Below are 70,992 nucleotides of genomic sequence, written 5' to 3'. Positions count from 1 at the left end.
CCTAACGTTCATCATCATAAATCTCCATCTATCTAGCCCGATCAACCACCTCCTCATATTTAGGTAGTCGTAAAGGAGCTACACAATCAATTAGCCTGTCTCGTAATCCCTTTTCAAACCTGCAAGCCTTCTTCTCCTCATTTGGAATCAAGTGTTTATCAAAGTGAGATAATTTGGTAAACTTCATCTCATACTTTGTAACTGTCATGTTGCCTTGCTTCAAGGTTTCAAACTCCAAAGCCTTGGCCTCTTGAACACTAGGAGGGAGAAATCGCTCTAAGAAGAGAGAGTGAAACTCAGGCCAGAGGATAGAACCTTTGGGTCACCCATTCTTCTTAGAGAGATATGACTCACGAGCAACACCCTTAAGCTGATTTCCTGCCAACAATACCATTCTAACACTACTTCAACCCATAGTGTCATAACACCTCTCCATGTCATCTAGAAAATCTAAGGGATCAGCTAATGCATCCTCTCCAGTGAACTTCTTTGGTTTAAGCTTGAGAAAGTTTGTAGAGTCAAGAAATCGAGCCCTATCCTGAGCTGGTGCTGAAATAAGGCCAACCATAGGTTGTTGTTATTGAGTTATAAGGTACTTAGTTATAATATTAACAACACGATTCACTGCATGCAATCCCGCTGTCAGATCTGCCATAGTAACTTGATCAGCTCTAGGTGCTTGAGCTGCAGTAGCTAATTGGAATGGTTGTGCCCCTGTCTTAGCCATAGGCGTCTGTTCAGATATCTGATTAATAGTTTGAGATGGTACCTCCCCTGTTGGATCAAGGTTTGCACCATTAAGACCTTTTGCCCTAGTTTTCCTCTTACATTTAACAGACCCAGGCACCTATTCATTCTAATAAACAAGCATTAAATATGAAAATGTGAGCCAAATTAAGACAGGTGAAAAAGTACAAAGGACGCAGATATCTAAAGCAATGATAAACTGAAAAGATGTTAAGGATCCTATGCTCCGCAAGTTTATAAGACCTCAACCGGGCTCTGATACCAACTTTGTCACGACCCAAAATTTTGTGTCACGACCGGCGCATAATTTAAGTATCCTTAAATCATGTAAGCCTTATCAGAGTATCTTGAATAAATATATTGTCACTTACTAACGAAAAAAAATAGATAAAATTCAAATAAACAAAACACTGAATAAACAACATAACTATCTCATAATTAAAATGTGGAGTCTCCATAGATTTCAAATAAAAATTTAAACTGTTCAATAAACTAAACTAATTATTAGCCCGAGGAAACATGAATTCGGGCATACAATGAGAACAAATCAAAGATTTTCCCTCTCCAGAAAATGGACTGAATATTTGGATTAGCTGCAGAATTGTACTGATCTGAAATAGATAATAGACAGAGAAAATGTGATTTGAGCTAATGCTCAGTGAATGATAATTACAGCATACAATGGAACATAAACAATAATAGGAACAGGCAGACGCTTGATTAATTTCACAATAAATTTTCTATTTAATAAAATCATGCTCATGCTATCAAAATTATTAATAAAATAATTTCATAAAATATATATATAAAAGAAATTCATTTGATAAAATTTTATGGTACAGTACACCAGAGTGATGATACCCCACATCACCAAAGGCCAGATGGTAAGCGCGCTACCAGATATTAGATTCATTCCTCCTCCTTCACAGATATTAATGCATATGATACTAATGCAAACCATAAATTGCAATGATGCATGACTTAACAATGCAACCTAATACCGTGATAGTCCACATAGTGGAGCCAGATAACAGATACAGATACTGGATACAGATACCAATTCAAAAAAAGAAAATCAATTTGTAGAAATCAATTAAAATCAACCAAAAAAAAATTTAGATAACAAATAATAACTGATAGTGCAATTCCAACAGTTTATTTCAATAATTTCAGAGAGTCAATAAGATCAAATTAATCTCAAATAAATTCAGTGTAACACATTGACAAATTTATAGTCAGATATCAATCAATATAAAGACATTAAAGGCCTGTTCCCAGAATCCTAATGGTTCTAATGCAGAGATAATTGACAAAATCAATTATTTAATCAAAATCGGAATAAAATTTAATAATAAAATAAAACTCTAGAACCTCACATGTAAAATAATTGTTAAAATATTGATTTAAAATTTCATTTAATAACAATTTTAATGCTAAAGAATTTCAAAGGGACTAAAACGGTGTCATGTATTATAATTACCGCTCACCTGAAACTTCTAAGACAATAGTTATATTCAATGAAAGAGAGACAATTTCAGCTGACAGATTGAATATTCGAATCTCCTTAAAAATAGAATCCAATGTGATGAATAGAGAAGTAAGAATTTATAGATTCTCTGCGCACATCAGATTATAAATCGTATATATATATATATAAAAGATGATAAAAATATATGTTGAGTATATTTGATAAAAAAATAAGGTGATAAACAGGCTTTGAGAGCAAAGTTTAGCAGAAAGAGATGATTATGGTATATATATTTTAAGAGTTCTATTAGGTATAGAATGGGATAATAGTTATTATTGAACTGGATTGTTCAGATTACAGATATGTATTTAATTTTAAAAATAATATATATATATATATAAATAAATAAGCAGGCCATCCAATAAAATATTTCTTTTTTATAAATATATTAAATTATTATTAACTAATTAATATAAATAAATAAATAAACAAAATATTGAGTTTCCACAATATCCCCTCTAAGATGGCATGTTACGTTTCCAAACTCCAAGTACCATTCCAATCGAAAAACTCAACCTGCATGGAGTCTTGGACAATCAGCATAATGCCTACCATGTTTACAGTATACAGAACATAGATGCATAGATTTTCCAGGATGCTTCCTTTACATGCAACAAGATTAAAAAAACCATTTGCTTTTTATATTTTATTTCTACTGTTACTCATTCAACTACAAGTGGAACAGCGAAACATCATTATGTCCATTGTATGCTACAATATTTTCTATCTTAATTGCAAGCCAAATAACATATGGCGTGTAGAGGGTTAAGGATACATACCAAGTCCATGATTTACACAGGTTTTCAAGCAAAATCATGAGGTAATCACATCTCTTATATCATGAACTGTATTATACTGTTGACCGGTATATTTATAGAAGGAATTTTCACAAAATCTTAATAAAAATAAGCAAATTTATTAGGTTATGATTTTAAAAAAGAGTAATTCAATAATTATCTGCAGAAAAATTCATTTTGCTTTTACAAGAAAGACTTCTGATGCTCCAAACATCCTTCTGGCTTTAATGTTAGTAAGGAAATAGAAAGTAAGTTCATAATAATAGATAAATTACTATATAAATCCTATTTGATTAGCTTGAAAAATGGAAAGATTTACAGCAGATTCAGGGGTAGTTCGATACAGAAACGAGAAATTCTTATGTAGCTCAACGCAAGATAACCAGTCCTCGTGACTTTTCAATTGCAATTTAATTTTCTCTTATGAATGGTGCTATACCAAATTCTTTGCATCCGTTCAACCGGAAAGGTCTTTTTTTCCAGTTGTTTAATACGCATTTTCTAATCGAATAATATGTAAAACTAGCAATTCTTTCGTTTTTCTAATGCAACTGGCAAGGTCTCTGGTTCTATATGCACACAGCTCAAAAAGCTGATGCATCTGCGACCAAGTTCAAGATCAATCCACCTGTTCACAGATTCTCCTTGTTTGGTGTTCTGAAGTACAACAGTGCTGCTGCCAGGAAAATCTGAACCATTTCTTGGACTATACAGGAAGAGATGCAACAGTTTGCACTGATGAATTAAAGGAAAACAGCAGCTCAGATGAACCATGAAAAAACGGACCATGCCATTAACAATCACCGAATTACATTTACAAGGGTAAATGACCAAAATTCAATCACCAATAGGCACTATACAGAATTTTTTTCATGGTGATCACTGAATGAAATCAAAAGACCCTCCCAAATACTAACCCTCTTATCTTACATTACAAAAGAGCTAAGCTCTCAAACATATTCAAACCTCTCTTAAGAACTTTCACTTCTTTCTTCAATCAAACTACTTACTGAGATATTAGCAATGATCATCAGCTAAAACATATCATATATACACTACTTGTAGCAATTCTCGACTCTCCAAAAAGATACAAAATTCCCTCTTTTTAAGTCTGCTATGTTTTGTGACTCTGGAAGCGACTTAGCTTCCTTCTATGTACACTTAATTTTTATGAGTTCTAGGCCATAGCAGGGATACTGGAATTTTGGCGATCCCTATTGAGGCAATCAAATCCTTCTACTCTAACTGCAGCTGGTTTAAGCCCAAACTTCATTCTCATGCACTCTCCTTTGCGTGACGTTGGAGATGATAAACTTGAAGGTGATGGAATCAACAATGGTGGAACTAGAGCAAGTTTTTCATCTCCAAATCGGGCATCTTGGATGACTGGGTTAGCAGCCCTGGTAGGAGGAGACCCACAAAAAAAGGGGGGTGATGAGGCTAAATAGGTTGCAGATTGTTCAGCCCCATGACCATCCTGTTAACAAAAAGATCCCAATCAATAAAATCTAAAGTTGGCACATACCTCTAACTTCACAGACAACCTACAGAATCCTTTCTGAGAAAATATTTAATATAATAATAATAATAATTACGACCTATACAAGATGCCCATCAAGAATATAATTGAACTGCAGACTAATTTATACCCATGAAGCATGTTGGAGATGACAAATTTTAGTTGGGATATATTGTTCCAAAAAGAACATTCATCTCAAGAAACATGTTACTTGTGGTTTTATGCATTTATCAAGATCATCCTTATGCAACAGAGTTAAACAGAAAAAGAGTGGAATAAGAATAATACCTTCATGAGGATAATGTCCAAAAGCTCAGCCCCAGCTTTTGAATCACACATCTCTGCTTGATGACTGTTATTCAAAGAAACCACACAAACATTAGAACATTCTAAGAGTTATAAATTTCAATTAGAAAGCAAAAACATTGCTTAGAAAAATGACCTCATGTGCCATCTCAAAGGCCTGATGGGATTGTTAGCCAGAATTCCAACTCGCCGGGGTTTGGGGCAAACAACAGAACCCTTGGAATCATATATTGAAACCAAGCCTCTAGTCTCATCACAGGAGGCACTGGCGTTCTTATGAAGATTTAAGTGATTCATCTTCAAATTTGCACAATAATTCTACAAAAGAACGCCTGTCCACATCAACACAACAAAAGGTACATAAACATCAGCTAAATCACGCACAGAACCAATCTATACAGATTAAAAGAAGATATTAAGTCAATGCAACGGCCATTTATAAAGATCAATTAATTAATCATTTGAATCATACTAAATCTACAAGAAAACTGCTACTCATATCACCATAACAAAATCACCCAATATAATTATAGCATCATATATCATATATCTAGATCCACTCAAAACAATAGACCTTCACATCACCAAAATAATAATAATAATAATAATAATAATAATAATGAGGCAATAAAAAAAAAGTTTGTATTATCATAGCCAACCACGAGGCTTAATTGTGTTGAATTGATATCTCAAATTTTTGTTACAAACAATATAAACATGAAAAAGACTTTGAAATTCGTTTTGATTTCTTTATTCTCTCACATTTTCGTCCACTTTCCTAGCAACCAAAGATAAATTTGACAAATTCGACCACAGATCTAAGCCCCAAACCTTAAAATAATTTTTTTTTTTTTAAATAGCAAAAGAACAACTCTTTTCTATATCACCAGCACAAAGCCAGTCAAAACTACACCAATTCAAAAAAAATAGGCTACTAAAACATGAGAGAATTTTCAAAACCCAACCATTTTTTCTCCTCTATTTGAACAAATTAATTAAAAAAAAAAATGAATCATCTGTATATACATACACAAGGCCAGAGAGAGAGAAACAAACATGAAAAACAATGCCACAGGAATCGTTAGGAATAAGATCACAAACAGCATAACCATGAAAAAGCTCAAAATCAACCAAAATCTAAAAACAAACAGCTAAGAGTAACCAGATCTGATCTAAAATAAGAGATCATAGCTTTTACTCTTTTCGATTAGAACATTTGACTAAAATTGCTAGGGAAAAAGAGTAACTAGAACAAAATAGCAAGTACAGATCTGCATATTGTGAAAGAAAACTCAAAAAACCACAAAACTGCCGAAAATCTACAGATGAATCTAGATGAGTAAGATGGAGAGAGCAAGGTAGAGGCTACCTGGAGGAGTCCTCCGGTGGAAGAAAATCAGGACAAGGTGCCACGAGGATAGAAAAGACGAAATGAGGGGCGGCTGAGACGAATTTATAGAGGTGGGTGGATTGGGTTTTGAGCAGTTGTGGACTTTGTAATAAAGGTGAAAAACGGGTTTTTTTTTTTTTTTTTTTTTTTTTTTTTTTTTAGTTTTGCTTTGAAATCCAGTAATTTACAGGGATAATTATAAAAACTAACCGGTGATTTCATTTAATTTTACTTAAAGTTCTGTAGTTCATTTTATTATAAAATGATATTCTATTGTTAATAAAATATGACATTTCGTTCTTTTTTCGCCAAATGTCGCTGCTGTAAACAGAACAGTGTTGAAGTATAATGAATAAGCAGTAATGATGAATAAAATAAACAAAATTTAGTAAATTTATTTATTTATAAATGAGTAAAAATTAAGAGGAAAAAAAGAAAAGAAATTATAAACACACCTATATGCTAATGGGAAAATCCCTTCTTGTTTAGTAGGAACCCTAATTTTCAAATTGCAGAGAATGAACTCCCAATTAGATGTACAATGTCAATTAGGTGAGATTAATTGAGGTTGGAGAAACATTTTGAAGTGTAGATCCATGCTTTTAGTGCCGGTGAAGATAACCACGACATAAGGGAATTCAGGACGGAGGTTTTATGATTATAGTCAATTTTAAAATTTAGAAATGTGTAATTTCTTATGACAGGTAGATTGAGAGAATCATAAAAATTGTGAAGTTGTTATGGTAAAAATGATTTCTAGTCATATAGACAGAGCATTATATGCATATGGTGAGGAAATTTATGCTCTTAGAAAATTTTAAGCGACTCCAAGGTAGTGCAAGGGATATCTGCAGAGCATGTGCAAATGGTTTGTAATGTCCAGTGTTTTGTTATTAGGTTTAGTTATTGCAATTGTACTGAGTAAATGGGAATTAGGAAGTAAAAATGAGAATGGGCATTTGTATTTGCCTTGAACAAGCTTTGTGTAAATGAGAAATTGCAAGGTGACTGGTAGCAAATGTTAGGTATATGAAAAAATGGATTTCACTATAATTTTGTAGATTATGTAACATATGCAATGACTTTTTGTTTAATGAAGTATAATTGTTACATGTTTGTTTATTGGATTGAATTGAATGTAGTTGCAGCATGTTTGTTGAATGAGTTCTTGATTGAAGTTCAGCATTAAATGATTTTAATTAAGTGAAATGATATGACAGGGATGAATCAATAAGGCTACAAGACTGGTAATGTGCTTTGGACAACTTACAGTTTATACAAGGAGAAAAATAAGAAGAAATGGAGCTGAAATTTTAGAGAATTCTGGAGATGCTGATTTGGATGACAGAATGATAACCATTGTTTATGAAGAGAATTCTTGAAGCACCAACATGGATAACAAATTGTTGCTCCTTTCATGTGTTGCATAAAGCTATAAGCAACCATCCATGAGAGAAAGAAGGCATGCTTTTCTTAAGTGATATCGTATTCAACTTAGTACTGGGCTTGAGTAATTTCTTTTGGGAATTCTATAGTGTAATTTGTCTTTGTAATAGCTATTATTGGCTGAACTAAGTTGTATTACTATTTTTACATATTCAAAATAATACCATATTACTTTATTCTCTATTTTTTGCAACTTAGGGTTTTTTTTCTTTTAAAAAAAGTGAAAATATTAAAATTCTGAAAAATTAAATAATAATATTTTAATTTAAGTCAGCATCATTTGGTCCACATCATCAGCAATTGCCGAATGAGAGATGACAAGTCATCTTCTACTTAGTACTATTTGATCACAAAGTGAATCATAAACTATAAAGTAAAATGAGGTGAAATCAAAATAATTTTTTTTTTAATAATTTCCCATAATTTATATATGTGATTTCACATCTAGAAATGAGAATAGGACATATCGGGGTAAGAAGTTAGGGACAAGACTTTCCCATTGGGTAACAGGTGAGATAAATTTTCCTACAGGAGTTATTTTTTTATTTTTTTAAATTTATTAATATATAATGTAAATTTATTTATTAAAAAATAAATTACGAGTTAGATATATAAGTTTTAAGTGTAATTTTGATAATATATTTATATTTTTTTAAATATAATATTTAAATACATAAATGCATATAAATAATTTTTAATTAAAATAATAATATGTTATTATGAGGGATGGATTATGGAGACTCGAGGCTAGAAAAATTATATTCATCCTTACCCCACACAATATCAAGATTGGCATGAAGTTGAAGAAAATTGATTAAATTCGGAACTGGTTGGATTGTATTTAGGAAAAAATTGCCGTCTCCATTCATATGTGTGTTGAATGTGGAATAATAAATTAATATAAAATATGATTATAATTTAAAATATAATTATTATTTTAAAATAAAATTTAATTTAATTTTATAAGAATTATTATTACTTATATATAGAGTTAATTAAGTTATAAATTTTATAAACTATTTTATATGAAATTACCATAATATTATATAATATTTGAAAATTTATACTTCACATAATTTAATATAAATTTAGAAGTATTATACATTTTCGAGGATTTGACCCAAAATCATTTAGAGTGGAGAACGATAATTCATATAGTCAATCCGAATAAATTTTTAGGATAAAAGTTTAGTTTAGTTGAGTTGAGTTGAATATAATTTAATATAATTTCATTCATTTAAAACTCATTAGTCTTTTTATTTTTCATGTTTATAATTTTTTGAAAAATGTAATAAAAAAAGTCAAATATACAGTTATTTTAAAACAATAATAATTTTTAAAAATAAATTAAGAATTTTTAATAATAAAAAATAAACTTGATAAAAAATTTTAAATTTAAGTTTCATTTTAACTGAAACTTAAGATAAAAAAGCCATCACTATGCATCTTCAAAAAATTAAATATGATGACATTGTTTAGCTTACAATTTTTAAAAATCAATTGACATTTGTTATAATGCTTGTGAATATACTTATCTTTCTATAACTATTTAATGTTTATTTTACTCTCCTTATTATTAAATTAAAGGTCATTAATTAATTTAAAGTTAATTACTAATAAAATGATAATGTAAATTTTAATTAATTTAATATTTTAATTCCCCAATTTTTACACCAACGTGGTCTTGTTTTATTTATAACTATTTCCATATATTCCTAACTTTTTAACATGAATCTCATGTTTTTATTCCTTCATTTGCCAAATAAATTAGACCCAAATTAATAAGATAATGTTAATAATTATTATCGTTAGTATTAATCAGTAATTAGACTTGTTTATTTTAATTAAGTGTTTGTACAAGGAAAATAAAATTTACAATAAGATTTTCAACTTTCTGGCTTACATCTAATTCAAAGAAGTCATACCCAATTCATTTACAATATCGAACCTAAACGTATTAAAATTAAAAACAATTTTTTTTTAAATTAAATATAATTTATTGCGTTGTAGAGTGAATTTTCTTCTAAAAAATATCATATACAACTTTAATGGAAAATTTTCTAACTTAGATTTGACTTTGTGTACGATGTAGGCCGGTAATGGGTGAAGGCGTTATTACCCACACAATTTATTTAGATTAAATTATAAATAAAATAATAATGAATTATATTTTAAATTTTTTATCATGATTTATTAGGGGTGTGTGCTGCCTTTATCTTATAAATGTATATTCTCTATATATATTATTTCATTTTAAATTTTAAAATAAATTAATTAATAAATAATTTAAATTATATTAATTTCAGCATTTTATTATAATATATAGATGTTTAAAGTATCATTATTAAGTTGAGTGGCTTGCATACTATCTTTACTTTGGTGGGTCTCATTTTTATGTGTATAGTAACGAATTAGGTATTTATTTATATTATATCAACCAAATTATATTAGGATGGTTTTGGATAAAATAATTAAGTCTGAAATATATTTAAATTTAAAAATTAATATTTGTGTTGAATTTTGATGAATTTTAGAATTCAAATTTTATATATTAAAAATATTTATTACTCAATTTTGTTAATGTAAATAAATAATAAAATATAAGAATATAACTTTATAATAATATTTATATTTTTATATATTACATTTTTAAAAAATAAAATTTAAATATTTTATAAAATTATTAAAAAAATTTAAAATATACAATCATTAATAAAAGATATTTTATTTTGACTATTACTTATTAAAAGGTTTAAGTATTATTCAATTAATAATAATAAAATCTGAAGTGTATTTCGATAGTTTAGAAAAGTTATTAATAATGATTTTTTAATAATAATTTATTTAATATCATTTTTATTCATTCTCGTTTAAAATTGATCACTGATCAATTTTGAGTCAAAATTGACAACTCTAATTTATTGAAGACATGTTCTAATTTTTTATTTTAATTTTAATTTTAGTTAATTCAATAAATTTAATTAAGTCCAATAATTTAGATTTTTTTTTTCAATATTTTTAAATAAAAAAGATTTTAATTATAAATTAAATCGATTAATTTCAGTATAATTTGAATCCATCAAATTTTGATCCTGACCTAGCCGCTAGCCGGCCTATCCACACCTCATCAATCGTGGTAGCATAAATCGTGGTAGTATGATTGAACGTTGAATAGTATCTCTTCAGTCAAAATTTAGATACGTGTCTCATCCTAATTGGAGAATCTTTATAAACTTAACACGTGCTCAACGTTTTGGATTTGACTTAATATTAATTTTTTAGATTTTAAAGTAGTTTTTAATATAAATTTTTGAGTTTAATTTAAATGATATTTATTCTAATTTATAAATTAATTAAATTAATTTATAAATTTTAAAAATAAATTAATATATTTATTTATAATAAATTTTAAATTTATAAGTTGAATTTATAAATTAAAAAAATATATTAAAGAGACTTAATTTTTTATTTTAATATTTATAAATTATATATTTATAAATTAATTTAGTAAATATTTTATAATATTAATTTTATTTAATTTTTAAAATTTGATCATAAATCTTATTTAATTTATTTTTTTTATCATTTTAACAATAAATATATTTATAAAATATTTTTTATCAAACACATTAATTATTTATTAATTTCTTATAAAAATTTTAACTAAATATATATCTACTTAAAATTTTAAATATTTATATTGACCTTCATAAATTAAGTTAAATACCTTATTAATGTTAATCAATAAATATTTATATTTTTAAAATTAAAATAGTTGTTCTAGATATTTCATTTTGTTAATTATTCAATTATTATATTAATTTTTTAGATTAAAAAATATATTTCATGAGATGACATAAAGATACAATGTACAAGTTACAAAAGAAAAAGTTTGTCGTGTAATTTGGATATATTCAAACTATTTTTAATTTGTTTATAAGTACTAAATTATAATTTAAATTTAAGATTTCATGAAAAAATGTAAATAAATAATTTTTTTTTTAAAAAAGGATTTGTCATTTGAGAATTGAATTTAGCTACTTTCTAAAGACATTCATTTATCATTTGAATGCACTAATTAAGCAATTCTCAATTGGTTAATTTTTTTCCTTGTTTAGTTGCCATCCTTAGTGTTAATTTGTAATTTGGATATATTCAAATTATTTTTTCCCCATATTAGAAAATGTGATTCACTTTACCATAATAAGTCTGAAGTCTTAATTCTCACACCATCGATGAAAAGAGGACAAAAACATTGTAAATTGGTATTCTTGTTGCTTATTCCAAAAGAACTCTTCATTTCAGTATTCAATTCATTTCCTTTAATTTTTCACTAAATGATAATTTTTTTTTGAAAAAAAAGTTATGTGCAATATTTCAAGAATATTAAATAAAATTTTTTTAATTATTAAGAATACATCTTAATAATAAGAAATAAATAATAAAGGCAAAAAAAAAAAGTGGCTATTTAGCATAGAAAAATTGAAAATATCGCGAGTTGTGGCGTGCGCCGTGTGTTTTTGTTTTCTAGTGGACCAAAGACGTGTGCATGGTGGACCAGTCAGTCGCATATGAAAAACAACAGCGCAGTGAAAATTAAATCCCATTCTGAACAGTTTCAGCGTCTCACGTCCTTTCCACGCTAACTTGGAACTTTCTTCTTGGAAGGCAAGGTGACGTGTATGTGTATCCAAACCCAAAGTAATATTAAAAAAAACCAGATAATCCAATATTATAAATAAATAAATAAATGAATAAATAAATCTCCCACTCAGATCAATTGATGTAATTTTTGGGTCCAAGGTCAGATTGGGCATCCATTGTATGGCTTTGAAACAAGGGAAAGTCTACGCTCGCCACCGCATCTTACTAGATGGTCGGATGGCTGTACCACTCTTTTTATTTTTATTTTTTTATTATTCTGCTTCTAGAAAACTACAAAACGACTGCCACAGCTCTGATTATTTTTATTTTTATTTTTATTTTTTATTTTTGTTTTGGGGTTGTTGGGTTGGGTTAGGTGTTGTTTGTTTCCCGGGAACCAGAGGGAAACGGAGGGAAGTAATGGGACGTCCAGTGAGGTTTCCAGGCATCAGCAATGAGTTGCAGAAGATTCTCGTTGCGAACATGGATGAGGCGCCTGCCAGAAGGCGAGCTCGTGAAGCGTTTAAGGATATCCAACTTGGAATTGACCATATTTTGTTTAAGGTTAACTTTTTTTTTTTTTTTTTTTTATTTGTCCCAATTTCGCTTTCATGGATTCACATTTTTGTCTCTGCGTCGTCTGGTGTATCATCTATAGAATAGGATCTTTAGTTTTCGGTTTTTTAACTGTTGGAAATAGTATTGATTCAGTTAAACTAGATTGAGATGATTGTTTTCTGTTTATTATTATTTGGATTTTCATAGTTAATTCTTACTTTAATGCCTATTTATTGTGTTGCAGTCACCGGCTGATGGGTTGAAAATAAAGGAGGTAAAACTCTTTACTTCAGTTTTTTTCCTTTTTTTGGTGTTCTTATTTGTTTTTTAAATTCACAGTTTCATTTCTATTGAGGCCTGCAAATTTATTGATTAGTCAAAATCTTAATTGCGTGAAGATGAAAGGGGAAAAAAAAAAAAAGAGGTGGTAGGGTAGTTGAATACTTGTGCTATTTAATTTGATTTTATGAACGGCAGTTGAAGTTGACAAGCTGAAAAACATTGCAATACAAATGTGCACCTCTGCTTACTTTGTAACAATATTCCTGCTGAAACATTTAAAGCTAGATATGGTTCTATGTGCACTTATAATTGTAGAAGAGGAGTCCACATTTAAAATTTCAACTACCCATTGCGAGAGTCATTTAATTACCTCCCTTCCTCTTCAAGTGCACTAAATTGTCATTCCCACTTCCTCAAAAACAAACCTTTCTTTACCTTTTTTCTGTTGTGCTAAAATTTGCCAATTGCCTGAGGACAAAATTCTCGAATTTTGAATTGAGCATTGCCAGGATTTAATTGCCCCCCTTATTAATTTTTCTTCATGTTGAGGTTCTACATAAGTGGAACTGAACAAAGAATTTCATAGAAAATATGATGTGTTTATGCTAACACTCCTTGTTATTTAATCTGCAATCATTTTTTGGTTCTGCAAAGTTTGCTATGGTCTACTTTCTCAATAAAGATTATCAATTGATTTTTTTTTTTGTACAGTCATATGAAGTGAACTCTAGAGGATTGGAAATTTTTACAAAAAGTTGGCTCCCAGAGACCTCTCCCCCAAGAGCAGTGCTGTGTTATTGTCATGGTTATGGAGACACTTGTACATTTTTCTTTGAAGGTATGTAGCCATCATCAGTACTGACCGATATGAATTTTTAGGAATGCTCTGATGATGAAAATTTATTGATTCTCGGCATTGTTTGTAGGAATTGCAAGAAAGTTGGCATCATCTGGATATGGAGTTTTTGCAATGGATTACCCAGGGTTTGGCCTTTCAGAAGGTCTTCATTGCTATATTCCCAGCTTTGACAGGCTAGTTGATGATGTTATTGAGCATTTCTCCAAAGTCAAAGGTTTGGTCAGCTGTTTTAAGCTCTTTGTAAAAATAAGGTTTTCTTTTCCTCCCTTGTTTCCTAAGATGTTACAAATTCTTTTCATAAGAAACCATTGATATCTCCTTGGAGTGCATGAGTGAGGTTCTACCTTCATAATTCAAATGCATGTGATATATGGGATAGCAAGTTAATGTAAGAAAATTTGGAAGGTTAATCCTGGGAGAATGCTTGTGCCTAATATTATTTGAAGGGGATAACCAATCATCACTGATTTGCATAGGCTAAAGGCTAATTGTAAACTTTAAGAAACTATAGTTGCAGAGTTTTGAACTTTTGTCATCATTTAATAATTGGCCAGATTATAACCCGTACATCATCTTGTTTATTATGACATTTGGTAATCAGAGTATCCAAAGGTTTTACCCAATCATAGCTTCTTCTTGTTGCTATAGCATATGGGTGTTTGGTTAATCAATTACTTTCATCTTGGCGGTGGTTGGGATTCTCTACTTAACTAAATTGGGATACCTGGGATTGGAACTCTAGATCCACCATTTCTGCAAGATGGGTTTTGAATGAAGAAACTGGATTGAACTGTTTGACATGATTTAAACCTAATCCTTCCTGCATATCCCTCATTGAAGGATTAAGTGAAAGTTAATTAGCAACCAGTAGAGAGGTTTGGTCTATGGGGGGAACCATCAACTTTGGTTGGGAGTACTTTTCACTTCCATACTGTCCTTTTCCTGTTTTTCTGGTTCTTAGATGTGCAAAAATTTTTGTAAAAATTTTTGTAAGGGGCAAAAAGAATAATGGCTAGATTTGGCAAAGTAGTGCTGAGTGTTATAAATAGCATGACATTAACCATGTCATTTTTACTCATCCAATTATTGCTCTAAATCTGAATATTTAGAGTGCATATTTTGGGTTCATTCTTTAGAATACTAGACTGTTTGTCATTTATTGTATCTGGAGGAGTTTCTTAGGCCATTTGAATTCAGATTTTAGACACAAACACGGATTGAAGCTGCTTCACTAAGAATTTTCTGGTGGAGGTGATTTTTCTTGTAGCCATGTTTCTTACCTGGGGCTTAGGTACTTTATTTACAGATCCATTAATTGCTCTTAATCCAAATGCTTAGCATGGTTATCATACCTGGACTGGACCGGCCGGTTAGACTGGTTTAACCAGGAACCGTAGCCTGGTCCGGTTCGGTTTGATGAATAAACCCTGATTGTAGGAAACTGGTGAGAATTGGTTTGAACCGACCGAGTTTCTCACTAAACAAAAAAAAATTTAAATTGATGAGGGCACCATGATTTGCGCCGAGTAACCATTTGAACCTGGGTGCATACTTGCACCCAGTAACCATTTGAACTACCGCAACTTTTTATCATTCTTTTACACATAACATATATAGAGAGTAAAGTGATTTGTTTGACTTTGGAAATTTCTTCTGCTTCGGACTTTCTGCTTCTTTTACTTTATTTTATTTTTCTGATTTTTAATATTTTACTTTCATTTTTTTATTTATAAAATAAAAACTTCTATTATTGATATTATTTTAGAACGATTTTAATTTAAAAAAAAACCACATAATATATATATTACATCAACTAATTATATAAAATTATTGCTTTTATTAATTTAAAATAATTAACCTGTAACATTATAAAGAAAATTGAAAAATTCTTGGTTTCATCCATTTACAATTTGAATAATTAGTGATGTCAATAATTTATTATATTGGTATGTTAATTTGAATGATTGAATTATCTTTCTACTTTATTATTAATTTTATAATATTTATTTAATAGTATACTGGTTAAACTCTGATTTGACCTTGGTTAAGTCCTGTTTTGACATCAGTTGAATCTTAAATTCTTAACCCTCTGCTTTCCGTTCAATAAGTGGGCGGGGTTTGAAAACCTTGATGCTTAGAGTTCACATTTCAGATTCATTCTTTAGAATAACAGACTGTTTGGTTATTTATTGCGTCAGAAGGAATTTCTTAGGCAATCTGAATAGAGATTACAGACTCAAACATGGATTAGGCTGCTTCAATACAGAATTTTCTGTTGGACAACCTCACAGCCTCAGTTTCTATAATTTTTTTGAAAATGTGCTTGATCTCTCATGGTGGCACTCCACTGCTAGGACAACCTGGTTATGCTAGAAATTGACCTTTTAAGTTCTTAAAAAATCCCAGGGTTTAGCCTCTCAAGAAAAAATGATTATGATGAAGGTAAGAATTGAATGAGTTGCAATTACCAGTGTTCAAGCATATGGAGTGCAGAGGGTGGAAATGGCTTTCTTGAAATTTGCTCCTGATAATGTCCTGCACTTCTCTGTGAAATTCTGTATCAATTTCTCAATATTAGAAGAAATTTTTGTGTAATCACCCCAAATGCTATTCTTTATTGATTGTGATATAGAAAACAAAATTGCATAAGAAAGATTACTGAATGGTATCGCATAAGAAAGATTACTGACTGCCCACCTTTGTTTGCTGCTGCTTCTTTTTTGTGTTCTCTTCAAGTTCCTGCACTTTTGGAACAACCTCCCCGTTGCTAGGTTGTATGACTCAGTAAGTCAATGTAAAAGTATAGGGCAAATGTATGCAGGCAGTGCCATTGTAAATAATCTGCTCTCTCTTAGAATGGCCTATTCATATTTTTCGATGACATAAGTTGTGGCTTACCCCTAATTTATGTGTCTGATTCTTTGGATGGCAGAGGACCCGGCAATTAGGACACTCCCAAGCTTCCTGTTTGGACAGTCAATGGGTGGAGCTGTTGCTTTGAAGGTGCACTTAAAACAACCCGATGCATGGAATGGTGCCATTCTTGTTGCACCTATGTGCAAAGTATTTTTCTCAACTTAATTAGGTTAATGTCTTGCTTGTCTGTAATTTTCCATGTGAAAGCTGAAACAATTATTGTAGATTGCAGATGACATGGTTCCACCTTTGTTGGTGAAGAAAATCTTGATTGGTGTAGCAAATGTTCTTCCAACGAAAAAATTAGTTCCACAAAAGGATTTGGCTGAGGCTGCTTTTAGGGAATTGAAGAAGCGAGAGCTGGTTTGTCTCTTTACTTAAATAGACTAATACTAAAATCAAATCATAATTACTGGACATGTTATTTTTTTGGGAACTTATAGGTTGATGCAAACGGGATGCTTTGGTGTAACATCATTGTCGATCTTCCTTAACTTTGATCCTTCTTGTTCTTATCTGTCATTGTCTCTGCAGTTTACATCCTTGCTACTCTGGTTGGATATTTATTGCAAATCTTTTCTTCCTCTTCTCAAATGCAGACAGCTTATAATGTTATTGCTTACAAGGACAAGCCACGGTTGAAGACAGCTTTAGAGATGCTCAGGACCACTGAAGAGATAGAAGAGCGACTTGGAGAAGTATGCCAATTCATCTGTTACTCTTTTATTACATTCGATGAAATTTTACAATCTGGACCACTACTCTATTTTTTAATCATATTACACTTTGTAAGCATGAGATTCTGTTCCATCTCCCTATACGCTCTTCCAATTATTTCCTAGTTCTGTTATCATATTTTCAGACTCCCAAAAGAATTTTTTTTTTTTTTTTTTTTTCTGATTTTGTTCAGCATATTCAGAAAATTTAATTTCAGGGGTTACAAGAGTGTTTCTACTGTTCTGAATGAAGGTTATGTGGTTAGGCAGTCATGCAACTCACTTGCATGTTGCTTATTGAAGGACTTCATAGCAATTTTTTTTTGAATTGGCAATAATAAATTACTTGGTCTTTTATGTTGCATTGACCTTCTCTAATATTTATGGTTTTAGCTATTTGCCAGATCAGATGCTGTAAAAGTTTTCTAAATATGTTGCTTCCTTAGTAAGATATTCCTAGAGATCTGAATTTATTATCAATTCACAGTATATTAGACATTATTGACCTTTTTGCTTTTTTAAATAAATCTCAACTATTTACTTGAATAGAATTCCATTGATTTAGAGAGAACTGCTAAGCAAAGATTATTAAGTGTTTTAATTTATAATGGCGGTGCTGTGATTGCAGGTCTCTCTGCCACTGTTAATTCTTCATGGAGAGTCTGATATTGTAACAGATCCATCTGTGAGCAAGGCTTTGTATGAGAAAGCCCGCAGTTCAGACAAAAAGCTTAAGCTATATAAGGATGCTTTTCATTCTCTTCTTGAAGGTGAGCCGGATGAAATAATAATTCGGGTTTTAAATGATATCATTTCTTGGCTTGATGAGCACACCAAAGAAAGTAATGCCTGCTGATCAGTTGCCTCTTTTTACTGCACAAAACATTGAAAATAAATAAACAAACAAATAAATGCAGAGTATTGAGATGGTTTGTGTGTTGGGAAATAAGGCTGCCTTCTCATGTAAATAACCAATCTATTACATTCTATTAAATTTTCTTTTTTTTTTTTTTTTCTTTCATTTAATTTCGACTTGAACTCAAATTCGAGATATAATTTTTTTGCTTTTTCATACATATGGACACCAAATTGAAATGCATTCTCCATCTATTAATAAAACCAAAATTCATGAATGGTGTTCAATGATGATAATATTATTGATAACAATTCTATTAGTAGAACTTGAATATGAAATCTCTTGATTTTTAAGATTTTAACTTATTATGAGATCAAGATCTCAATTGGTTGGTTTGGATAATAATGATTGATGAGAGAGCTTTTGACTCATTAATATATTTTGTAAGAATTTAATTGATAGTGCACATTTAATGCAGGTGAAATATTTATATTTTATTTGGGTAGAAACAAGATTATTGTCCAACTAACAATAACTTCATTGATTAATGGAAATCAATAAAAACCATTTGAAGGCAGTTTTTGTCGCCAAGCTCCAAGGAGGAAAAGTATTAAGCATAGCAAGTCTCTGTTTGGATTGTTCGAAGGGATAGAAGATCAGAATAATTTTTTTTTAAAATATTAAAAAATAATTAAAATATATTAGATTTAATTTTAAATTAATTTTTAATATTTTTAACTAATATATTTAAAAAATATTTTTTCAATAGTAATTTTAATAATAACATTAATCGTTCAAATCGAAAGACGCAAAAGATTAATGGGTAGGTATGTGTTCTCTTTAAACAGAAATTTTGAATAATCTTTTGGTGGAGTCCAATGCCCAACTTGCCAGCCAACGCGGAGAAGTTCTTCAATTATTATAGTGAATTTACCTATCAAATAAAAATTTTAATAAACAAAATCATTTTGAGATTTTTGAATTTTATATATTTTATTTATCAAGTTTCTTAAATTTTATATTATTTTAAGAAGTATATATTATATGATGGAATAATAATAATAATAATTGTATAATCAATAAATAGATAATTAAAAACTATGGCAAATAAAAAAAATTTTAATGTTTAAGATGTAATGATAAAAAATAAATAATAAATGATGAAAAAAAAAATTATGGATGAATCCAAATATGGCGGCTCGACCTCTGAGATTTTATAAATAATTAGGGTATAATAATCTCTGCAGTCTAAAATTAAAAAAAATAATAAATTTAATTTAATTCCCTTTTATCATATGATTTATTCAGAAATTTAATTAATTTTAAAAAATATTTGGAAGCAAAATAATATAACGTGCAAAATTGAAGGAGTTTGAGGATGGTGTGTTCCTGATAATTTATAGAACATAAATGTCGGCGTTATTAATATTTGCAATTTGAAAGCAACGACAGAGGGCGAGTTTTGGTTTGATTTTTATTATACATTGTTTTCAGCTACATCTCCCAACCATATTGGAAGAATTACGTCACATCACTCCACCTATCTTCCATCTGTAAATTTTTACATTATTTTTTGGATAATTTTTTTTAAAACAATTATGAATTATATTCTTAAATCAAAACTTTTAAGAATAATTAATTTAATCGAACCGATTCAATTAATTAAAATTGAATATACTAAATTAATTTAACTCCATTTAATTTTTCAATCAGAATAAAGAATTGCTCACCCTCGCATCTACTTTCTAGCATTCCAGGCTATGGGTTGGCTTCCCCATGCACATATGGATTAAACTTGAATTCATGGTGGAGCATTAATTGAAATCAACACACTTGATTTAATTATGCACAAATCTCTATCTTAACTGATCTGTATGAGAACGTGCTTTCCATAGGCTGACCCAACAAAGAGGAAGGTCATAGTTGTTATGGCGCCTATGGGACCTCGTTGAATTAAAGTTGAGGCATGTACATGGACCCCTTGCATTTAAGTCTTGTGAAGTATTCCCCTTTTATTTCCTACCTTTGCATGAGTTGTTTGGTGTGGCTGTTTCTCCTTCTCCCACGAAGATAGATTTACATTTCTCTTTTTTAATCTATTTTAGTCATTTATTTTTTTTTAAAATAATAATTTATTTATTAATATGTCTTATTTAATATATGTTAAAAAAAGTAAAATTTATTAATTTTAAAAATAATTTAATAATATGAATAATTTAATTTTTAATAAAATAATATGAGTAAAAAGTATATTAAAAAAATGAAATAAAATTAATTATATTAATATATATGAGATATAAATAAGTTTATTTTAATGAAACGGAGGGAGGGAGCGTATCATTTTATGTCAGTGTCTCAACCTAAAGCTCTTTTAACTATTAAATGTTGGGTAGAGGACAGTAGTAGAGAATGGGACAGAGAGAAAAATAAAGATGTCTAGCTAGTTGTGTACGAAAATAAATATTAAAAGCAAAAAGAAAAATATTTATTTTTTTAATTATTATAAATGATTCTATTGAAAATTAAACTTAAAATATTTCAATTTTAAAAATAATTTCAGTACCATTAAATTAAAATTTATTTATCTGAAAATATTATTTTAACCTCTATTTATTGAGAATAAATTGTTATAAGGGGTATAAGGAGATTTTAAAAGCTGTCCAATTTTTTAGATACAAATTTGGTTATTTTTATAAACAAATATAGACCTTGTACATGCCCTTAAGGTTTCATATATATATTTATACATACAAAACTCTGGTATTGGGGTATTGGATGAAGGACATATGAATAAAGTAGAAATAATAATGATGTTATTATTATTATTATTATTATTATTAACAACTCTCATTGAGCTCAATAAACTAAAAATAATGATACTATTATTTTTATTTTTTATTTTTTATTTTAGAAAAAGCAGTGCTTCTGATTAAATACTGCAGTTCATTAAATACTATTCCACTTATTATATATGGTTGTTTTTACAATTTTCATGAGCATTTGCATTCTCTGCTAACTGCTACTAACTAGTTATGGCTGTTATTTCTTGCTTTTATGATCCAACTACTCTAGTTATTACTCGGTTTATTGGGTCAATAATGTTTAGTAGATAGCGTGAGAAATTGAAAATTAAATTTCTATAATTCTTGATAGCTAACATTCCATTAACATGGTTGAAGAAGAGGTACTGATCCCTAGACAAGCAAAAGAATAGAAGAGTTGAGAGAGAGTAGTGGTGGGAAGAAATGGTGAAGCCACAGGAGCTCCCAGACATGAAGGATGAATTCCAGAAGATCTTGGACGCCAAAATGGACAATGCACAAGAGAGACGCCGTGCCCGGGAAGCCTTCAAGCAGATTCAGCTTGGAATTGATCATTGCTTAATGAAGGTTTATGAGAACTAATAACGTCTGCATGTTTCTATTTGTTTTGTCACCTTTTTAACTAACCTCTCTGTGGAAAATGCTGGATGTGACAGTAGTAAGATGACATATTATGGGGTTGTGGGTTTTGATGTTGGTTCCTTGCTAAGTTTTCTCTCTTGCTTAATTAGTTGATTATGGAAGATGGGTTTTTCAAGTTTAGGTTTCAGCCTTGGAATTCTTGATGGGTGATCATGAATGATCAATTTCTACTTTGTTATTGTTTGTGTTGCAGATGCCATGTGAAGGACTGAAGATAGAAGAGGTAAATAAAACCATGTCAACATTAGTTGAGCTTTAGATAATGTTTGACGTGTAATTAATTACTATTTCCAAGTGCTACTGCTCTTCTAGTGGCTAATTAATTATTCATCCTTCATTCCCCTTCTGAGCTTTCCATATTGCAGAAGCCAAGACCCCTTTAAGAAAATACCTTTGACTTTTTTTTTTTTTTTTCACAATTAGGCTATTATCCATTTGAAATAAGGATAATAAATTAATCTTCAAATTTTGTTTACAGTCATATGGAGTGAATTCCAGAGGATTAGAAATATTTTCGAAAAGCTGGCTGCCGGAGAATTCTAGCCCCAAAGCATTGGTTTGCTACTGTCATGGTTACGGTGAAACGTGCACTTTTGTGTTTGAAGGTGTGAAGCTCTGATTATGAGAAGAGTTTAATGGAAAATTTTGAATTGTAGTGAATGTGGAACTTGCTATGTTTAAATATATATGTTACGGAGAAGTGTATGATCAGGGTGAAATTCATCACAAAATTTTATAATTAACAGAACTAATTAAGCTTAATATGTTGTTTGGTGCAGGAGTTGCAAGAAAGTTGGCATCATCAGGCTATGGAGTCTTTGCAATGGATTATCCAGGCTTTGGCCTTTCAGAAGGTCTTCATGGGTATATTCCAAGCCTTGATAAGCTTGTCAATGATGTGGCCGAGCATTACTCCAAAATCAAAGGCAAATGATGCTTTCATTCAACCCAATTAAACTAATATATGGTGATCAATTTAAGGAAATAATCATCTTTCTTCATGCAAAAATGATTGATTTTGGTGGCAGAGAACCCCAAGTTCCAGTGTCTCCCAAGCTACCTATTTGGACAATCTTTGGGTGGAGCAATAGCCATGAAGGTGCACTTGAAACAACCAGATGCCTGGAATGGTGCCATTCTTGTAGCATCCATGTGCAAAGTAATTTGGTCTTCCTTCAACCAGATTTTGTTAGACATAATCCCCTGCAATTTTTCTCTTAACCCAGAAAGTCTCTGCTTTTAGTTTGCAGATAATATGATCCCACCATGGATAGTGGTGCAGATTCTAATTGGAATAGCTTATCTTTTTCCGAAGCTGAAAATAGTTCCACATAAGAATTTCGTCAAGATGGCATTCAGAGACTTGAAAAAGCAAGAGCTGGTAATTAATTAATCTTTCGTATGATTTACACACAAGTAATAATTGATTTGAAAGTTGGTGATAATTACCAAGTCCTCTGCTGTACCAACTGCAGGCAGCATATAATGTTATTGCTTACAAGGATACAGCCCGCCTGTGGACTGCTTTAGAATGTCTAAGAACCACCCAAGAACTAGAACAACGCTTACAAGAGGCATGTTGCTTCCCTCATCTCTCTTTTATTCTCCGGTTGATGTGCAAAAATCAACCTCCCCCTTACGTTTTCACCAGTTAGACTTGTTTGGTGTAGCATCCATTGGATAGAGAGGGTGACATGCATTCACAAGCTTACTATAGTAGTAGATGCATTATATAATCATATTTTTGCCCTAATGAATGTCAAACCAGAAACATTCAAACAATTACTGTTGATCATCAAAACTTGATGCAATACTGAGTATGATTTGCAGGTTTCTGTGCCATTACTAATCTTGCATGGAGAAGCAGATGTTGTAACAGATCCATCAGTAAGCAAGGCATTGTATGAGAAGGCAAGTAGTTCAGACAAGAAACTTAAGCTTTATAAGAATGCTTTTCACTCTCTCCTTGAAGGTGAGCCAGATGACACGATTTTTCAAGTTCTTGATGATATTATCTGCTGGCTTGAAGATCACAGCGTTAAAAAAATTAAATAAATTTTTTATTTACTGCTTTATTTATTTCTCAATAGAAAGGGCAGAAATGTTCCTAGCTGCTACCATGTTGTTTTGTACAATTAATTTGGTATCACACTTTTAAACATTGAATTGGTTTGTGCTACAAAGTTCTGTTGGATTACTATTTACTTATTCTTTAAAATCCGATACCGTTTTATCAGATATCATGGTAAATTTTAATCTTTGTATATATAATGTTTGATGCAATGAGTCACTATGATAAATAATGTTATAATTATTATGAAAAGTAAATAAATAAATACTAAAAGTAATAAATTGTTGAAAATGTGATTATAAAAAGTAAAAATAATATATAAATTCTTAAAAATAATTTATTTTTTTCCTAAGTGTTTCAAATGCTAGAAAATACAAAAAATATTTTCTATGAAACAAATAGTCTTAAAATTTAATTCCATTAATAGATTAGTTATTACAGCTAAATAGTAATAATTTATAATAATTTAATTTTTTAAAATTTATTTTATTAATAAAATTAAAATAAATAACACGTGAATAATGATAATATTTAGAAATTAAATAATAATTATTTCTTTTATATATTAAAACTAAATTTAAATAATTTCTTGATTTGTGCGTGTCATCGCCTTGCTAAACTTCTATATAGGGTAACAATTTAAATTCTCGATTTATAAAAATTCACCCCCATTCATCTAAAAGCTTGCAAAATTTAAAGAATCACATAAAAAAAAATAAAGGAAAAGGGATTATTTCTTTATTTAGTTGGCAGGAGATCTCAAAATAAATTTTCTTCCAACTGAGCTTTTATTAAGGTTTGAATAAAGTCTCAAAATAAATATTACTATGGGTATGGACATCTAAGGTAAGAGAAAATACTGGGTAGGTTAGCTTGGATATTCGATACTTAAATTACTATGGATATCAAAAGAGTATTTGTTTCACTTTTTGGATGCAATTGATAATTGATATACCCAAACAGATGAATTAGAGTATTTAGTAAACTTAAAAAAATGATTAAATAACTTTAAAAAAATGATTTAATATAAATATAATATATTAAATCAATAATTATATATTTATTTTGATAATATAATAAATTAAATTAATAATTATATATTTAATAATAAAATAAATGATATAATATAATAAATTTATAATTTTATATTTATTCAATAATAAAATAAATTATATAATATATGTTCTTATTAGTCAATTTATATATCAACAGCAACAGTTAAACATAATTTTATCAAATACTTAATATAAATCAGTTATCATGAGCTATCATTTATCAGCTATCAACTAATAAAAATAACTATTATCTAATAGTTATCAGCTGTATCTAACAGTTAAACCAGATAGACCCTCAGTAAAATATAAAATTAATTAAATAATAGCATACTTGAATGCAAAAACATGAGCTCTTTATATGGGTATGGGTATCGGGAAGACTACTATTTGAAATAGAATTTAGTATTTAAGATAGGATTTCTATTTTGAAAGAGTATATTCTACTCAGGATGATATAATGTAAAAAATGTTATCTAAAATTAATAAAATAAATAAATATTTAATTAGAATCGCAAATTATTGATTTTTTTTTTAAAGAAAATGATTGAATTTAATTTTATAACAATATATATTCACACTCTGTTTGTCTCATTATTTAAGTCATTCAGATTTAAAATTGATAGAAAATTTAAGTTAATATTATCTGAATAGGATTTAATGACCTGTTCCATTTATATTTATTACCCACTTATCGACACCTAATAAATTTGGAAAGCTAAAATAAATAATTGCTATAGATAATTCAACAAATCGGCTAATTCAGTGCCTAAGCAATAGCCCAAAATTAATCCTTACAGGCCTATTTAGTGTTACTATTGAAACAGTTGTTAAGAAAATCGCTCTTTTAAATATACTATTTAGAGAGTATTAAAAATCACTTTTTTAAATATATTAGTTAGAGAGTATTAAAAAATAATTAAAAATTAAATTTAATCAGTTTTAATCATAAAAAAATTAAAATAATAAAATAATTTTTTTTAAACTACTTTTCTCAACAGCATCTAAAATGATACTTTTATTCAAAAAATTAATTTTAAACTCTAAAATTTAACGCCAAACAGGACTATAAATGGACCGACCCAACCCATATACGTAGATCCTTAACAGTGAAAACTTGAACCTTACTTGCTAACTAGTTTTATCCCAAGGGCCAAGGGGTAGGGGTAACTTGATACACTTAATACATTAAATGCAACTTACAACGTTAATGTAAATTATATATGGCTAGATTCGGTTCGATTTTTTAATTAAGATCAAATACTCCTCAGGCCTAAACGTTTGTGCTGGTGGAATACGCAAAGATGAACCCGGAATGTACCTACTGGTATATATATTTGACTTATCAAGGCATTCATTTATATTATTTTTTACTTTTTATAAAATATTAACCATTGGATTTCCTCTGTAGTGGGACTGTTTGTTCTCAGTTATTCGTCTTTTCACTAGTGTGCCATCCATTAGGCTGCTGTTTGTGTTGTAGTCGGTTTGAGTGCTGAATATGGGGCATTCTGTCTGCTCTCAGTTAATAGTCTTTTCAGTGGTGTGCCATCTATTAGGCTGCGGTTTGTGTTGTAGTCGGTTTGAGTGCTCAGTATGGGGCTCTCTTTTGCTTTCTTTCGCTTCATCTTTGCTAAGCTTTGCCTCCCCGTACCCATTTCCTCTGCAGTGGGAATTGGGAAATGCCCACTCCATCGTTTTTGGTATTTTAGTTTTTCTTCTAAATTACTAGTGCAAACTAAATGAAGAAGCCATTATTGTTGGTGGGTATCTTTATTTTTCACCAGATATGACCTTCTCTTCTTGTCTGTGCCTCCCTCAAATACCACTCAAGGTATGGGTTCTTTGTGCTATTCTCATTCCTTTGTAATTTCAGTAATGTCTTTTCTCCCTCAAACCATTTGTATCAATCATGACTTTCTTTAGATACGTGATTACTTAGCATTGTTTCCTTGGGGTCTTCAATTAGCGACTGAGGCTGGTTCAATTTCTTATTATGGGAATTCTTTTTTTCAATATAAAAAAGGTGGGCATATATGGATGAATTTCTCTTGGTCTTCTGCAAATCCAGTATGGCTGTTTTCCCCCATTTGTTTCCAGGACTGATATTTGGGATTACCACTTAACATCGTTAGAGATTGCTTACCTTGTAGATTTGTAAATCAGTAACATCCATATATTTATCTGTCATCAGCTGCCTGAAATATGCATTTGACAAGAAACTGAATCAAGATTTGTGTTCCTTATAATTTTCCACCAACTTTAGATTAGTGCCTGGTGAATTCACTGAAGTGCATGCATTTACCTAATGCTGCACATACTCATGCTGACATCCCATATGATATAACTTTTCTTTCCTGATTTTCCCTCGCAAAAAATAGTAAGTTTTTTCTCCCTGTTCTTTTTGGTCTTTTATATATCATAAGACATGAATTGTTATTCCTTTGTTGGCAATGCATTGTGTATCCTCTTGCTTTCACTCCCTGGTGCACGTGTACTGGCTGCTGGGGATATTTTTTTGTTATGATGCCATGATGTAAGAGCACATACTTTGATTCATTATGAATCATATGTACCGGATTTAGATGCTAGATGGGAAAAGATTCATAGACTTTTGCTGTCCTCGCTTCTAAAAGTTGTTCTATTGCACTGAATTTACCTTTGGGTTTGGATTACCACTAGGGTGGTGGATGGATAAGAAAAGGGAATAACTTAGTTTGTATTCATGAACTTGAGGGCTTTTCTTAAGGTTTAAATTTCGTTTCCTATAGATTTACTACCCAGGGCAGAATGTAAGATCTCAGCGCGCTGTTGATAAGGATGGTCCAAAATTCTCATTTTCTCTCAAAAGTAATAGCATTGAACTTCTTGGCCAACATGTCACAATAGTGGAAGCTGACTTTGTGAATGGATTTTTCCGGCAGGTTCAAGATTTACTTTTCGACCAAAACTTTCAAGATTTACTGTATATCGAAAATGCTCTGGAGTACATGCATCATGTAATTCCTTTTTATCAATGGTACTCTGTATTCACTGCTTATTGACAATGTTTTAAGTAAATTTCCAAGCAATTCTTTTCTTCTAATCTTTGTTTTTTACCTGGGGAGATTCTATTTGAAACATTGTCCAAGTTTAATAGCTGGCATTTCCTTTCCTAGGGGATGGAGATTTTTATGTCTTCTTTACTCTACAAAATGTGAGCTTTTTAGCCCCTTTCTTTTTATCCATAAATCTACAATCAAGCTTCTTTTCTTCTTCTTCTTTTTTCTTTCTCACTCTCTTTTCCTAATCTTCTTTGTTTTTCAGATATTGTAGCAGGAAAGTCAGTTATTTGTAGCAGTGGTTTTTCAGATAATATCAAGTCCAATAATTTGGAACCCAAGTTCAACGAGTTACCAAATAGCATCCAGCATCTTCTCAACCTTCACTAAATTAAGAAGCACAAGGAATTTTTGACTTCCTAGTGAAGATAAATATGTTTTCTTGTGTACTTATAGTTTTCAACGGCAAAAGGATTAAGTTAGAACTATGCAGATAAAAATATCATGATTGTTTTAAAATTATCTAGAATCTTATCAATGATAATTGGTGTGCAATTACCTTCTTTTAATCTTCTGGATATAAGAATTATTCATATTTGAAGGAAATGTTTGACAAGCCATGTTTGGGAAACGTATCTCTGTCTTTAATTCTCGAAATATATAGTATTCAAACGTAATCAGGCTCTGATACCAGGAGCTCTAGACGCTATTGCCAGCGCAGCCCCACTTTCTCCAGAAGAACATGGGCCCTGGTATCAAGGTGACTTAGACTCTGATGACTCAGAATATCACCACTACAACCTGTCTTCTCCATTATCAAAGTCCATCCTTTGATAATGCTTTTCAATGTCTGTTCTTTTAAAGAGCAACAGTGCATATCAAAGTATTCTTGGCGGATTTGTTTCTTGAATAATCCAGCATCACCAAGAAATTCAGAGAAAATAGAGTTGGCAGAGCAGGAGGGGCCGGGAGCCTCTTTAACACATACTGCATACAGTACTCATACTCAATGCCACTTCCCTCTCCATAGGTACTCTTAGGCTGGGAGTCCTTTTGTATGCATACAGTATGTATTAAAGAGGACCGTAGCTTCTTAGGACCAATAACAATATGTATTAACAAAGCAAGTGCAGAGCATTCGTACATCTGCTTACAGATGAATACTATACATTCTTGAACTTCAGACAGAGATGAGAGAAAATTTAGAAAGCCATGGATAAGAGAAATCAGAGATGTTATTGAAAATTTTGAATGCCTTACACACTAACGGAGCTCTCCTTATATAGAGGGAAGAACTTCTAGAAGATAATTATTACAAGCAAGGCCTACAGATAGGCTTTTGATAAAGTAAAGCAAACAGAAAAGCTTTATATAAAGTGAAACACATATGTGACTGCCGACACTACTTTAAGTCATGGATCTGGCTATCATAGGGACCAGCTATCATGGGGACTTTGATAATGGAGAAGACAGATTGTAGTGATGATATTCTGAGTCATCAGAGTCTAAGTCACCGTAAAAACCTTGATACCAGGGCCCATGTTCTTCTGGAGAAAGTGGGGTTGCGCTGGCAGTAGTGTCTAGAGCATCTTGGTCAAGTTCCATCGGGTCTTGGGAATCTTGGAAAGCTGGATCTGTCCAATTGATGGGTCCATCTGGTGGAGTGGATGGTGGTCCCAATGTGACAGATATGACTTGAGTATCCGATGTATGAGTGAAATTATTTATATCACAAAGATGCTGGGCTAGTTGTCTTCTTAATGGGCTCATAGCCCCTTTGTCTGTGATAGTCCCAGTATAGACTCTCCAGTCATAAGAAGTGTTCTGGGTCCATAAAAGCCCATCAGGCCGTTGGAAAAAGGGCCTATGAAAAATGAATAGGGCTTTAACAATGCTTTGTTGGGCCATGTGTCTATTTTCAATTCCTTGACCATCTATGATTTGATGGAGACTGTAAGACTATGTAGAGATGGGTCTAAACTATTCAAGGAATCTTGAGAGGAGAGTTCTTGATTGGTGGTTCTGGACATATTGGTAAAGGGCCAAGAAAGGGAATTCAAGGGCTACTGAGTAGAGAATAGTAAAACACCAAAGAAACCAGAGTTCTTCTAGGATTAACTCTGTTTCAGGATGGATGCTGATACAGTTGAGAAAAGGATAGTCTGGCTGGAAAAAAGGATTCTGAGGGAATAGTTTGTCTGAGAATATTTCTGGCACTTTGGAAATGAAAGAGATGCTTTCTTGCATAGTCTTTGAGCTGTGCAGGAGCCATGGTAGAGGAATTCCAAGAGGAAAACTGTCTGTAGGAGGGATCAAGAAGTTGGGAGTATCAGGTATTGAAGAAGAGGCCATTAGGATTAATGGTAAAGAAGAAGATGAACAGAGTAGTTAGGCTGGTTTTGGGCGAGAAAGGAGGTCTGGTAAGAAGAAGATCAACATCCAACCCCTTCTGATATTATTAATCTTACCTCCTCCTTATCCTTCTCTACACCCCTTAGAAGAACCCTTTCTTCTATAATTGATAATCTTGTAGAAATCTCCAACCTTCCTGAAGATGCTCAGGTCGGAGAATCACTTCTCCCTCTTCTTAGTCCTTACCATATTTATCGACGCCCTGGATCTTTCACTAAGAGTATCAGATCTCTTATTTCCACTCGTCGATCTCTTCCTAAAGAATATATTCAAGCTTCAAAGATGGATCAGTGTAGTCTCCAAAGTACTTCGGTAGAACAATATGTTACATTGGAGATTGCTTCTCCCCTGGTTCCTCGATGGAGAAATGAAGGATATTCTCACCTTCATTTTGGAGCTGTTCGTCTCATCCTCACTCTACATGGACGAAGAGGTCTTCCTGTTACTGCACGTGTCTCTCTTCTAGACACTCGCTTTTTACAGCATGAACATGCAGTTATTGACACATGTTTGACCACACTACATGCTGGTAGTGTTGTCTTTACTTTCTTCCCCAATTACAACATGTCACTCCGGGATGTTAATCTATGCTATGCTTTAAAGGTTCAAGTACAGCTGACTGGAGCTGAACAAGTGGCATCCTCAATGATGGCCACAATACACCATCAGATCATTTACAGACTCCAAGATCATGCGGTAGATCCAGGCCAAGCATCAGTATCTACTGACGCTCTGCTAGTATTGGCTGATACAGAGACCACCCCTACTATTGTACAAATCCCTAGACAGCTGTCAAGAAATGAGTTGGAGTAACTCATTCCTAAAGATTGGTTGACTAATTATGAAAAGATTCATGCCACCTCTCATCCAATACAAATTACTGAATCTTCCTTCCAAAGGAGACCAGATGGGACTGTCCAGACCTCTTTCCAGCCCGCTCGGCACTCGATGGGGTCTGTCCCTATTTTCCAAACAATGATGCTTCAGCCTATGACTAAAGAGCATAAAGAATTTCCAGTCTGTGCTCTTTCTGGAGATGGTCATTATATTTATCCAAAGCCAATAAATAAACATTGTCCTTGGGATCTCCCAAGATCTGGTGAATGCGACCCAGAATGTGATTGTTGTGACAACTACTGGAAACGAGAATATGATCACCCACTCTCTGACAAGAACCGGAGAAAACTACAAAAAAACCTCCAGAGTTTTTTTGTAAATCTCAGCAACAGCAACATTTTCAACAGGATCATCCTGACAATGGCCCGTGGATAGGAATCCATGAAGAAACCTAAAAGAAAAAGCCTTTGCCCATATATGATCTTGCTTTAGCGATCTTGAGGAAAGAAGGAATTCTTCCTCCTGAAGATCCTGAAGAGTTTGAGCCTGATCCACCAAAACCTCTTCCTACCTTACCCCTTGTTTCACCTTGTATGATGTTTACACCTACCTATGAAACAAAATACCCTCCTCTTAGCCAACAAACTGATTCAAAAACAAAGATTTCTACCAGGCCTTTTATTCAATCATCAAAAGTTTCTCCTGAAGGCCAACCCTTGCCAATCACCCCTACAGAAGAAGTTTTAAACTGGCAAACCAGAAATGCTGTTGCACAAAACAAAGCTCTTGAGCAGAGTGATTCCAAAATTGATAGGGTTCTCACTCACTCTCAAGTGACAGAACAGAAGGTGGATTCTTTTACAAAATTTGCTCAAAAAATGCATGCTGATCTTCAAGCTCAAATCATTCAGCTTGATAAGGATCTTCGATCCCTTATTCAACAGAGAAATTTTGGGATTGAGTTTTCCCATAAGGAAGCAGCAATTAAAAGACTAAAGTCTCAAATAGCCCAGATAGAAGCTGATCTTCATAAGCCTGTTTTCTCTGAAGCCACAAAACCACATAACTCATTTGCCAATGTTAGTACCCAAAGTCCTTTCATCATGACTACCCCAAGTGCTTTTTTGCCTACACCTGCCTCACCATACTCAGCCTTTACACCGTCACTCAATTACAGCTATACTGAACCACCACCTTATAATCCTTCACCTCTATTCCAGAAGGTCATGTCTTCCCCAAGTCCTTTTTCTGCTCTACCAGTTCCCTCTAAAAGGCCGGAACAAAGTCTTTCCTCTTCCGATGAATCCTTGCCAAACACCAGAAGAAAGATCAATAAGGGTAAAGCAAAAATGTACCTTGATCCTCCATTGCCTCCACAACATATGGTTTTCCCGACTTCTAAATCCATAGAAGAATCCTCTGCTGAGGACAGTGAAGCTTTCTCAAACTCTTTCAGTGATGATGAGCAAGCTGACATCATAGCTTTACTAATGGCAGATCCACCCCAAACAACTCCCTCTGAAGCCTCCAGAACTGGAGCTATTGGACCATCTGGAACGGCCCATGAGAATCCTCCTTCGCTTCCTCCACAGGCTCAGCCCAATGTTGAAATTCTTGAAGAAGAAACAGAAGAAGTCCATTTTGATCTTCCAAATACTCAACAGGCTACAAAGCCCAGTTCAGGCCCATGGTTTACTCTGGATGATCTCCCTCCAGCCCAATGGCGCAGCAGACTAGCTGAGTTCAAAGTTTGGATAGACGTCTAAATGCTAAGGCAAGGAGCTGATTCTCATGTAGTATTAAGAGAGTTTATTTCTCGTACTACTGGATCTTTGCAAGATTGGTTCAAATCATTGGGAAATTATCATTTGGCCCAATTTTATCATTTGTCTCCTCTCCAAGCTGCCAACACTATCTTCTCTGAATTTCTTGGTGATGCTGGATTATTCAACAAACAAATCCGCCAATAATACTTTGATATGCGTTGTTGCTCTTTAAAAAGAAGAGCAGACGTTGAAAAGCATTATCAAAGGATGGTTCAAAGATATTATTTGCTGAATGAGTTTAATGATGTCAACCTCAGACAAACCTATATAGCCTTTCTTCCTGAACAACTCCAACCAGAACTACATCGTTCTATTTCTGCTACAAGAAGAGAGATGAATACCATCTCTATTGGAGAGATCCATCAGATGGCATTAGCATGTGTAGAAAAGATGTGTGATCAACAGCAGATGTTCAAAGGCATTATGGCAAATAGCAAAACATTGAAGAATGTTTGCCAAAAACCATATTTGTCTATTAAATGCAAAGAAAAGGATTGTGTTTGCACAACCAAAAAGAAGTCTCATTACAAGAAACAGCCTCAACACCATCAAACACCTTCCCGAAGATCTGGCAGAAGAATGGGAAGAAGAACTATCAGATATTTCAAATGACGACAAGGCAGCAAATCGAAAAAATCAGATCATGGTTATATCTGTGGGAAAAAGGGGCATTATGCGAAGAATTATCCTACCAGTCCCAATAAAGCTATTAAACTTCTACAGTACATCTGCTAGTCCCTACAAGTTTCATTAAATGATGATAAAGATGTTGAGTCCCTGTTCTCTGAACAAAAATAGCTAGATGATGATACTGTTTTTGCTTTATGCCCAGATCCAGAAATATCTCTAGATTTCATAGGAGATGAAGAGTCCAGAGTTTTGGCCTCAAATACTGAAGAACACTATTCCTCCTATCTGACCCAGAATATCCAAACTCCACGAGTCATCCATTCTACTGGCTCTATCACCACTCTATTGGTAAATCTTCAAATCTGGCCCAACAAGTATGACCGACCCATTAAGGTCATTGGATTTTTAGATACTGGTGCTCACAAGTCTATGATGAATCCAGCCATTCTGCCTCCTGAGGCTTGGGCCCAGCATAACGAATATTTCAAGGCCGCAGACGGGAAAATCTTTAAGACGGGCCTTATCTCAAAAAGGCTTATTGGAATACAGTTCTTCCCTAACTGTGTTCTTTGGTCTAGAATTATTGGTTCTGATCTTCCTGAGAAAGATCTCCTTATTGGGTTTGACTTATATCAGCAGGCCAAACACCTTAAGATCCTTCCCAATGGATTGAAGTACAAACGACAATTCTAGCCTTTCACCTCCATTCCCAAACTCTTCACTCTTACTGACGTCATTCCCCAATTCCAAGAACACAGGGATCTTCTCTTAGAATCCTGTGCAGATTCTCACTCTTAGTTCCATCATCCCCGTCCACTATGGAAAAATACAGCATTCTATGTTCATCTTCCTTTCAAACCTAATGAAGAAGTAAACCCAACTAAAGCAACCCATTCGGGTATGAATCCTACTGACCTCCTCCTAGCCCAAGAAGAATGTAAGCAACTCTTACAACAAGGCTTAATTGAGCCTACGAGCTCACCTTGGGTCTGTCAAGCTTTCTAAGTAGAGAAAAGGTCAGAAAGACTCCCGAGGAAAAAAGAGGTTGGTTATTGATTATAAACCTCTCAATCATTTTCTCCAAAACATCAAATTTCCTCTTCCTAAACCAGAAGCCCTTTTTACCCAACTTTACAAGTCCCATTGGTTCTCAAAATTTGACTTGAAAGCAGGATTTTGGCAATGGGGAGTCCAACCTACTGATCAGCCCAAAACTGTATTTTGCATACCCACAGCTCAATTCCAATGGACTGTCCTTCCTTTTAGCCTTAAAACGTCCCCATCCTTATTTCAAAAGGCCATAACTATAATATTCACCACCATCCTTCACAGTGCTCTTATCTACATTGATGATATCATATTATTTTCAGAAAATGAACAGGATCATAAAAATCTCCTCATTACTTTCCAAACCTTGGTCCAGACACATGGAATCATGCCTTCTGAAAAGAAGAGTTCCCTGGCCCAGAAAGAAATTGATTTTTTTGGAATGCATTTCTCTTACAGAAAGTATCAGCCTGGTCCACACATTGTAGCAGAATTATTGAAATTCTTTGACAAAGACTTGTCATTCAAACAGATTCAACAATTCTTGGGAATTATCAATTACATCAGGAAATTTATTCCTCATGTTGCAAAAGACACCAGTCAGTTGTCAAAGATGTTGAAAAAGTCTGCCCCACCTTGGGGTCCGGATCAGATAGCTGCGGTTAAAAGATTAAAAAAAGTGGCACAGAACCCACCACCTCTAAAGATTCCCAGTATTGGCAACAGAATCCTTCAAACAGATGCCAGCAATACTCACTGGGGAGCTATTCTCCTTGAAGAAATCAATGGTGAAAAATTTCTACGTGGTCATGCTAGTGGTCAGTTTACTGAGGCCCAGAAACATTACCACTCTGTTTACAATGAGATATTTGTTGTTAAAAATGGAATCAAAAAGTTCGAATTCCATCTGATTGGGCACCATTTTACTATTATCATGGACAGCTCGTCCTTTCCAAATATCATGGATTTCAAGAATAAAACTTTACTAGAACCACAACTGTTGAGGCTCAAAGACTGGTTTTTCAAGTATAAATTCTCGGTTCAGCACATCAAAGGAAAACATAACCTCTTACCAAACCTCCTTTCTAGCCCAAAACCAGCCTAACTACTCTGCTCATCTTCTTCTTTCCCATTAATCCTAATGGCCTCTTCTTCAAGACCTGATACTCCTAACTCCTTGATCCCTCCTACAGATGGTTTTTCTCTTGGAAGTTCCTCTACCATGGCTCCTGCACAGCTCAAAGACTATGCAAGAAAGCATCTCTTTCATTTCCAAAGTGCCAGAAATGTTCTCAGATAAATTATTCCCTCAAAACCCTTTTTCCAGCTAGACTATCCTTTTCTCAACTGTATCAGCATCCATCCTGAAACAGAGTTAATCTTAGAAGAACTCAGGTTTCTTTGGTGTTTTACTGTTCTCTACTCAGTAGCCCTTGAATTCCCTGTTTTGGCCCTTTACCAATATGTCCAGAACCACCAATTAAGAACCCTCCTCTCAAGATTCCTTGAATGGTTTAGACCCATCTCTACATGGTCTTACAATCTCCGTCAAATCATTGATAGTCAAGGAATTGAAAATAGACCCATGGCCCAACAAAGCATTGTTAAAGCCCTATTCATTTTTCATAGGCCCTTTTTCTAACGGCCTGATGGGCTTTTATGTGTAGAAAGAGATGATTCTCCTTAATTTCAATTAATCTGTACATGGGTATATATATACAATTGATTCCTATAATTGTGTTCTACTAATTAGGAAAAAATCCTAAATAAGAAATCCTAAATAGGAATACAGAATACAGAATATACAAAGAAATAATATAGTGATTGACTTTCCATAACACTCCCCCTCAAGTTGGAGCATAGATGTTAATCATGCCCAACTTGTTACAAATGTAGTCAATCCTAGCTCCATTCAGAGTTTTTGTGAAAATATCTCCTAACTGCTCTCCAGTTTTGATGTGTTCTGTTGAGATGATCTGTTATTGAATTTTTTCACGAACAAAGTGACAATCAATCTCAATATATTTGGTTCGCTCATGAAACATTGGATTAGAAGCAATATGGAGAGCAGCTTGATTATCACACCACAATTTCGCAGGCAGGAAGGTCTTAAAACCTGTCTCATCTAGTAATTGAAGTATCCACATTACCATACATACAGATTGTGCCATGGCTCTGTATTCGGATTCAGCACTAGATCGAGAAACTACACTTTGCTTCTTGCTTCTCCAAGACACCAAATTTCCTCTAACAAAAACGCAATATCCAGTAGTTGACCTCCTGTCAACCTTAGATCCAACCCAGTCAGCATCTGAAAAACATTCAACATTCAAATGCCCATGATTACCATATAACAAACCTCTTCCTGGAGCGCCCTTCAGATAACACAAGATTTGTCCCAAAGCTTCTCAATGAGCAACAGTTGGGGAAGACATAAACTGACTTACCACACTAACGACATAAGCAATGTCAGGACAAGTGACTGTAAGGTAGTTCAATTTTCCTACCAATCTCCTGTATCTCTCTGGATCTTCAAACAACTCACTATCCCCTACTAACAGTTGTAAATTTGGAGTCATTGATGCACTACAAGGCTTAGCACCTAATTTTCCTGTCTCTCTCTGGATCTCCTGTATCTCTCTGGATCTTCAAACAACTCACTATCCCCTACAAATAGTTGTAAATTTGGAGTCATTGGTGCACTACAAGGCTTAGCACCTAATTTTCCTGTCTCTGTCAATAAATCGAGGACATATTTTCTTTAAGACAAGAAAATACCCTTCTTACTTCTCATAACTTAAATACCCACGAAATACTTTAATAATCCCAAGTCTTTGGTGCGAAACTGGGTTTGGAGAAAGGTTTTAAGAGATGAAATACCTGTAGAGTCACTCCCAGTAATGACAATGTCATCCACATAGACTACCAAGAGAATTAGATCAGCCTCAGATTGCCTATAAAATACTGAGTGATCACATTTACTCTTTAGCATACCAAATTCCTGTACTGCTTCACTAAATCTCCCCAACCAAGCCCTAGGACTTTGTTTCAAGTCATAAAGAGACTTCCGAAGCCTACAAACTTTACCCAACTCCTCCTGAGCAACAAACCCAGGTGGTTGCTCCATATACACCTCCTCCTGAAGATCACCATGAAGGAAAGCATTCTTGATATCTAATTGGTGTAGGGGCCAATCACATGTAGCTGCTAAAGAGATAAACAAGCGAACAGAAGTAAGTTTAGCTAAAGGAGAAAAAGTGTCAGAGTAATCAACCCCACATATCTGAGCATATCCTTTTGCTACAAGGCGTGCTTTTAACCTAGCCACAGAATCATCAGGATTTACCTTTACTGTAAATACCCATTTGCAATCAATAGCTTTCTTACCAGTGGGCAAAGGCAACAGTTCCCATGTACCATTAGCATCTAAAGCCTCCATTTCCTCTTTCATAGCAGCACACCAGCTAAGATGAGACAGTGTCTCACCACCAGTATTAGGGATAGGAACAGAGTGTAAAAAAATAACAAAACACCGAGAACAAGAAGACAATTAATTATAAGAAACAAAATAAGAGATAAAATAAGTACATGAACGTTTACCTTTATGAAGAGCAATGGGTAATTCTAGATCAGAATCATGATCAGTATGAGGTACAATATCTCCCAATGAAGTAGCTGGTAGAGGATCTAAGTCAGAAATCTCCAATCTCCTAAAATAAACATGAACAACAGGAGGTCGAGTAGGTCTAGGGACAGAAGGAACAGCCTGCGGGAAAGGACTAAACATTGGTTGAATAGTATATATTAAGAGATCATCCTCCTTCCCCTGACTCTCATGCACTGATGATTGAGGGAAAAATGAAGTGGACTCAAAAAATGTGACATCTGCAAAAATAAGATAACGATTAAGAGTATGAGAGAAACAGCGGTACCCTTTTTGCAGCCGGGAGTACCCAAGGAAGACACATTTGAAAGACTTTGGATCCCATTTAGTAATCTGTGAAAGTACATCACGCACAAAATAGGTACAACAAAAAATACGGGGTTCAACAGGGAACAAAGATTTTGTAGGAAACAAAGTAGTATAAGAAATATCCCCATTAAGGACAGAAGACGGCATACGATTGATCAAAAAACATGCCATAGAAAATGCATCCGCCCAAAAGTGTTTAGGAACTTTCATCTGAAAAAGAAGAGCACGAGTTACCTCAAGAAGATGCCGATTTTTCTTTTCAGCCACGCCATTTTGGGATGGGGTATCCACACAGGAAGACTGATGAAGAATGTTATTTTATGTCATATAAGACTGAAATTGTGCTGAAAAGTATTCTTTGGCATTGTCACTTCTTAATATGCGCATAGAAATATTAAATTGAGTTTTGATTTCATTACAAAAGGCACAAAAGATAAAAAATAACTCAGAACGATTTTTCATTAAATATAACCAGGTAATACGAGAGTAATCATCAACAAAAGTAACAAAATAACGAAATCCAGTTTGAGAAGTAACAGAACAAGGACCTCAAACATCAGAATGAACTAACTCAAAAGGGAATGAAGCCCGTTTATTGACTCTAGACACAGAAGGCAAACGATGATATTTTGCAAACTCACACGACTCACATTCTAGTACTGACAAAGACTGAAACTGAGGACATAGCTTTTTCATAGTAGACAAATAAGGATGCCCCAATCTACAATGAGCTTCAAGAGGTGTTAAGGTATTGAAGCAAACAAGCGACCGCGGTACATGATTTTTCAGAATGTAGAGACCTCCTGACTCACGTCCTCTACCAATAATCTGCTTCGTCGTAAGATCCTGAAACAAACACTGGTTAGGAAAAAAAGAACAGAACAATTTAAGATACGAGTAAGTTTACTAATAGAAAGTAGATTAAAAGAGAATTTTGGTAGACTCAAAACAAATGACAAAAAAATTGACGAAGTCGGGTTCGCAGTTCCATAACCCATGACACAAGAAGTAAAACTATCAGCTAAAGTAACAGTAGAGGAAGTGAAATTAGAGTGAAAAGCAGATAGAAGACTAGAATTACCTATCATGTGATCTGTCGCACCAGAATCAATAACCCATTTGGATGAGTAAGACACAAGGCATGTAGTGGATTTACCTGACTCAGCGATGGCAGTGACAGGGGAATTGGTAGGCTTTAGAGATGCCTGATACTGGGAAAACTGTGCAAAATCCTCTACAGATACCAAAATAGTTTTCTCAGAGGAAGATACTTTAGAATCCTCTGCTGCCATATTTGCCATCTGTGATCGCTGATTTTTCCTTTGAAGTTGCAGACAATTATATTTTGTATGGCCAGGCTCATGGCAATAATAACAAATGACTCCTTTTGAGTCCTGATTAGAACTAGTCTCTCCATTACGCTGATTACTTCTGTTGCCTATAATTCCTTCTCTACTTCCTCTTCTATTACCCTGTTGTCTATTTGGATTACGGCTAATAAGAGAACTACTAGCAGGTTATAAAGATTGGGTACTCTCTGTATGAAGGACCCGTGTGAACGTTTCATGCAAAGAGAAAATCTCAGAACTGGAGAGAATTTGAGATTTAATAGTCTCATACTCTAAAGGAAGGCCTGCAAGAAAACTCATAACAGTCAGTTGCTCCCGGTGGGCCTGCTGAACTTTCACATCAGGATTAAAAGGCAATAATATATTAAGTTCCACATATACCCGTTTCAAATCCATAAAATAAGCCGTGAGAAACTTATCCTCTTTCTCAGCACGGTAGAATGTCTTACAAACATCATAAATACGGGAGATATTCCCTTTACTAGAATACAGAAAATCTAAGTAATCCATTAATTCCTTAACAAATTCACAGTGATTAATTAAACTAATTACCTCACTGTGAATCGAGTTCCAAAGCTGCAAAAACAACTGAGCATCCTCCCTTAGCCAAGTTTGTCGTGTATCATCCGTAGGTGGATCTTTAGTAAGGTGATCATCCTTATCAATGCTACGCAAATAGACCCTAACAGTCTTACTCCACTCCAGGTAATTCGAACCATTAGGTTTGTGTTCCGTGATCTTAGTCATCACCGGAATCACATCAGAAATAACATTCTTATTGTCTGCCATTTGTTGAGACAAAGAAAACTAACCGAAAAGCTAATCCAAAGTGCTTACAGCAGCAAAATAATACAAAATCATAAAGCAAGCAAATACCGAAATAGGATCTGAGAGCCAAACCTCAGAAGTCTTTTAATGGTATACTGGATCAGGCAACAACACACAATGGTGGAATGAGGGGGTTGAGGAGACGCCGGCGATGTTGATCGGAGTCGAAAAGGCCGGTCGGCGGCCAAAGTCTCTCCTGAACTGAGTGGTGAGAACAAATAGTAACCCTAGATAGATGACCTGCTCTGATACCATATAGAAAGAGATGATTCTCCTTGATTTCAATTAATCTGTACATGGGTATATATATACAATTGATTCCTATAATTGTGTTCTACTAATTAGGAAGAAATCCTAAATAAGAAATCCTAAATAGGAATACAGAATACAGAATATACAAAGAAATAATATAGTGATTGACTTTCCATAACATTATGGACCCAGAACACTTCTTATTACTGGAGAGTCTATACTGGGACTATCACAAATAAAGGGGTTATGAGCCCATTAAGAAGACAACTAGCCTAGCATCTTTGTGATATAAATAGTTTCACTCATGTATCGAATACTCAAGTCATATCTGTCATATTGGGACCACCATCCACTCCACCAGATGGACCCATCAATTGGACAGATCCAACTTTCCAAGATTCCCAAGACCTGATGGAACTTGACCAAGATGCTCTACGCGCTATTGCCAGCGCAGCCCCACCTTATCCAGAAGAACATGAGCCCTAGTATCAAGGTTTTTACGGTGACTTAGACTCTGATGACTCAGAATATCACCACTACAACCTGTCTTTTCCATTATCAAAGTCCCCATGATAGCTGGTCCCCATGATAGCTAGATCCGTGACTTAAAGTAGTGTCGACAGTCACATGTGTGTTTCACTTTATATAAAGCTTGTCTATTTGCTTTACTTTATCAAAAGCCTATCTGTAGGCCTTGCTTGTAATAATTATCTTTTAGAAGCTCTTCCTTCTATATAAGGAGAGCTCCATCCGTGTGTAAGGCATTCAAAAATTTCAATAACATCTCTGGTTTCTCTTATCCATGACTTTCTAAATTTTCTCTCATCTCTGTCTGATGTTCAAGAATGCATAGTATTCATCTGTAAGCAAATGTACGTATGCTCTACACTTGCCCTGTTAAGGGATCCAGTGCATCAGAAATACATATTGTTATTGGTCCTAAGAAGCTACGGTCCTCTTTAATATATACTGTATGCATACAAAAGGACTCCCAGCCTAAGAGTACCTATAGAGAGGGAAGCGGCATTGAGTATGAGTACTGTATGCAGTATGTGTTAAAGAGGTTCCTGGCCCCTCCTAGATAACGACCACCAGTCTGACCAGAAGAAACAAAGAGGCTTCTTTTTGTATTAATGAGTGATCAATTTCTTGTAAATGCAGAAATAGCACACAAATAGAGACACATAAAAACGTAGCCACAAATAGAAAACAATAAAAGAAATTCAGCACATACCAATACCCAAAATTAGCGAGTAAATAATGAACCCCAGTAGAGAAAAGTCCATTTTATAGACAATCTCCATGATAATAATGCATCCTCCAGCTATCATTAAGTGCCTTGGAGAAGAGAAAACCATGTGCAATCTAGAAACAAGCAAAATTGGTTTCATAATTAATTAACCCTGAAATTTCCTATAATCATGATAACATCCTAAACATTGTTGAATTTGTAATAGATATAGTTTGAAGGGAAGCGACAGATGAAAATTTGAATCATAGAAATAAGCAACACGAAAATTAAATGATTCAGATAACCATGCAAAGACTATTGAGAGGCACCAGCTAGTGTGATCAAAAGAAAGCATAGAGCAATATGCACAAGAAGGGAAACATGAATGTTTATTTCCACACACAACAATTAGTTCATCATAAAGTACACAAGCATGAGTAAACCAAAACCCAAGAGCAGCATAAAGATGACTATCAAGAAAAGGTACCTCTCTTCTGCAATGCTGTCAACATAGAATATCAAGATAACTCCAAAAAGAATAGTGCCCAGAAATGCCCAAGCTGAAAACGGCAACGCTATCTTGTTATCAGAAGTTGATCCCTGAAATATTGTAATAGAAAAAAAAAAGCAACAAGGTATTTACAATCAAGGCAGAGCCCACAGTGATTAAACAAGAAAATGATTTCTCAACAAGTCAAAATAGACATACGATGATGAAGTCCCACATGGCCACAGGAAACAGAAAACATGTTGCTGCAGTAATGGTTATGGCATGAAGCCTCCTTTTAAGTTGATTCTGAAAACAAAGAATGGCTATAATAAATAAAGGACCACCATCAATCTGATAACTTCCACCCCCCACCCACCCACTCACACACACACACAAACACAAAAGCAGCTAAAAATTACAAAAGTAAACAATAGTTAGTTCAAATTCTTTGGAAAATGGATAGTAAACAATAATATAGGTGGACAAACATCAATAGCTTGAGTGAAACACGCCATGCAATCGCCCTTCTTAAAGCTGAGAATATTCCAGCAAGGATTGGAACTATCATTTCTGTCATGCTCAAAACTTCTTCTGTGCAATCCTCGGTCTAAACAGCATTTTTGAATGGTATTTTCACATTAAGTTAACAAGAGGAGCTTTTTAGAATTCACAAGAATAAGAATGAGCAAAAAGAAATAAAGTAATAAAAATTTAAGTGAGATACATGTTCATTTTACAAAAGGTTATAAAAAGGTGAATACGTTGTCATTGCCCACCCTTGAGATAAGAAGTAGAAAGATGCCAACATTGCAATGAGCCCGCCTACCCAGTAGAAGATGAAACATGCATTGAACAAGTGAGAAAACAATTAATATCTTCTAAATCAAAGCCACTGATAGCAATAGACTGGTGCATTAAACCTGATATATCAGATCATAAAGACACCACCAAGACACATACCTAAGTATACTTAGTACCTGATGATAAAAAATTTGACATTGCTATGAGTTTACAATGTTTTATTCCCTATCAGCAATACATGACCATAGAAGAACCATTCTAGGATCTATGTTAAGCATCAAATGGCAGTTCACAGAGCAAAGAATTTTAAATGTTAGTATAAGAATTTTGAAAGGCATCTATAAGCCAGGAATGTCACATCACTCATGTGGAAAACATGTCAGACATAAAATTCTAAATCTTATTTGCTTTAAGAATATCTTTTTTTTTTTAATACCTTTTACCAGAGATGGCTTCTCTGACCATATAATGTGGCAGATAACACTCCAAGGACAGCACCAGAATACTCCGCCAATATAGCTCTAGAGTCAGAATAAAGAATTAAATAAACAGCTATCTAACTACCAATAAAATGCAGACTGGAAAAAACTTAGAACACATAATCAACCAAGTTAAAGACGACAATAGAATGCCACAACTGACACAAGCAGTTCTATGGACATGCTCCGAGAATCCCACAAAAAATTGATACCAATAAGTCGCCAAGACACCATGCAGTAGAGAAAGAATAAGATAAACAACATAAGCTCATAAATTTTGGTTCAAACAGTAATAGCCTTGAAAATTGCATCAGTGTAGAAAGGATATATCCAGTTTGAGAAAGCAGTAAAACGTTCATGGGTCTGTTTACATAAACGAAGTTTTAAAAATAATATCAATTGCTTTCACTCCTGGCTAGAGGAGAACAAGGGAACCATAGGTCCCAATACAAGACAATGGAACAACACATGACATGACAAAAATAGTGGATGTCTACTTATTTTATAAGATTTTGACAATGAATTACAGTGTTTTTGTACCACGGATAACAAGACAAAAATCACATAAAGAATCTATCATCTTAAAGACTGAACATGACATAACAGCACCAGAGACCAAAAGTGTAAGACATCGAAATTCCCTTGCCACATGGCAAAGCACTAAAAGATGATCCACCAATTTATCATCTCGTGCACACATCATACACCATTTCCAGCAAGATTTATGTTCAAAATCCTCTTGAATGAAGTGAAGCAATCCATCAAGAAGTAGGGAAAGGGCTTGGGGTGTTGTGGGGGGTGTGCAGAAAGCTATGTTAGTTGTGGTTCTAGTATGTCAAATTACCCTGAATAAATTGGCAGAATAAGAATTTTAAAAGACAAGACTAGTCTGAGCGAATCTACATTAGTCTTAGAGATTAATGTTACCATAGTTTGATAGTTAAAACTTGCTTTTTTAACTATACACATGTTTTTCACTTATAATATCCGATGTATATCATTCCTACAGGCTGCTTACTTCTAAAATTGCAATACATGAATCTGCTGGCTCCCACTATGCACCTCCCAATAAATTAAGAATAAGAAGGGGGTATTTCCAATTGAACAAGCACTTGAGAAACTCATGAATACTAACAATGAACTAGAAGTAGTATAAACCTACCTAACTGGTCCACATGATTTGAGGCCCTTTCCCCACAAGATGAAGTATAAAGCTGTTATAGCACCATTTATGATAGATGGCGGTACCTGAACAACAAAAAACACCAACTAAGAAGTATAAATTTGCAGAATGCTAATTAATATATTCCACTTTCCTTCCACTTGTATGTTAAGATACAAAAGAAAGTATTCCTAATTAACCAGTTGATTAGAAAGTGGTCTCCCTTTCCAAGGCTTTTGCAAAGCTAAAAACAGGATGGATGATGGAACCAAACAAATGAAGATAAAAAGTACCACTAAAGCTGCAGGCTGGGACAAATTGCCATACATGGAATAAACTGACCATATTCTCAAGAAGATTCCAATAATATGGATTATCAGCAAAGGAGTGTGTCTGTAAACAAGAAAATACATAATTGTTATGAATCAATTTCGCTTTACTAAGAGCAACTAAAGTGGAAAACTTGCATAGCACAAACTAATGAAAAGCACAAAAATGAACAATGCTATTCCAAGTTTCAACACATTTTCCCAAACAACCAAAAGTTGCAAATAATGAATGAGCAATTAGACCAGAAAGCAAAAATTTCAGCATAAATCAAAATTCAGAGTTGACATTAAAATGACACAGTAGAGAAATCAAACTAGAAACCATGTCAATAATATGGGAAAATTATTTTGTGTGTAATTGAACCTCGGGCAATTTATTAATGAACTCTATTTTTAAAGTGAACTCTAAACATTAAATCCCTACCTCAGGCCAATACAAACTGATTTTCAAATTGCTTTTTTTTTTTCTTCTATTATTAATTCATATGCCACGCTAAAACAAACAATTAAAAGCACAAGAACAGAAGACTTTATCTGGTTTTCCTTCGCCTCAATTTCCTCAATAATCAAACAAATAGTAACAAGATTAGAAACTAATTCGAAAATACAAAAAAGAATCGGTTCCAAAATAAGAACCATTCCATTTCACCATTTGTCTCATTCATGCTCTCTCGGTCGCTGAGAAAGTGTTGCAAAAGAAAACAATTTACAAACACCAAATTTACCATACCATACATTACTTTAACTACACCAAGAAGCAACCTAAAGACCGGATGCGAAACATTTTGAAGTAGCAACGAATAGAATTCCTAGGCAAAGTCTCCAGCATTTCCAAGGAAACCAAAAAGAAAATTTAGGGTTAGGGTTGAGAGTAATGAGTTACCCGAAATGAGAAGAACCTCGACCTTCACTGGTTTGCTTTGGCGATATCATTTTGTTTGTCCGTTCTACATAGGGAAATTTAATCGAAGAGCGTTGATCTCTGCGGCAGAGTAACTCTGTAAAGAAATGCAGAAATTTAAGGGAATAGAGCTGAATTAAAATTGCGATCGAAGATTATTGATGTTACATGCTAAGCGGCACTGTCAATAAACAATCCGAAGTTTTGCCTTTCAAGGAACGAGAGGAAAAACTCTCTCATCCCGTCGGTGCCGCCGATCGAAGTTGAATGGTGTTGGGCTCTTTGCTACGATCCGTGGGCCGGAGTACGATGTTAGGCTTTTGTTGTAAAGTTGGGCTTTTTAATTTTTCTTATTATAGGCCCGTTCAATATTTTTATTAGAATTACTGTTTAAAAATTTATTTTTTAAATATAGAGGACATTAAAAAATAATATAAAATTAAATTTATAAGTTTTAATTATAAAAATATTAAAATAATAAAATATTTTTTTTAAACTGTTTTTTTAACCGTATCTGAAATTATATTTTTATTCAAAAAAATAATTTTATATCTTTAATTTCAATGACAAACAGACACTATATTAATGTCTTAATTTAAAATTTAATAATTTAATTTAATCTTTTATCCTAAAGTTTCTGCTAATATATAGCTATAGGTCTTTAAAAATTATTTTAAAATTATAGACATCGATGTCTTTTTTAACCTAGTTTTGAGGTTGGATTTGGATAAATTTCTAGCATATAAGAATGTGCCAAGCCATAAACAAGCAATTAAGTCATAATTTAAAGCCTGTTTGATATTACTGTTAAAATTACTATTTAGAAAATTATTTTTTTAAATATACTAATTAGAGAGTATTAAAAATAATTTAAAATTAAATTTAAAAAGTTTTAATTATAAGAATAATAAAATAATAAAATAATTTTTTGTAAATTATATTTTTCAATAACATATAAAATAGTATTTTTATTCAAAAAATAGTTTAGACCCTATAAATTAAATGTCAAGCAGACACTTAATTGCTAGTATGATTTGTATAAATAAAGGAGATTTAATTTACATAATTAATTAGAAGCATTGATTAGCATAATCATAGTGATATATATATATATATATATATATATATATATATATATATATATATATATATATATATATATATATATATTGAGGGTGACAACTTTGTTGTCTCGTTGTATCTTGTTTTACCTAATAGCTAGCTTCAATGGAAAATTTTTGTTAATTACTATTTATTATCAACTTAAATTATAAATATGTGAAATTTATATATTTAATAAATAGATATTAAAAAATAAAATTTAGATAAGAAAATTTCAACCCCAATAAACCCAATAAAGGAGATAAAACTGAATCCATTTGTAAATGGGGCAGATGAGTAAAACCCAACCCCAATTGTTTAAAAAAATGATGAGCCAGCAAGTTGGGTTTGCATAGGAAGAGAGAGAGTGGGCGAAAACAGCCAATTGATGCACATTTTGAAGAGTATGAAAATGAGATAGGCATTTCACTTGGAAGACATAATATTAGGGTGCATGGCTACGCGATACATTTCCACGATGCAGGAGAAACTAAGATCCGTCAGACAAGCAGACAGACGTGAGGGACATGTGGATGGATCCATATGTACAGATGTGTATGCGCACACAGATATGCACACATCTCTTGGCAGTCACTTCATCATATATGTATGTGCGGCTCTTCGGTTGTTAGAACACATAAGATACATGTCTATCCCTATACTTTTAGTTTTGCTTCTCAATTATTGTTTAGCTTCTTAACATATTTAAAAAAAAAAAAAAAATTTGCATTCTTTTTGACATCATTCATGGCTAAGGCCTTTATTCACCGCTCACCTCTACTTTTATTTATTTTTTATTTAAAGGAAAATAAATAAATAAATAAATAAATAAATAATAACTGATGTATCACCAGGGGCGGACCCATGTATACCCATGAATAGCATGACGGGCTCTGGCCCCCATTTTTTTTTTTTTTTAAATTATATATATTTCTTCCCCTGCTGCCCATGCATGATAAATGGGATGAGGATTACATCTAAAACTCATTCAACTTTTTAAAAATAATCAACTAAATAATATATTTAAAAATAAAATAAAATAATATAATTAAACTCAATTTTCAAATCAATGATTTTTTTTTCTATTTATTTAACATTATTTTATTATTTTTACTTTAAAATTTTTTAATGAATAAATATTATTTACTGTGTTAAAATTACTATAATTTTGATTATAAAGTGCTAAAAATTAAAATATAAATTATTTTTCTAATATAGAATTTCTTTTTTTTATTATTGTGGTAGAAAAATTTTTAATATTGGGATTTTTTAGAACAATTTTAAATGTTAGAGTATATATATATTACAGTTAATTTTATAAATATTTTTGGAGGAGACTCTAAATTTTTTATACCCTCTTTTATTATTTTATGTCTTTACATAATTTTTTTTATTTAACATTTTACATTTTATGTTGGGTGTATGAATGAGTATGCTGAGTTGGGTGTAGTACAGACTTTTTTTCTTAAATTTTCTTAATTATTTAAAATTAATAAAACATATAATTTATTAAAAATAATGAATGCCAATTATTGTTTGATAAAAACATAAAATTTTATCTCAATGATATTAGAGTCATCTCAAAAATTGGTGAGATATAGAGTTTGAGTACCAATCAGAACTAATTGTATCAAAAATATAATTTAAAATTTTTTATACTAGGTATATGAATCTTTAAAATTTTGGTCCCAATCAATATTTACTCATGCATTCGTCCTTGTGTATTACATAATTAATAAGTAAGTAAAAAATATACAAATTTTAGATACTCATTGGTTGATTGGTTCTTTGAGATTCATTCTTTGTGGAGTTTGTGTGAATATAGGATATAAGAAATAGTATATATTCACAAAATTGTCATAATTTTGTGTTGGGGTGTATCCCTTCTTTATCCCACCTTTAAACATAATAATAATAATAATAATAATAATAATAATAATAATAATAATAATAATAATAATAATAATAATACTGGTGAGTTAATGTGAAGCACTCTTGCTCATGGGCGGAGCCACATCCACCAGACTCAATTTTTTTATTTATTTAAATATTACATATGTATTGAATACGTAACTCATCAATCCACTTACTATATATCAAAAATTTATATGCATTATCTTTTTTTTTCAATGAATAGTTTATTATTATACATGATAACTTTCTTTAAATCGAGTGAAATAAAATTTTTTGACTCATTAACTCAATTTTCTGACTTCACTCTTATTTTTATTATTTAGGTTATACTTAAAGTGTATCAGTAAAAGGTGATCATTTGAGATGTCACATCGTTTGTGTAGCGTGTGTTAACATGGGATGATGAAATTATTAGACCATGCACTGATTTGCTAATTAATCCACTCTATAATTATTCCTAACATTGTTCGGAGTTGTTTAAATTATGACAAACGTATGTAATAGGTGTGAGAAAAACAATAGGAAGACAAGCAAACAATGACACGACCTAAAGTGATATACAACAATTAATAGCTCACAAAAGATATTGAATATGGTCAGAAAAAGATCCATATAGCATATTACAATTAGTTTGGAGTTGATATTGAGCTGAGTTGTGTACACTGACAAATTGGAGCATCACCATTATCAACAATCAAATCAATGCTATGGATAATGTTTTTCTATTTAGTCTAATAAGTTGCAAAGAAATTATAAAAGATTTTTACTTTTTATTTTGTTTATTATAAAATAGGAGCCAAGTATACTATTTATTTCATACCTTTGAACAAAGAATATTGTGGCCATTGCATAGTTTCTTTTTGATTGCCTTATAGAATGTAAATAAGAGCCATTTCAAACAAATTCTTGCAATATATAAAAGCTAGGTTACTTTCTCAAATTATTCCTATAGAAAGCACACAAAATGAACCCTTTTTTTTCATATACATTTACTCCTGACCTTTACTTAAAGTTTGATTACATGAAGCTAATATATATATATATATAGATCACATCATTAAGTTTCACATGGTGGGAATGGTCTTAGGAAAGGCAATTGTATTGCGAAGAAAAAGCCAAGTGAAAACTTGTCAAAAAAGGAGTCAATAAGAATGGAGGGTAGTAATGTACATATTAGAAGCTTTTAAAGATTCTTGTTAAGGTATTTATTAATTTAAGAATTCTTTGAACCCATATTGCTTCATCCTTTTGTGAGCATAATATGGCCCATTCAAGCTGTATTCTAACTTGTATCTTTGGATGCAATGCATCTGTAATTTTTCATTTTCCTCCCCTTTAATCCCTTTTGGTGAGCCCCTCCTATCCCTCCCCATAATTATTCTACTGCATTTATTCATTGCAATCATTCAGCAATATGAATTGGCAACATCCATGAGATTCTGTTCATAGATATATGTTCGTAGGGCCTGTTTTTGGATAATCCTTAATTAGATGTTGGATGTCACAATTCCTCTTCATGATTCTATTTGAAAGTCTGCTTGTCCCTCCAAAAAAGCTTTTCATCTGATAGAAACTAATCATTACTGCATAAATTTTTTTTAAAAAAAGTACTTTTAAATCAAGTGATTATCCAAGGGACCAATATGATTTGCTTTTATCAATGGTCTTGATCCTGCCACCATATATATATATATATATATATATATATATATATATATATATATATATATATACAGTTTCAATGGTGTTGAGCCTTTGTAATGAAGCAAATTGATTAAATGGTGTTGCCTCCTGCAATTGCTAGACTTCACAGTAACTGATAACATCAATATGTGCCCCTGAACATTGCTTCCAGTGGCTTAATCATAAATATTCGAGGGCGTGATGGAAACCTATCACCTAAAAGAATAGAAGACACAGGAAAGCTAATAAAAAGAAGAGCCACCACATGTAAAGTCTATTCCTTTTGGACTGTTCTTGTATCTAGCATGGTTGGTCCAGCTGTTCACCAGACATTTTTGTTCACAATTGTATCTTTTGATCAATAGCAAACAGTCGCATCAAAGTTTACTAAAGGAGAGTATGCATGATTAATGGGTTTGTTTACTAGTAAACTGTTGATGGTTGTTCACCCTTATCAACTAAATTAACCTAATAGATGAAACAGTTCTATGAAGTGGTTGGGAGTCCAAATGCCAACAACTGCCTCGATTATTTATCTAAATAGTGATAATGCATATCAAAATAAGCTAAACATATGATTAAATTATAGCTAGATGATGATATAGGGTTATTAATTAGATTCTGTTAACAGTTGCAAACTATCTGCAGAGTTCTCTCTTGCTTGTACGCCAAAAAACCAGGAATCACATGTGCAAGTGTCTGGTTAAATAGAGCAAGATAGGGTCACCAAGTCATTAAAATGACAAATAATTTGAGCCATTAAAAAAATGACACATAATTAATGGAGAAATTAAAGAGTAAAAGAAGTCAAGATCTATCCAAGAACAGCTGTGCTTCAGTGCTCTTACCGACAGCTCAACACCAATACATATATAGGAACAATATAAGCCACAAATTACTTCAGTCAAATTGGAAAAGAAAAGAAAATAAAAGAAAATGAAGCCCTTAAAATTTGACAAACAAACAGAAATATAATTATTCTTTTATTTTTTTGTACTTAGTTTCTGGACCTTTTGTGAATTGTAATTAATGGAAATATCGATAGCATGTCTGCTACATATATAGAGACATAGTTGATTTGTAGGAAAAAGGGATAGGTAGCATATTCATGTGCTTTTGTAGCTAGCAACAAAACAGTAATGGCCAAAAATGCAGTCAAATGGACCATGCAGATTGGAAGCAACTCAGCTCTCCATATCCTTCTCTCCACCATTTCTGCCTCTCCTGTGCTCCAGGTGAATTTGTTCCCTGCATCATTAATGTTTCATTTTTCTCACTTAGCAAAACATAAATACAATTAAATTCATTTTTCATGCAAGTTAGAGCTTATGAGTTAATTATGAGATACAATGGATTCATACATGAAATGTCACTTATATCACTTATTCGACGTGTCATTGTGTTTTTAGTGGGAGAAGTACTTTTCTTGGTCACTTTTTCTTTTCATATATATTATGTACTAATATAATAATTTTATTTAACAAAAAAATCTATTGACCTTATCTTGTAATAGGTTAGGCAAACAAAATAAGGCAGCCTAGTAAGGACTCAAGATTTTAGGAGGCTTTTCTCTTCCTTCTTTTTCTATTTTTAACTTTTTTTAAGTTGAGAAATAGCTTAAATTAGAAAAGCACCTGAGCCTTTTTGGAAGATTCTGTTTGCAAGTTGAGGTCATATGAACAACTTGCTGCTGCAAGCTCCATGGAAAGGAACTGAATATTGGGAAGGAAAAAAGATTGATAATAATAAAGAAATGTTAATCCAAATCTGTTTAAGTGTGTGTATCAACTTCTAAGATAAAATCATAAAAATGAGTTGCAGCAGATTTTGTAGATATTAAGCTTACCTCAACCTGATTCTGCAGGGAGTGGACATAATTGATTATCTCCTCTAGCATAACTGCCATTCCCATTGACTGTGAATTCATATACCCAAGTCAGGATTCATATTTAAAAGCAGAAAATATTATATTCATAACATGCATATGTAAGCACACATGTTCATATTCAGAAGAAAGTTCTACCTTGTGGCATCCAGGAACGAGGTCTTGCAAACATCTCAACTTGTTATTAATTTTCTCTCTTCTTACCTGATGAAAAAATAATAAATAACATTGCAGTCAAATTATTCACTTCGTACTATAATCATAATTTAGAGATTGATGGCTATTACCCAAACCATTAGATAATAATACTCCAGTTTTATGATTATATGCAAATTTACCCTTTCTGCTATACTATGACTATCAGTAGCTTGGCCTCTTTTTGCTCTAACATGAATAACTTCTTCTGCTTCATCCACTTCTTTCTCTTTGTTCTTCCCTTTTTTACCTCTGCCTAACTTCTGAAAACATCAAGACCAAATACTAATCAGCTTGATGTTAAATAGAGATTGAAAGTTTTGAAATTGAAATATCAAGAAAAGGGAAAAAAAAAAAAAAAGGACAAGAAACAGACAGACACACACATTCTTTTTCTTTGTATTGGAAGTAGAGGCAGTGGCAGAAATGTTCTTGGAACTGCTGGTCGATTGTGCCTCTGCTTTTCTCTTCTTGCAGCTGTCACGGAAAACATTTTGACTCGAGGTGGAAGTGACAGTATGAACAATTGGTGCAGAATTCAAGATGTCAGGGTGATGGAAAGCACTTGAAATACTATTGTGACCATAGCTTGCTGGAAATTCAGGAGGTTGTTGGAGGTGGGCCAAGAAAGAGTCTACTGAGAAGTTACTGACACTGAAATTCTCTAAGGTGCTTGGATTTAGCTCTGGAAGCTGCTTCAACATTTGTATGTTCATATCCATCTCTATGACAGGCTGAGAAAATCTTAGCCTCTGCAAATATTCTGTAAACTCAGCCATGAAGAGAAAATTTTCAGGTAGAGTGCTTCTTAGAGACCCTTAATAGAAGAGGAATTGAGACCAGAATTTATAAAGTACCAACAAATATGTATTATTAGAAGAGTTTAGTATTATTAATTAACAAATAATACGTTGGATATTAGCTATATCAAAATATGGGTATCAGTGTCATTGTGTTTTGCTTTACAGTTAAGTAAGTAAAAAAATTGATAGCATGAAAGCTCCAAGTGGAAATTTCATTTTCCGAGGCTGCATTTCTTTGGTAGGTCCATGCATGTAAAGCATATATAGAGTAAGTCTTAAATAGGAATACATGGTAAAGTATGCGAGTTTACTTTTGCGGCCACACGCCCCTTCTCCCCAATAAAAAAAAATGGATGGCAAAGTGGATGATATGAGAAAAAATTTTCAGTCAATGGTTCTTCTGTTCTTTTTCTGGCTGCTTATAAAATCAATGGTAAAGGAAAGTTCTCCAGATAATGCGCATTAACCCTGAAGTAAATGGAGCCTATAGCCAGTAGCTCTTCTTTCCGTATTGTGGAAGTAGTAACAGCATCACTGCAGTGCATAACCAAATCAATAATTCTGCTTTCCAAGTCTCATCTAAATAATGCCATACTAGTAAAACAAATTCAAAAGAATCTTATGTCCAAACTATTCAGCAGAATCCGAAGTCCGAAACAGAAGTTGCCCTTTCTATTTCCTCTCAATTTAAGTGCGGCATTTATTCTGTTGGCATTTTTCTTGTTTGGACTTTGAGTTCTCTGTTAATCTTGGCAAGCACTCTCATTTAGTTTTTTTTTTTTTTTTCCCACATTTTCATTGTTTTCCCATACAGAAGGTCGAAAAATACCAGGAAGGCCTTCCCTGCTTAAGCATAAGTTATGTATTTATAATTTTGACAAATACATAAAATCTGCACAGGATTTTCAAGAGTGAGTGGGACAATTGCCTTGCCGCCCTCATACTACATCCACCGCTGCCAGCCAGACTTCTTTATTTGTAAAATACTATTTGAGCATAGGGTGGGAGTTTACCAGACCCCACAGAACCGGCGGCGGGAGCATTGGTATATCTGAACCTATAAAGATTAGAGATTTCTAACTGAGAATCCAAAATCCTTGGGTGTAGTAGGTGACTACGGTAAATAATGTTATTATAATTATAAAAAGTGAATAAATAAATATGAAAAATAAATAAATTATTAAAAACATTATTACAAAAAATAATTTAACCAAACATAAAGTCAACAGTAATATACAAAAGGTACAAGTATATGGAATACATAATAATTCTATAATAAAAAGCAGCTCACTGTAATATTATCCGCTATTATGGGGAAAGGTAGATTTAAATTCAAATTTAATTAATATTTTTAATTTAAAAATATTTTAAATTTAATTAAAATTTATTATAAATTATCGAAATTTATTCTAAATTTATTTATTATTACTAAATTAATAATCAAATCATTTAACTTAATATATTTTAACTAATAATTTATACGAAGATGACTATAGCATCATTAACTTAAAGTTTATTAATTTTTATAAAAATTAAAATTTTAATATTTTTTAATTTTTAATAATATTAAAATAATAAATTACATTAAAAAAATCATATATATCAAATTTAGCATTTTTATTTTCAGTCCACATCAACCAACTTTAAAATTTAAAATTTTCTTATTTTATTTTATTTAACTCCTACATTATCAGTATTTCATTTTCAATTTTACAAATCTATCACCTAAAAATCTTACGACATGATAAGCTTTATAATTTTTATTGGTAAACTCGGCTCATTAGGGGGATAAGATATGGTAGGCAACCATGCTTAATTTAACCGCCTTTTTAGACCAGTATCAATGCTTCAAACAGAAAACTGCAATAAGACATCTGACAAAATAATAAATAGTAATACACGAGATTACATGATTTAAGATGAAAAAGCAAAAAAATTAATAAGTAAAAACTGTTTTTTTATAGGATATATATAAAGGTGGCGCCCGTGAAAATGGTTGTATCTAAATTTGATTAATATTTTTAAAATTTAAATTTATATTAAAATTTATTTTTAATTATCCGAACTCATCTCAAATCTGATTATTATTATTAAAAAAAATTAATCTATTTAATTTTATATATTTTAATTAGTAATTTACTTTTGATTAATAATTTATATTTTAAAATTTTAATAATTTTATAAATTATTTAAATTTTATTTTATATAAAATACAACTCAACTCAACTCAACTAAACCTTTATCCCAATTTTTTTTAAAAATTTATAAATATTATAATAAAAAAAATATATATATATATATTATATTTAATTAAATATTTATATAAATAAATTTGAGTAACAAAAACTAAACATATAAAACTCGAAATTTATCACAAATATTATTCTTCAAATCCGAACTTATCTCAAATCCTATTATATACTATACAAACTCGTTCTATTAAAGTTCTGTCAGATTAGATACCCTCAAAAATCTGACTCGTTGCCATTCCTGTCACTATCCAAAAATTATACTACTCAACTCAACTCAACTCAACTAAGCTTTTATCCCCAAAATTATGGTCGGTTATATGGATTCGCTTTCTCCACTTTAAATGATTTTGGGTTAAATCCTCAGAAATCGTAATGCTTCTAGGTCATGTTGTACTACTCTCCTCCAAGTCAATTTAGGTCTACTCCTTTTTTTCTTTCTATCCTCTAACCTAATATGCTCTACTTGTCTAACTGGAGCATCCGTATGTCTACGCTTCACATGACCAAACCACCTCAATCTCACTTCTCTCAACTTATCCTCAATTAGTACCACTCTTACCTTTTATCTAATACTCTCATTACAGACTTTATTTAGTCTAGTATGACCACTCATCCACCAAAAATAATACTAAATGAAAATAAATCCGTCATTATATTCAGTCTAATTTCTTTGTTTGTGATTTAAAAAAAATGTAAATAGCATCATAGTCGTGTCTTAAGAAGGATTAGAACCTTTTATTCTCTCATTTTGTTTTTTTTTTTTTTCCTTTATGTCTTCTCTTTTGATGAGTTAAGTCGGTCGTCTCCCGCCCTTTTGGATGGAAGATGGCCCTCCTTTATCCTCCAGCGTACGTCTACCCTTACTCTTCTAAGTGAGGCTGCAAATATTCTTGGGTTTTGTTCACTTGCTGACAGGTTTGGGGATAAATAGTGAGGGACTACTTGGAAACTGTGAGGACTCTAGTTCCTCAAGCTCAGTGGCGGTGAGGCCTTCCCTATGTAGCTGTATATATGTGCATGGATTGGGATGAGTCAGCGATTCTGTTCCACAACTTTGAGTCAGGAGCTGCTTGGGATTGCTAAGTTCCTCCTTTAGTTTGCGTAGGTATCTCTTAAAGATGTTACTAGTGCTATTCTCTTAGGCATCCAGCCTCTTAATGGGCAGAGGTGCAAAAGAACTCTGCCCCTTGCCTATGTGTTCCCTCTGACTTCATATCTACTTCTTACCGTGGTTTTGCCTTTGGCTTTTTGCTGAAGGGTTCAAAGGGTCCTAGGGGTGGCCACGGTTTAGGAACCGCTGGTTACAGTTCCTGAATCGCCGGTTACTGTTCAATGAAATCATGAACTTGAACCAAACCGCCAGGAGACGGTTTGAAAGACGTTCCTAAACCTCCGCTTCCAGTTTGAGCCCTAGTTTAAAAATGTTTGAAGGGCGGTTCTAAAAAAGAACGGTTCAAGACAGTTTAGAGGACGGTTTGGAAACGGTTTAGGGATGGTTTAAGGGTAGCTTAGACAAAAAAATATAGAGAAAAATTTTATTGATTCAAAATTTAAGTTATATTTGTAAAAATATTTTAATTTTTCTTAGAAATCTTTCAATAAAAAAAAAGAAAAATAAAGAAAGAAAATAATTTATCTTGAAGAAAAATTTAATAAATAAAGACTTGAACCTGATTAAAAAATTAGAGATGAAATTAAATTTTTTTAAAGAAATTAGCAAAAAGTGTATGAACTTAATTTTGCCTAAATATCCCTTTAGGATTTAGAGGAATAAAATTTGTTAGTTCTATTACTTGCCTTTTTTAAAAAATTATATAATAATTGATAATTAAAAAGTATAAAAGAGAAAAAAAAAATTAAAATAGAGGGTATTGGAAATTTTATTGAGGATTTAAAGTAATAATAAAGTAACTGAGATAATATTAAAAATTTCAGTAAGTATATAAAATAATAAAGTAGGAAAATTGAGAGAGTATTGGAAATTAAAATGAGTCTAGAAAATAATTATTTAGAGAATTTAAGAAAAATTGAAAAAATATTAAGAATTGAAGAAAATACAGAGAATAATTGTGTAGAGAATTTATGATATATATAAATGAGTTAGGAGTGATGTAACATATTTATTGAATTTTTTTATATTTAAATCGCCGGTTTAATCCTGTTCGAAATCGCCGGTTCAATCTGGTTCGGAATCGCCAGTTCAAGGTTCTTAAAAAATATGAACCTAAACCAAACTGCAGAAAGACAATTTCAGTCCGGTTCGAAGCCATTTTCGATTTTGATCAGTTTTGGTTCGGTTTTGACCTAATCGGTTCTGGTTCGATTCCAGTTCAAAACCGGACCGTGGCCATCCCTAAAGGGTCCTATGGCTTGCTTCTTCCTCTGGGAGCGATGTTGTATTTGAAATCACTTTGGGTTGTTTGGTATGATTTCATCCAGAGAGGGCAACGGATATTCAATCAAATCGAATATTAATAGAATGAGTTTGGGTATTATATAATTGGATTCGGGACGGGTTCGAATTTGAAAAATTATACTCGTGGCGGGTTCAGATCAGGTTCAGATTTTATATGTTGAGTATCCGTTACCCAAAATCGTTTATATAAATACTTAATTAAATATAAAATATATATTTTTAATATTTATAAATTTTTATATATTTTATTTTATATAAAATAGAATTTAAATATTTTATGAAATTATTAAAATTTTAAAATATAAAATATTAATTAAAATAATTTTTTTATAAATATTAATTAAAATATATAAAATAAAATGGGTTCTGATTTTTTTCAGATAATAATAATCAAGTTTGAGAATAGTTCAGGTAATTGATAATAATTTTTAAACGAATTTGAGACAAATTGAGATTTGATAATATTAATCAAGTTCGAGTTCGAGTTCCATAGTTTTGTTTCATGTTGCCTATCACCAGCTACAGGGTGACCTAGCGACGGGTGATTGGATATTGAGTGGCGGCATTGTTCATCACCTCAGGTCCTTCCTCGGGTCAAACCAGAATATAGGGATATTTTTTTAGGCCTCAGGCCTTTTTTTGGTTCGATTCTAATTTTGGGGTAACTTATTAAACCGTTTCTAGTATATTCACCCTTGGCTTACCTCACTTTAGACTAGAGTTGTGAGATCAATATGTTGAGTTAGGTTGAATTTGGGCCCATCCCTATTGGCTGTTGTCGTTGGACTGTGCTATGTTGTATTGGGCTTAAGCCTTTTTTCTCATGCAATGAATTATTATCATTGGGAAAAGAAAAACCTTAAGAAGAAAACATAAATGGCCAAATTTTATAATATTAAATAAAGAATTAATTATAGAAAATTTTCAAAATTGTGTAATATTTATTTTGACCTATATAATTTTAAAATATAATATATATTTTTACCTTATTTTTATTGGTATAATAAAATTAAAATTTCAGATTTTATGACTTTAAAAATAAATTTATTATTAAATTAAAATTTATTAATTAATCGATAAAAAATTATGTTAAATTTAAATTCTTAACCTATAGATTAGAATATTTATATATCTGTTTAACAACAATCACCATAATATGAAAAATAGAGATAAAAGAGTACGATTATTTTCTTTTATATTAAAGAAATAATAAAACAAAGGATGAGTGAGACTGGGTCTGACCTTGACAGCAATGGCTGCTTCTCTTCTCTCACTCTTCCGGCCAAACCTCACATCCCGTAAAATGACTGTAAAGCCCCTTGCTGTTCTCAACAAATCCCGCAAGACGCGGATTCCCTATGAGTTAAAGCGGGGGCAAAACCGTCTTTTCCACCAGCTTCCTTCTGGTTTGAACATGGAGGTGATTGAGCAGAAGGGTATTGGAGGTAATAGCAATACAAACCCAGATAACGGAAGCATTGAAAACCCACCTCTTGTTTTTATTCATGGAAGCTACCATGCAGCTTGGTGCTGGGCTGAGCACTGGTTGCCTTTCTTTTCAAACTGTGGCTATGATTGCTATGCCCTTAGCTTGTTGGGTCAGGTCATTTCTCTATATCTACTCAGGTTTTATTTATTTGTATATTTTGCGAAATAATTGTTCATTTCTCATTTTCATTCAATGTCTATTGGTTACATTTTTGTACTTTAGGCTTGATAGATTGATTTTGGTACTAGCAGTCTTAGTTCAATAATTTGATGGACCTTTTTCTTGTTTTTAATATATGGAACAAGAGATAAAGTTTTAGTAGTCTCCTCTTTCTTGTTGCTTTCCCCTCTCTCTGTTTATTGATTTGGCTGATTGTTGAAAAAAACATGAGATATTGATCGTAGTAATTTAAATCTTCTTCCTTCACTATTTGGGATCCCAAGAAAGTAATTAATTAAATAGAAGTGCATTTAGCTGGGACTATATGGCTTGAGGTAAAGTTTCTGTGAGCATTAAGCTGACCGAAACAAAAATTTAGGATTCAAAGCAGCAAACTATTCTCTTCCCACTTTTTTTTTTTTTATATATTTATTGATCCTATCTAATTATTCATTAATATTTTAGTTTTGACTATCAGCTTCTGTGCAGTAAGGCTTTCTTACTTCTGTAAAATGAAAATATAGACTCTGTGCAGATTCTATTATCATTATTATTTGCCAATAGTTTGACAAGCAAATTTTTTTTCCTTATGTTTTCTAATAAAAAATACATAATCAATATGAGAGTAAAATCATTTATCATAGCCATTTTCTCTCAAATTTCTTCTCCTTCCTAGAAGGTTTACTGGGTTTAATAAAGGCAATCCTTCTAATGAACTCCAAGAAAACAACATTTCCCTCCTTATTTTTTAGAACTATATAAGATCTATTTAGCATTCTTTACTTATATTCCTCTTCCTTAATAGAATATTATTCCTTTATTTGAATTATACAAAAAAAAATTGACATACGTTAATTTCTGGACACTGTCATGTATTCTTTTGTTGTGATTTCATTTTGTTTTCTAGAGAGGCATGTGAATGATATATCCCAACTCGTTAGTTTAACAACTTACTGTGCAAAGAAGCCATAAGCACCTTCTTCTTATCATAACATTTTAATTAGGTTGTCAACTGTTTTGGTGGTGCGAAGATGCATTAGCTTGAATACTGAAATTATTTAAGCTGCCAACATATAACTGATTTGATACTCTTTGTGCACACATCTACAGGGTGAAAGCGATGGACCTGCTGGTTCTTTTGCTGGTTCTCTAGAGGTATTTTAGCTCTCCACTAGAAGAAAAATCATTTTAGTAGTGCATTTTGATTGTTCTTTCCTTCTTCTATTCTATACTTCTAGAAATTCTTTTTCTATTCCATACAAATGAAATTGCTCAAATTTTTCCTATTTCCTTTCCACTTTCAAATTCTGCAGTAGACACATGCAGGTGACATTGCTGACTTCATCCAGAAAAAACTGAAGTTGCCACCAGTATTGCTTGGACATTCATTTGGGGGCCTAATTATTCAATACTTTATTGCAAATATTAGAAACAAACAACTTATAGGTAATCTTCATCATCCAATTTTTAGGTAACTGTCATATACTGGTTGGTGATGATCTCATAACCTTCATGTCAACATTGTAAAATGGTCGTAATAGATGCATTGAAACACTTTTGTCATTAATTTGTGTGGTCAATAACCCACAAAATGTTAATTATGTTTCAATTTTCTTTGGACGAAGCCTCTCCTGAAGGGGTCAGCTATGAGATTCAAACTTGCTTTGTTACAGATATTGAACATATTTTTTGGTCCTCACCAACAAAGCTTGAGCTTTTAGATTGGAGATCCTTAATATTTATCAAAGTAATCTAGGTTTGCTTCATTGCTCTGAAAACATACTGCTTCACCTTCACTGACTTTATTCTTATTCTAATTGGGCTCAATTCTAGAAATGAAGAAGCTGTGCCCCTACCCTGATCTTGCTGGAGCTGTGCTTGTCTGTTGCGTACCTCCTTCGGGTAATAGGTAAATGCATAAAGTATATAAGGGCATACTGTTCCGTTAGTTGCACTGTAACTAGCCTGGACTGAAAATTTGTTTTTCTCTATGCAGTGGGTTAGTGTGGCGGTATCTCTTTTCCAAACCTATTACTGCTTTGAAGGTATGCACGTTAGATTCTGAGGAAGAAGTTCACTGTTCTTTATCCCCTCATCAGTCTGGGAACATGTATTATGAAAACCTAGAATGAATCCTTTTTGCGGTTTGCCCTTCGACATTCACCTAAAGCACAGTGCTGATTTCAGTTTCTGACATTGTGAGCTGCTTATTATATTCTTCAGAATGATTTAAAACTCGTTGATGCTTTCTTTGATCTGTAGAACTTATTTTAAAATCTGTAAACCTATGTGATTTTAAAGAAAATGTTATCATCTTTTAATGGACATCCTCATCTTTACCCCATCTTTGCACTCTTAATCTTGCAAAAAAATGCCTTGCCTTTTTGGACATGACCCGTGTCTAAATTACAATTCATTTGAACTATGAGCAGGTGACTCGCAGCTTGGCAGCTAAAGCTTTTCAAACGGATCTCTCACTTTGTAAGGAAACGTTTTTCACGTCAACAATGGAGGACCATCTGGTGATGCGGTTTGTTCATTGGCCCTTTAACAATGTTCATGAACATTTAAACTTTTAAGGTGTTTGAAATAATAAATGAAAAATAACAATGTAAATTTAAGCAGTTGTGTCATTTTATTGATTTAAGCATTTGTTGGCCTAATAAAATGCATTGTCCTCAGAAAGTTGAATAAGAAAATGTACTGCCAGTCAACTTGCATTCCAAAATCCGAACTCATACTATCTGATCTAAAATGAAGCTCAACTTAAAAAATTTTGGAAACCAATGCATTACCTGGTTAGAGCAGGATGATTTATAAATCAATTAATCTTGAACTAAATGAAATCTTAATTAAAGAATCTGGAAAGTTTAATTGGTAATGGTTTTCTGATGCAAGTTATGTGATTATTTGTATCATAAATTTATGTTTTATTTGTTAACATTTTAAATCCATTGTTTCAAGATGGTGTAGCTTTTAAACCATGTGTATGTTGAAACTGCTCGGACTAACATGCATATATCGATTATCTCTTCTAGTATGCGTATCGTATTGGTTATACATTCATTGTCTGTATGCCAACCAACATTGCCATTTTTCAAACCATGAAAACATACTCCTTGTAATGCAAGGAGAAGGCTTCAGGGACTCTTCACAGTCCCAGAGCCTGCAGCTGGCATACCCTTATAATCAACCTACATCGTGATGTAGACACTTGCTATTTTATTTCACTGAATGATGACCAAAGTTTTTTTTTTTTCTTTTCAATATGAAAACTTGGATGCTGGTTTCTTTCAGTTACCAGGAATTAATGAGAGAAAGTTCAAGAATGCCATTGTTTGATCTACGGAAGCTAAATGCATCACTTCCGGTTCCTTCAGTGCCAAAATCTTCCATGGAAGTCCTTGTGGTGGGTGCAAGTGATGACTTCATAGTGGTAATCTTCATATCTAACACATGCAATTATTAATTAATTTCTTAAGTTCTTAGTGATGATGATACCTATATAGATTTCAGCGTACATTATTTTTCTAGGCAAGGAACTTTGAAAGTTTACTTAAAAATATTCATTGAGCACAGAAATATGCAAACTGTTCAAAACCTTGAGCTTCAAATGGAAGCGAAGCAGTTCTACAAAGTTCTATCAATGTTTCTAACAGACATCTCTTACACCCTCCTTTCAAGTTCAAAAGGAAACTAGTTGACTAGCTATCTTCAGTCCTCTATTTGTTCTATTTTCTCTGCTCAACTTCTCAAGTTCTCTTCCTCTTTGTTTTCGCTTGGTCTTCTGGTTTAGGCAAGTCTTCTAAATTTATCCCTTTACAGCATGATTCAAGTAATTTATGGGTTGAAACTTGAAACCCACATCTACAAGTCTACAACATTTTCCCCCTCTTATGTTACTGTTTTCAGCCTTTGTTTAAGTTATTGTACCATCTACTAGCAAGGACAGCTCTGACTTTTGAAGCCCATTACTATTTTTACTTAAACCTACAATTGATTCTGGCAGAACCACCTCTACTTCAGTTTCAATACACATCCAAGCAGGTGAATGGCCCCTATTTCTGTCATTTAATCACTAAATAGAGGCACATGAACCATTAGAAATTTTTTTCCCAACAAATTTTCAGATCAAAATTGCAGCTTCAAGCTATAAGTCTAATATTATTGCCTGTGGACCACTGTAATTTCATAAATTAAGAAATCTTTTATTATGGCATTTTCTTACTTTCCAAGTTGAATCTGAATTTCTGATTGGCTTAAAAAAAATTCATAGGATGCAGAAGGACTTGATGAAACGGGAAGATTTTATGGCGTATCACCAATCTGTGTTGAAGGAGTTGCCCATGACATGATGTTAGATTGTTCCTGGGAGAAAGGTGCAAAAGTTATCCTTTCATGGTTGAATGCTTTAAGCAGATGAAGTGAACTCATCCATGCTTAGAATGCCAAAGGCTTGTTCCTTGAAACTTGTGTATCTAATCCAACAGCAATAGAAAATTGAAATTGAAATGTAGCATTACAGTTTTGGAGTTCTTATTGTTTTGCACAAACTAGACATGGGTTCGGTCTGGATATAGAAAAAGTAAAGAGAGAAGTATAAGAGATACCTGAATAAGAGCGATATTATTTTTAGGAGTAAAATGGCGCATTTTAACCTTATTGATTTAATATGTTATATTATTTATTTTATTATTGAAATAAATAAATAATAATTAATAATCTAAAAATGTAATCATAAATAATTCATTAATTATTATTATTATTGTCACGACCCAACCTATGGGCCGGACCGGCACTAGGACCTGGGTCAGCCTAAAGCCCCCGAGGCCCGTAGTAAGCCTAACTGTTCATTGACCCAACTCTAAGGCCCATTTGGGCCCAAATTCAAGAAAACAAATGGACAGAGTCCGGCCATAAAATGGACTTCTCAACGGGGAGTTTTCGACTCACTCGACCTGTAAACATAATAATACTCAATTGGGGAGCTCAGCTCCCTCATCTAATCCATCAAACAGACATAGAATATTAAGTTTACAGGTCCAACATGATAATAATATTACAGACCAAATTCAAATAATTACTGCTAACACATGCGGAAATTCTATGAGTAAATAAAATTACACAAATATTGATAAACAACCTGCGAAGTAGAAAAGCAGGTTAACCCAGAATAAAATATTCTCCTGTGGCCTGTAAAAATTTTTGAACAGGAGTGAGTGTTCGACTCAGAGAGTAAAATATCAATTTTAACCATAATTTCTATAACTATCTAAAACTAATGCAACCTGTGGAATGAAATGCAACGTCAGCAATAAATTCACATCATAGCATCAAAAAGGTAATTTGGAGCACTCACGCACCCTGTAGCATCAATCATAATATATGGGGTGATTCCCTATCTGACTCTCTTAAATCCAACACAGTGCCGTGAAGAACTCGGCTCGGACTTCCACTTAATAACCAAATCGAGGTCCCAAGAGCTCAAGCGTAACTACCCCTCGAAGGATCGGGTCCCGAAGAACTCAAGCCGTGACTAACCGTCCTATCCATAGTCCACACCACATCACACGCACGCCAACGCACGCTGCTGCTCCAAATTACCGCAACAACATTCATGGCACTTTATGATTATCAATGCAACATAAATCGTGCCTAGAGTTTAACTACATAATTATATACATATAAGTGATGCATGGGCATCTGAACATATAATAATATCGAAATTACAATTAAAATTAATATTTTACTCACGGACTTGTGACAATCACTTTGTGGGCGGCGGAGGAAGAAGGCATTCGGCTCACACGACAATTTTATTACAATCATTTAATAAATTTGACTCAATACAAACAAAGAAAAGACTAATACGTCCTAAGTCGTGTAGAAAATGCGTAGAGTCTCCCTATACCTAGGACCTACCCAACTCGCAAAGGGCTCAAAACACACTTCTATATTCACAATCCATATGTCCACAACTCAATCACATCACACAGCCCCTCCTGGGCCCACCAATTCAATCATCCATCACAACATGTAAAATTTCAATTTAGTCCCTATAATTGACCATTTTTGCAAAAACTGCCCAAATAAGCTCTAAAAATTCTAAAACTTTGCCCCGCGGTCCTTAGCAATATTATTAAGCTATTGCAAAAAGAATCATAATTTTCTAAGCTACCACGAATATTTTATGGATTTTTAATCCTATTTAAGCACTAGAAAATTGCGAAAAAGCAAGGTTCGGGTTTACCTTTGCCAATTCCGACTTCAAGAACGCGCTCGGGACGTCTGACAATGGGGGGCTAGCCAAAACCTCGGTCCAATTCGGAGACTTTTCCGATAACGGGTCTGTCTGGCTGGAATTTCGCAGACACGGTCGACTGTCGAATTTTCGTGAATCGAGGATACCTACACGAAGCCCATAACACGGGGGTTAGTACATAAATTTTTCAGAATTTTCTAAGCTCATTAAATGCTCGGAAAAACACTGCGAAGTTCCGTGGGACCCACCGAAAAACGGTGTCGGAAAAATTTGAAATTTATGTCGCCGCGAAGCTCTCGACGAGTGGAGCTTGCTGGTACCCTCGGTTTTCTCATGGGATTCACGATTTTCGAGAAATCTAGCCCACAAGTCAAAATGGGCTAAAATCTTCCCGAGCAAAAATCGGACAAACCGCTCGATGGATTTCGGCGTTCTTGGTGTCTATGGAAAGCTCTCGCAGAGTAGATGATTTTAGACACAAGACCCGGTCCAATTGGTGGCCGGATCGGTCGGATTTTGGCCGGAGAAGCCGAAACGCCGCACGCGCGAGGGAGGGGATTCGCGCGCAGTTTCCGGCCGTTTGGCGGCGTGGTGGCTGGGGTGGCGGCCGATCGGTGGGGTGGCGAGGAGGTGGTGGCCGTGGCGGGGAGGAGGAGAGAGAAAGAGAGAGAAGGAAGAGGAACGTCGCGGAGGAAGAAAAAGAAGCAGACCGGTCCGATTCGAACGGTCCGATCCGGTCCGGTTCGATTCGGCCGGTTCGATTCAGAATATAAAATTTTGATTTTTTACTCTGCCTCGGGACCGAAAACGAGGTCCAAAATTCAAAAATTCCGAAAACTTCGTAAAAAATCGTAGACTCCAAATATATTTTTAGTTTTGCCACGTGGTCTTTAAATTAATTTTTAAAATTCATCAAAGTTTATATTTCGTAAAATCGAACCCTATTTTTAAAATCCGAAAAATCTCAAAAAATTCCTAAAATTTAAATAAAATTAAAATACCAAAAATGCTCATAAAATTTAAAATTTTGGGGTGTTACATTCTTCCCCCCTTACAGAAAATTCGTCCTCGAATTTTACACAAGGCAGAATAAAGCACATGATTATACATTGAACAGATAAGGGTACTTGCTACGCATGTCCCGTTCTGACTCCCAGGTGCACTCTTTCACTGACTGACTCCTCCACAAAACCTTAACCATAGGGATCTGTTTGGATCTCAGCTGTCTCACTTGGTAGTCCACTATGGCTACAGGCTGCTCCTCAAATGTCAAGTTCTCTTTTAGCTCTATCACATCATTTGTAGTACATGAGAAGGATCTGGAATGTATTTCCTGAGCATGGAGATGTGAAACACGGGATGAACGTGAGAAAGGTTGGGTGGTAGCTCCAACCGGTAGGCAACTGCTCCAACTCTATCAGTAACCTCAAAAGGTCCAATATACCGAGGTGCCAACTTGCCCTTCTTTCCAAATCTCATGACTCCCTTCATTGGAGAAACCTTCAGGAATACATAGTCGCCCACTGCAAACTCCACATCCCTCCGTGCAAGTGCATAACTCTTACGCCTCAAAAGCTGTTTTCAGTCATTCCCTGATTAAAGGAACTACCTCTGAAGTGTACTGCACTAGGTCTACATCATGCACCTTCGCTTCCCCCATCTCTGTCTGTCGACACCATATTTTGGCCGATCTCCAAAATCAATAAAACTTTGAAACCGATCCCCGGTACTAAGTCTCCTTTGGACAGCTAATCACATTTCCGATCCCTCTTTGATAGGCAGTCACAATTCCGATCTCTCCTCACAAAGAATTAAATCAAATTGTTAAGTTATCGCATCAGTCAAAGCTTTACCAGTCTATCGCTCACCGATCTCTCAAACCCATTGTCGAAACTCAGGACCCGTCAAGTATATTCCTGATAAACGAAATGAACTGGCACTAGATCTTTTCTTACCAGTTTTATTGCCGATCTCCCTTTCGAAAGTTTAAGAGCTAAGGTTTTGGTTCGGTTTAATGAGGATTCCGATCTTAAGTGTTCGAGTTAAATTTTCAATTTTAATCAAGTCCCATTCAGCATTTCTTCCCCACCGATCTCAGGCTTATTGTGCTTTCCGATCTCTTACACTTAGATTAATAATTGCATTTAGTTCTTGTTTCGCTATGCTCATACAATCAAATATTTAGGCAATTCAGAGATTTTTCAATCACATCCATTCATTGAACAAAAGAGACATTCCATTTCATTTCATTTTTTTTGTACAAGTTATTCAGCTGGAGGATCACCCCCAGCCTGATTTACATTTTGCTCACTCTCTCTCACCCTCGGCTTCCTCCTCACTGTCCTCATCGTCGCCCCCAGGAGCCAGGTCGGCCATCCAAGAGAAGTCCTCCTCTGGGTAACGCTTCTGGAGTTCGACCAAGAGGTCCTTGTGAGCATTCACATAGGCTCCGGCTATTCCCGTCACCATCTCTTCATCTTTCTCCTTAAGCTCCTCGTCTTTCTCCTTAAGCTCCTCGATGAGTTGAGCGACTGGCGACCGTTGGCACATGTAGCGCTGGACTTCTCCGAGAACCCGATTCCTTCGGCGGGACATGAGACTTCGGCGGCTTGTCTTCATAAAACTTCGCCCGACCCTCAACTTGAGATATATAATCCAGAGCGGATGAGAGGTGGGAGCGGAGGAAGCCACTTCTGATTTTTCTTCTCGATCTCCTGACCCAGACGCTGAACCTTTTCCCGAACCATGGTCTGATTCACCAGGCACTCCACGTTCAGGCTCATGGATTGAGTCAAGATATCATCAAGGCTGTTCGGGGATAGCCTGTCCCGATCCTCCCGAAGGAAGATGGAAGACCCCAAGACTTTGGCAAAACCGGGGTTCTCCGGAACGATCAGGTTATTCTTGAGGAATCGATCGATGCACTGAGCGCCATGAGAAGAGGCCCTCGTAGAAGATTGAGAAGGACCCCTTTCTGTGCTTGGAGCAATTGGAAGAGGTGGAGGCTGCTCTTCCGATCTAGGAGGAGATCGGACAGCTTCTGCGGTCGGCGGACCCGAGGGTTGAGGCAGGTCCCCTTGTACTTCCCGTGTTCATGACTGTGTGTTCGAAGCATTTCCGAACGCTTCATCTCCTTTATTTTCTGGGAGATCTCTTTGTCCTTCTTCCGCTTCCTAGAACCCTCACCACCCGCCATACCTGCACAAAGAAAAGGTCAGTGAGATCGCTAAGATCCTGAGATCTGAGATATAGAAAATACCAATGCCGAGGTCAGAGAGCAGAAGTTCGCGGTCTTGGCCGGTGAGCAGTTGAATAGTCCAATGGTGCAGCTCGGCAGTCACCGCATCCAAACAAGAATACTTTTGAGTGGCAGCCTGACTCTTTAGATCCATCACTATTAAGCTATCCTCCTGGTTTAGGGTAATGTGCTTCGGAAGCAAGGGCCCCTGGTGCCACCAGCTACGGGGGAAGTCCTCAAAGCAGCTTGGATCTTTGCTCCTCAGAATGAAGAAACGGTTTTTCCAATTCTTAAGGGACGATGGCAGATCTGAAAAGAGCCCGCAATGAGGCTTCGCCTGAAAGAACCAGTGTTCGTCATCCTTTCGGCGAGTTAGCCTATGCAGTTCGGCGAACACCTTAGCCGTAGGTCTGATTCCCTTAGCTCGGCACAGGCCTCGGAAGGCTACTAAGATCCTCCACGAGTTAGGGTGAACTTGAGCAATGCACACTCGGTGAAGTTTTAGGACCTCCTTGTAGAAGTCATCTAGAGGAAACCGAAGACCGGCCTTTAACTGTTCCTCGTATACCATAACTTTGTCATTCTCCTCAAAAAGTAATCGGCTCGGTGATAGCCGTGACATCGGATAAGTTCATACGAATCAGGACGAATACTGTACTCCTGGCCAAACGATTGCAGATCGGATTCTCGAAGAACCGACGGTAGCTCGTCTATAGGGAGAGTCTCCCTCCCTGAAGAAGGTGCACGCCTTGATGGTGCGATCCGCCCCCGAGCTGGAACGGAGACCCTAGGGGGTTCAGGTTGCGTGCTTGGCCCGACCACCTCTTCTTCATCGGACGACCACGAAAACTGAATG

At 33.5% G+C, this 70,992-nt stretch overlaps 6 protein-coding genes across 15 annotated transcripts; 3 read left to right on the top strand and 3 right to left on the bottom strand.

The window, feature by feature from the left end:
* Positions 1 to 3,845: 3,845 nt before the first annotated feature.
* On the bottom strand, positions 3,846 to 6,418 carry LOC110661115 (uncharacterized). Its single transcript, XM_021819680.2, has 4 exons — positions 6,267 to 6,418; positions 5,034 to 5,229; positions 4,880 to 4,943; positions 3,846 to 4,549 (listed from the first exon to the last, which is right to left on the bottom strand). Exons 2-4 carry the CDS (start codon positions 5,192 to 5,194, stop codon positions 4,250 to 4,252), a joined length of 525 nt encoding a protein of 174 aa, XP_021675372.1. The 5' UTR covers positions 5,195 to 5,229; positions 6,267 to 6,418; the 3' UTR covers positions 3,846 to 4,249.
* A 6,079-nt stretch (positions 6,419 to 12,497) lies between these two features.
* Positions 12,498 to 18,727, top strand: LOC110661114 (caffeoylshikimate esterase). Of its 2 annotated transcripts, none has more exons than XR_002496051.2 (9): positions 12,498 to 12,609; positions 12,754 to 12,941; positions 13,180 to 13,209; positions 13,929 to 14,055; positions 14,144 to 14,290; positions 17,009 to 17,139; positions 17,218 to 17,355; positions 17,527 to 17,690; positions 18,337 to 18,523. XR_002496051.2 is itself a non-coding variant. In XM_021819679.2 (9 exons), exons 1-9 carry the CDS (start codon positions 12,558 to 12,560, stop codon positions 18,562 to 18,564), a joined length of 1,140 nt encoding a protein of 379 aa, XP_021675371.2. In that variant the 5' UTR covers positions 12,498 to 12,557; the 3' UTR covers positions 18,565 to 18,727. The 2 variants fall into 2 exon arrangements, 1 of the variants encoding a protein (XP_021675371.2); XM_021819679.2 differs by having other exon boundaries at positions 17,592 to 17,690; positions 18,337 to 18,727.
* Positions 18,728 to 21,702: 2,975 nt separating this feature from the next.
* LOC110661116 (caffeoylshikimate esterase) lies at positions 21,703 to 24,246 on the top strand. The gene is made up of 8 exons (XM_021819681.2): positions 21,703 to 21,953; positions 22,222 to 22,251; positions 22,507 to 22,633; positions 22,808 to 22,954; positions 23,057 to 23,187; positions 23,272 to 23,409; positions 23,504 to 23,602; positions 23,859 to 24,246. The coding sequence occupies exons 1-8, from the start codon at positions 21,810 to 21,812 to the stop codon at positions 24,081 to 24,083; spliced, it is 1,041 nt and encodes a 346-aa protein (XP_021675373.2). The 5' UTR covers positions 21,703 to 21,809; the 3' UTR covers positions 24,084 to 24,246.
* Positions 24,247 to 27,407: 3,161 nt separating this feature from the next.
* LOC110661117 (uncharacterized) lies at positions 27,408 to 47,012 on the bottom strand. Of its 6 annotated transcripts, XM_058153346.1 has the most exons (10): positions 46,908 to 47,012; positions 46,722 to 46,820; positions 45,803 to 45,902; positions 45,510 to 45,595; positions 43,829 to 43,889; positions 43,566 to 43,674; positions 43,287 to 43,375; positions 43,065 to 43,177; positions 42,581 to 42,711; positions 27,408 to 28,941 (listed from the first exon to the last, which is right to left on the bottom strand). In XM_058153346.1, the coding sequence occupies exons 2-10, from the start codon at positions 46,769 to 46,771 to the stop codon at positions 28,892 to 28,894; spliced, it is 789 nt and encodes a 262-aa protein (XP_058009329.1). In that variant the 5' UTR covers positions 46,772 to 46,820; positions 46,908 to 47,012; the 3' UTR covers positions 27,408 to 28,891. The 6 variants fall into 6 exon arrangements, with proteins under 6 accessions (XP_058009329.1, XP_058009331.1, XP_058009333.1 ...); XM_058153348.1 differs by having other exon boundaries at positions 43,844 to 43,889; positions 46,722 to 46,996; XM_058153350.1 differs by having other exon boundaries at positions 45,837 to 45,902; positions 46,722 to 46,996.
* Positions 47,013 to 52,403: 5,391 nt separating this feature from the next.
* On the bottom strand, positions 52,404 to 54,391 carry LOC110661118 (transcription factor bHLH75). Its single transcript, XM_021819685.2, has 6 exons — positions 53,904 to 54,391; positions 53,661 to 53,780; positions 53,461 to 53,526; positions 53,284 to 53,352; positions 53,072 to 53,149; positions 52,404 to 52,685 (listed from the first exon to the last, which is right to left on the bottom strand). Exons 1-6 carry the CDS (start codon positions 54,294 to 54,296, stop codon positions 52,593 to 52,595), a joined length of 819 nt encoding a protein of 272 aa, XP_021675377.1. The 5' UTR covers positions 54,297 to 54,391; the 3' UTR covers positions 52,404 to 52,592.
* A 5,783-nt stretch (positions 54,392 to 60,174) lies between these two features.
* LOC110661119 (uncharacterized) lies at positions 60,175 to 65,280 on the top strand. 4 transcript variants are annotated; one of them, XM_058153342.1, is made up of 9 exons: positions 60,175 to 60,591; positions 61,747 to 61,791; positions 61,953 to 62,082; positions 62,262 to 62,358; positions 62,471 to 62,545; positions 62,633 to 62,681; positions 63,069 to 63,166; positions 63,934 to 64,072; positions 64,913 to 65,280. In XM_058153342.1, exons 1-9 carry the CDS (start codon positions 60,241 to 60,243, stop codon positions 65,057 to 65,059), a joined length of 1,131 nt encoding a protein of 376 aa, XP_058009325.1. In that variant the 5' UTR covers positions 60,175 to 60,240; the 3' UTR covers positions 65,060 to 65,280. The 4 variants fall into 4 exon arrangements, with proteins under 4 accessions (XP_058009325.1, XP_058009326.1, XP_058009327.1 ...); XM_058153343.1 differs by having other exon boundaries at positions 60,176 to 60,591; positions 62,310 to 62,358; XM_058153345.1 differs by having other exon boundaries at positions 60,351 to 60,586.
* The last annotated feature ends 5,712 nt before the right edge of the window (positions 65,281 to 70,992 follow it).

The sequence above is a fragment of the Hevea brasiliensis genome, chromosome 9 (assembly GCF_030052815.1).
Source record: "Hevea brasiliensis isolate MT/VB/25A 57/8 chromosome 9, ASM3005281v1, whole genome shotgun sequence".
Lineage (NCBI taxonomy): Eukaryota > Viridiplantae > Streptophyta > Magnoliopsida > Malpighiales > Euphorbiaceae > Hevea > Hevea brasiliensis.
This window is presented reverse-complemented; position numbering and strand designations above follow the sequence as displayed.

Bases quoted from the DNA above. Each gene is read 5' to 3' on its own strand.
- LOC110661115 (XM_021819680.2), bottom strand. From the start codon at position 5,194: ATGAATCACTTAAATCTTCATAAGAACGCCAGTGCCTCCTGTGATGAG. The intron at 4,944-5,033 runs GTCATTTTTCTA...TTTGAATAACAG, and splicing joins CCTTTGAGATGGCACATGAG to TCATCAAGCAGAGATGTGTG. The intron at 4,550-4,879 runs GTATTATTCTTA...TTTTGTTAACAG, and splicing joins TGGACATTATCCTCATGAAG to GATGGTCATGGGGCTGAACA.
- LOC110661114 (XM_021819679.2), top strand. From the start codon at position 12,558: ATGGCTTTGAAACAAGGGAAAGTCTACGCTCGCCACCGCATCTTACTA. The intron at 13,210-13,928 runs GTAAAACTCTTT...TTTTTTGTACAG, and splicing joins ATGGGTTGAAAATAAAGGAG to TCATATGAAGTGAACTCTAG. The intron at 17,140-17,217 runs GTATTTTTCTCA...CAATTATTGTAG, and splicing joins TTGTTGCACCTATGTGCAAA to ATTGCAGATGACATGGTTCC.
- LOC110661116 (XM_021819681.2), top strand. From the start codon at position 21,810: ATGGTGAAGCCACAGGAGCTCCCAGACATGAAGGATGAATTCCAGAAG. The intron at 22,634-22,807 runs GTGTGAAGCTCT...TGTTTGGTGCAG, and splicing joins GTGCACTTTTGTGTTTGAAG to GAGTTGCAAGAAAGTTGGCA. The intron at 23,603-23,858 runs GCATGTTGCTTC...TATGATTTGCAG, and splicing joins TAGAACAACGCTTACAAGAG to GTTTCTGTGCCATTACTAAT.
- LOC110661117 (XM_058153346.1), bottom strand. From the start codon at position 46,771: ATGATATCGCCAAAGCAAACCAGTGAAGGTCGAGGTTCTTCTCATTTC. The intron at 45,596-45,802 runs GTACTTTTTATC...TTTGTTGTTCAG, and splicing joins CCCAGCCTGCAGCTTTAGTG to GTACCGCCATCTATCATAAA. The intron at 43,675-43,828 runs GTATTCACCTTT...AATGCTGTTTAG, and splicing joins CAAGGGTGGGCAATGACAAC to ACCGAGGATTGCACAGAAGA.
- LOC110661118 (XM_021819685.2), bottom strand. From the start codon at position 54,296: ATGGCTGAGTTTACAGAATATTTGCAGAGGCTAAGATTTTCTCAGCCT. The intron at 53,353-53,460 runs GTAGAACTTTCT...ATGAATTCACAG, and splicing joins TCGTTCCTGGATGCCACAAG to TCAATGGGAATGGCAGTTAT. The intron at 53,150-53,283 runs GTAAGCTTAATA...CCCAATATTCAG, and splicing joins CCCTGCAGAATCAGGTTGAG to TTCCTTTCCATGGAGCTTGC.
- LOC110661119 (XM_058153342.1), top strand. From the start codon at position 60,241: ATGGCTGCTTCTCTTCTCTCACTCTTCCGGCCAAACCTCACATCCCGT. The intron at 60,592-61,746 runs GTCATTTCTCTA...ACACATCTACAG, and splicing joins CCCTTAGCTTGTTGGGTCAG to GGTGAAAGCGATGGACCTGC. The intron at 62,682-63,068 runs GTATGCACGTTA...AACTATGAGCAG, and splicing joins AACCTATTACTGCTTTGAAG to GTGACTCGCAGCTTGGCAGC.